This window comes from Dipodomys spectabilis, unplaced genomic scaffold (genome assembly GCF_019054845.1).
Source record: "Dipodomys spectabilis isolate Male_0828 unplaced genomic scaffold, ASM1905484v1 ptg000060l, whole genome shotgun sequence".
Classification (NCBI taxonomy): domain Eukaryota; kingdom Metazoa; phylum Chordata; class Mammalia; order Rodentia; family Heteromyidae; genus Dipodomys; species Dipodomys spectabilis.
In genome coordinates, this window is record NW_024870737.1 from 2,054,881 (window position 1) to 2,126,969 (window position 72,089).

Genomic DNA, 72,089 nt, shown 5'->3' on the forward strand with positions numbered 1-72,089 from the left:
TTGACTTTGAATTGTTATGCAGAATATTCGGTGCTTAGGAATGTGATGACTATAGCACTGAACTCTGAGGTTCCACAGGGGAATACTGAGAGGCTGAGGGAATAAGAGAGACTGGTGACTGAAAGAAAACACTGGTCCCAATTCCCCTCTCTGACCAGCTTAAGGGGAAGAATCTGTAAGTAAAGCAAAGCCAGAGATCTACAAGAGGCTGACAATCAAAGACAGCAGGATACTCAACCAACACAGCTGCATCATGCCTGACACAAAATGCCTGAAGGAACACCTGAATTGTGGTCACAGAAAAAAGATATGGACCAGGACCATGAGTAAATACTTTTTTGTGATGCTTCACAAATGTCTGACCCTATCATGGGAACCCATCCATTCCCAGGAGTACTGATTCACCCACCTCATTCCTGAGGGAGAAACTTGTACCCAAGTGTTTCCACACACTGTCCCAGAAACTGCCCTCATTTGCCATTTGTCTCTGCCTGCCAGTGAAGGAGACCGGCCATCCCAGGTGTGGGTATTTCTTGCAGTGCTACAGCCAGAAGAAATAGGAATTGATGGTGATGCTGTCACACTGCCTTGACCAGAGTGACCTCAGAGCACTATGTAGGCAGGGTAATTTGGGCCTGGTAGAGGAGAAAAGGCATAGAACTCATGGAGACACAGGACAGCATGTACCTGAAGCCATGGGACTGGGATGGGACTACAGGATGCCACATCATGGGCTCCATAGAGTGAGGGATAAGGGACCTATGGTTCCCTGCTGGAAAAGAGAACTTCATGCCTGGGCAAGGTCCATAGGGGTGGTCTAAATGCCTGGAGGATGGAGCCTTAAAGCCTAAAAATAGCAATAGTTCATGCTGAGCAGCACCACACAGCCCTCAGTACCACTGTAGACAGTGACAGAAAGGGAAGGCTCGCAATGCTCAGGAAAATGTCCTGCTGGAAGTAGATTGAATAGATGTGGCTACAAAAGCTCTAGGGGACCGTGCTCCTGCAAGGGTGCAAAGGACTCATGCAGCAACGCCCCGAGAGTGTCATGAGCCTGCTGGAGAATGGACACCAGCATCTCCCACCCAAGTCATTACACAGCCAGGCTCACTTGAACAAGTCCTGATCAGATGACCATTTCTTCATCCTGCCCTACATGTCTTCATTGTCGTCCTTTTCCTCTCTACCTTCATTCTGGCTTCCTCTGCAACAAGGTGACACTAGGCCAGCCATGGAGTTACCACTAGGAGTTGTCTACTACTGGCAGCAAATGATGTCCATGTGACATGTTCCTCTGGATGCAAAATAATTTAAGTACCATGGGTGCAGCTCAATGTGGGCAATCAGCAAAGATGGATCAGTGTGAAGCTGAGGGCAGCCACATTCAACCTCACTCATCCTCCTTTCAGTATCTGCCCCTGACCCAGTTTTCAGAACTGGAACCTATTGATTAGAGAGGTAGCCAGTCCCCAGGGAACGTAGTGGTTCTCGCAAGGCAAAGGGAAGCTGGCATGGTGGCATTGCTCATCTTAACTTCACCTATACTGTGTTGCCTTATCACTGAACACCCTGTGGTTGTGTGCCATCTCACTAAACACAGGGAATCAGTAAGGCACAGGAGAGCCAGCACACATAGTATGCTGTGTGACATGTATACATGGAGTGTCAATTACCTCCTTCTCATGCTTCCTGCAGAGCGCCCTCCTGTGCTTATATGTCTATCCAACAGATGCAAGGGATTCATAGTGAGATGTTTCCTTCACTGAGAATTTGCCTATTGATCTGAGGTTGCATCAGTAGGGGGATATTCCACTAATATTGTATGGAATCTCTCAGAACGTGGGCAAGCACATTAGTAGAAAATAAAAGACAGGTAAGGGGGATCCAAGATGGCGATGAAACAGTAAGGAAACACCACAGCCCTCTCCAACCAAATAGAAAATTCGAGTTCCAATACTTAGCTCACCCTAGAGATCGAAAACAGCAAAAAGACTAACAACCAGAGAAATAAAGTACTGAAAAAAGAAAAAAAACCCTCAGAACCTGCACAAAGAGGACAAAGCACAAAGACCCCTCCTTAACCCCTCACCGAAAGTGCGGCTCTGCACCTCCAAGCAGCAAAAGTGGCCAGACCTGCAGCTTCTTGGGGCCTCAGAACCATAAGAGGATCATAGAACACAAACACAGAAAACTCCCACAGTGTCAGACCCAGACAGTGTAGACAAGGACAAAGACTGGAGACAAGGTACCTTGAAACTCTGACCTGGTGATCTTACGCCACACAGCTCAGCCCACAATCATCGCAACAGAGCCTGGTGATGACTGGCAAGCATTGATCTACAGCCCATAGATACAATGATCTGCCACAGCAACCACTAGACAGCCCTTAACCAGTTCCAGGATCAGTGAGTACCCTATGGGGGACACCCCCCTCTCACTTCTCCTCCAACCCCCACTCACCTCCCCCATGGGAGGCTAGCACTGAACTTGACCTGGACCCCTCCCCTTCCCCACGTAGTCCCACTGAAGCGGGGAATTGTGCACATACCCCAGCAGCCAGTGGAGTACACCCAGCCCATCAGGTTTGGCCAAGAGCACCCTTGGGAGGGAGCTCAAGCAGCTTAAGCTGTAGGTCCCTGGGTGAAGTCGGTACCTCGCTGAAGTTGGGAACTCTGTGCAGACTCCAGCAGCCAGCAGCCATGGAAGGAGCCCTACCTGTGTGCCACAGGCAGGAGCTCAAGCAGCTTAGGCCACAGGTGTCTTTCTGAAATCAGGAGCTGTGCTATGCACAGGCTCTAGCAGCCTGTGAAGAAAGCCCTACCTGTGTGCCCTGGGTGGAAGATTGAGCAGCTTAGTCTGCCAGTCCTGTGTGAAGCTGGAAACTGCACAGGTGCTCCACCATGCGGTGGAGTACAGCCAGCCAGCTAGATTTGCTCCAATAAACCACTAGAAAACCAGAAGTGGCACTGTGGCTCAAGTGGTAAAGCACTCGCTGAAGAGAACAGGGACAGCACTCAGGCCCAGAGTTCAAGCCCCGCGATGGACATTAAAAAAAAAGAAGCCTAGGCTGCCGGTCCCAGGCTCTAGCTGACAATGGAAAACATGGTAGTAGAGCCCCACCTGTGTGCTCCAGGCAGGAGCCTAATCAGCCTAAGCCACCCATCCCTGACTGAAGCCAGGAACTGCGCATGCACCACAGCAGTGGGTGGACTGTGTCTGCCTGCCAGAATCTATCAAGAGTGTGCCATATTCCGGTCAGGCTAGTAGCCAGAGGACAGCCCTTTCCCCCAGCAGAACATGTCAGGCCTGGGAACAGAGATCAGGCAAAATCCCTCTTAGCCAGTCCAGGGCCGAGAGCAGGTTTCCAACAACTGACCTGGAAACCAACCCAGAACCAAGCAAAGGCAGCCACCTATTGACCAAAAAAGTCAGAGTTTGGGATTCAACTCTGATGATCCCTGAATCCTCATGCAAAAATCACAGCAAAATATTACAAGGCAAGCCAAGACAGCAATCCATCCCCAAAGGCCAATAGCAACCCAGGGAAGAACCCCAGTGAACACAGTGAAGAAGAAATGGAGGACAAGCAATATATCCAAGAGATGATAAACGAAATGGCTAAAGAAATAAAGCAAGAAATTGATCAGCAATTCAAAGAACACAGAGAAGAAAGATCAAAAGAATTTCAAGACCTAAAAAAAGAGATGGAGTCAAGAATAGACACAGTACACACATTGTTAAAAGATGAAATTAACACTATGAGAACGGATACAGAAATCATAAATGGTTCAATTTCCACCATGCAAACCACCATGGGATCTATTATTAACAGAATGAATGAGATAGAAAATGGAGTATCAGGCACTAAAGACAAAATGCAGCAGATGGAGAAACAAGTCACAGATTTGGGGGAAAAAATCACTCAGAATTTACCAAAGGGAAGTCCAAGAACGCACTTACAATGCCAAGAAATTTAATCTTCATATAATTGGGATTGATGAAGGAGAGGAATACCAAAATTGAGAAATGCAACACTTATTCAATAAGATTTTCGCTGAAAATTTCCCCAATCTTAAAAGAGAAAATCTCACCTACATTCAGAAGCATACACTTAGCAAACAAATCCCATTAGGAACAGTTCTAGACACATCATAGTAACAAAGACATCACCTTACATGTGGAAAAATCAAAGAAGGAGCTATATACTACAATGGAAAGAAAATCAGAATCACTGCAGACCTCTCCATACAAAACCTGAATGCAAGGAGAGCCTGGAAAATACCATCCAAGCCCTGAGAACCAACAACTACCAACCTAGACTGGTACATCCAGTGAAACTTAGCATACAGTTGATGGAGAAACTTAAACTTTTAATTGTAAAGAAAAACTAAATGAATTAATAAACAATAAGCCAGTACTACAAAAAATATTAAGGAAGAATATAATCCTAAGGAAACTATCAAGATCAGGGAATCACATCACTAGGAGATCAATTTAGTAAGCACAGGAGGAAAGGAAAGAAGAAAAACTTGGGAAAGACTTAGAAAATGACAGGAAACACAATGAATCACTCTATAATAGTGATATACAACAATGGACTTAATTCACCAATCATAAGAAGAACCCGAGAGGATCAGAAAACAAGATCCATCCATTTGTTGTCTCCAAGAGACCTATCTGACCGCCAAAGATAAAACCAATCCCCCCCCCCCAAGAAAACCCTCTGAGTAAAGGGATGGAGGAAAATTTTCCATGCAAATGTACCCAGCAAGAAGGCAGGGGTTGCCATCTTGATATCTGACAAAATAAACTTCTCATTAAAATCAGTACAAAAGACAAAGAAGGTCACTACATATTAATACAGAAAACAATCCAAGAAGATGATATCACCCATCATCAATTTAAACTCACCAAACTTTGGAGCACCCAAATACGTTAAGCAAATATTCTCAGACTTACAGAAAAAATAGACTGAAATACAATAATACTGGGAGACTTTAATACTCCACTCTCACCAAAGGACAGGTCTACCAACCAGAAAAATTAGCAAAGAAGCCTCTGAAATAAGTGTTAACATATCCGAAATGGACCTAACAGACATCTATAGAGTTTTCCACCCAACAACCACCCAACAGACATTCTTCTCAGCAGCCCATGGAACTTTCTCCAAATTAGATCATATCATAGCTCATATGAAGAATTTAAGCAAATACAAGAGGATCGACATAGTTGCTAGTATTCTATCTGACCATCGTGGAATCAAATTAGTTCTCAATAACAAAGCATACTGTAGAAATTACTCAAATACATGGAGATTGAACAGCACACTTCTCAACAATATCAGGGACACAGAAGAAATTAGAGAAGAAATCAAAAAGTTCTTATAATTCAATGGAAACAAATATACATCACAAAGAAATCTTTGGGACACAGTGAAAGCAATCTTGAGTGGCGAATCTATTGCTATTAGTGCACACATCAAGTAAACAGAGGCAGCTCAAGTAAATAATCTGATGATACAACCAAAAATGTTAGAAAAGCAAGAAAAAAATTGAAACGAAAGTTACTAGACGGAGCAAGATAACCAAAAGAAGAGCTAAAATTAATGAGATAAAGACTAAGAAAATTATAAATAAAATTAATAAAACAAAAAGCTGTTTTTTGAAAAAAAACTAATAAATTGACAGACCTCTTGCAAGATTAACTAAAAAAAGAAGAGAGAAGACCCAAATAAATAAGATCAGGGATGCCACAGGAAAAGTTACAACAAACATCCAAGATATGCAAACAATCATAAAGAACTATTTCACGAAACTATATACTCACTAAGGAAGGAAAACCTGCAGAAAATGGATGAATTTTTAGAGAAATACAAATCGCCCAAACTGAATCAAGAAGATATAAATCAATTAAATAAGCCAATAACATGCAATGAGTTAGAGGAAGCAATTAGAATTCTTCCAATAAGGAAAAGCCCAGGCCCAGAAGGATTCACTAAGGAATTCTATAAGACCTTTAAAGAAGAACTAATAGAAGAACTAATACCTATACTCCTCAAGCTCTTTCACAAAATAGAGGCAGAGGGAGAAATCCCAATTCCATTCTATAAAGCCAATATCACACTCATTCCTAAACCAGGCAAAGATCCAATTAAAAAAAAAAAGAGGACTACAGTCCAATCTCTTTGATGAACACAGATGTAAAGCTCCTCAATAAAATTTTAGCCAACAGAATCCAGAAACCTATTTTTAAAAATCAGACATTATGATTAAGTGGGCTTGATCCCAAAGATGCAGGGCTGGTTTAACATACCTAAATCAATAGATATAATCCATCACATCAACAGAGCCAAGGTCAAGAACCACATGACTATCTCTATTGATGCAGAAAAGGCTTTTGATAAAATACAACACTCATTCATGTTAAAAGCTCTGGAGAAAATAGGAATAGAAGGAACACTCTTTAAAACAATAAAAACCAGGATTGGGAAGGTGGCTCAGTGGTAGAGTGCTTGACTTGCATGCATGAGGTCCTGGGTTCGATTCCTCAGCACTTGATAAGCAGAAAAAGCCAGAAGTGGCACTGTGACTCAAGTGGTAGGGTGTTAGCCTTGAGCTGAAATGCTGAGCGACAGCACCCAGGCCCAGAGTTCACGCCCCATGACTGACAAGAAAAAATAAAAAATAAAAATAATAAAACAATAAAAACCATATACAACAGACCAGTGGCTAATATCATAATGGAGAAAAACTACAACCAATTCCTCTAAAATCAGGAACAAGGCAAGGATGCCCCCTCTCTCCACTCCTCTTCAATATAGTTCTGGAATCCTTAGCCAGAGCGATAAGGCAAGAAAAGGATATTAAAGGGATTCACATAGGGAAGCAAGACATTAAACTATCCCTATTTGCAGATGACATGATTTTATACCTAAATGACCCCCAAATCTCCACTCCCAAACTTCTAGAACTTATAAACCCCTTTGGCAGGACATAAAATTAACCCACAAGAATTAGTTGCCTTTCTGTACACCAACAATGTACATGCAGCAAGAGAAATCAGGGAAAACAACCCCATTCACAATAACCTGAAAAACAACCCCTAGGAATTAACCTAACCAAAGGATGTATTTAGTGAAAACTCAAAAATCTAAAGAAAGAAATGGCAAAGAATACCAGGAAATGGAAGGACCTTCCATGTTCACAGATTGGTAGACTCAATATCATGAAAATGGCCATACTGCCAAAAATGATATATAAATTCAATGCAATTCCCATCAAAATCCCAATGACATACTTTACTGAAATAGAGAAAGCCATCCAAAAATTTATATGGAACAACAAAAGACGTAGAATAGCCAAAACGAGTCTAGGCAAAAGAAACAACTTAGGAGGTATCACAATACCAGATTTCAAGCTCTACAATACAGCCATAATAACAAAAATAGCTTGGGATTGCACAAAAATAGACCCAAAGACCAATAGAATAGAAGATCCAGAAATAAAATCACATACTTATAGTCAGCTGATATTTGACAAAGGAGCCAAAGACATACAGTTTAAGAAACACAGCCTCTTCAACTATTGGTGTTGGGAAAACTGGGTGGCCACATGCAGAAAACTAAAAGTGGACCCCAGCCCATCATCATGCACTAACATCAACTCAGAATGGATTAAAGACCTTAACATCAAACCCCAACTCTGAAACTATTGCAGGACAGAATAGGAGAGACACTAGAACTTATAAGCACAGGCAGGAACTTCCTGAACAGAGTCCCAGGGTCACAACAAATTGGAGAGAGACTCAACAAATGGAATTGTCTTAAAATAAAAAGTTTCTGCACAGCTAAAATCATAGTTACCAAACTAGAAAGACAGTCAACCAATTGGGAAAAGCAGTATACCAGACAAAGGCCTAATATCAATTATATACAGGGTACTCAAGAAAATAATCCCTCCCAAATCTAACAATCATTAAATGGGCATGGAAACTACAGAGAGACTTCTCAGAAAGATAGGTAAAAATGGCAAAGAAACACATGAAGAAATGTTCATCATCCCTGGCTGTAAAGGAAATGCAAATAAAAACAACCCTGAGATACCACCTTACCCCAGTCAGAATCACCCACATTCTAAATTCAGCCAATGACAAATGCTGGAGGGGATGTGGAGAAAGAGGAACCCTATTGCATGACTGGTGGGAATGCGAAGTAATACAACCACTTTGGAAAGCAGTCCAAGGGTTCCTCAGAAAGTTAAATATAGACCTTCCCTGTGACCCAGCCATACCATTTCTAGGCATCTATCCTGAGCAGCAGGAACCAGGATACAAGGACACATGCACCTCCATGTTTATTGCAGCACTGTTCACAAAAGCCAAGATATAGAAACAATCCAGATGCCCCACTACAGATGAATGGATCAAAAAATTGTGTACCTATATACAATTGAATTTTGTGCATCCATTAGAAAGGACAAAATAATAGCATTCAAAAGGAAATGGATGGAAGTAGAACAAATCATGTTGAGCAAAATAAGGCAAGATCAGAGAGAAAAACGGTACATGTCTCCCTGATATGTGGATATTAAATTCAAAATGCAAGGAGATATGACAGAGTGAACAGGAGTCAAAATACAAAGGATCTCTTCCTAATTTGTCATATCATTTCTAGATGATTCCATGCTCTTGACATCATATATGGTATATACATGTGCACATCTGAGGGAAGCTAGGAGGAGGGCACAGAAAGGGAAACGGGAAAAATACACCAGAGGGGGCCCATCAGCTGCACTGGACATTGATGAAAGTGAACTAGGCAACTCAAGGGCAGCGATGAGATGGAGGGAATGAGAGAGAAAGAGGGAACAGCTTACACTAAGCAAAAGGAAAGAAATGTACATATCACCCAATTTGGAAAAAATAAATGTAGTGTCAAGGTTTGTTGAGTCCATAAGCTTTATAGACCCACTATAATGACAATGTGCCTCGTGAAGGTTAAAATGTGGTTGCGACTTTAAGTATCACTATCCAACAATACTCTGAAATTTGTGAAATTTATGTCATTTCAATAAAAAAGAAAATAAAAGATAAAAATGTAAGATAGTAGGCACTCAGTGGAACAAACAAAATTGCATTAAAAAAAAAAAGACAGGAATTATGCCCATTTTATACACTTTTTTCTCCCCATTGACTATATAACAGTTCTTTGTTTCTGATTCTTAAAACACTTCTGTACTTTCTAAAGTTGCTACAAGATGTGCCAGTAGACCAGTGGCTGAATGTATCTTATGCAGAATGCACACTGTGTCAATTCATGCCTGGTACTCACAGTTATATCTGAAAAATTCTCCTCTAGTGACCTCTTGCCATCTGAATCATGGGCGCAATTAAGCTGAGCCAGAGGATCACTAGGCCAGGTCATTGCCCCTTGACCCTAAGAGGATGAAGGGAGGGGAGGAGTCAAATAATGGTGGCTCATACCTGTAATCCTAGCTATGGAAGAGGCTGAGATGTGAGGAAAGCAGCTCTCACGCCCTTTCTCATGAGATTCTTGTGTTTCATGAACCAGCAAAAAGTCAAAAGTGGAACTATGGCTCAAGTGATATCATGCCAGCCTTGAGCACAAAAGAAAGGTTGGGGAAGTGTTCAGGCACTGAGTTCAAGCACCAGGAACAGAAAAAAAGGAAGAAGAAGAGGAGGAGAAAAAATACAGGCTGGTTGAAGTGGTCCCAGGCAAGGAAACACAGGAAGCATGGACTTTGGCCCCCATATCATGAGCAGATAGGACAGTTTTGTGATAGAAGGTTACAGGAATTTCAAGTCTGTTCTTCCACAGTCTCCATCCCAGGTACCACACCTATGTGTAGGAGTCCATGAAGCTCTCCAATGTCTGCAGGGCAACTGGCATGCAGTTTCTCCTCTCCATATAGTTTTCTATGAAGATGAAACCAGACACAAATGCAGTTTCAGGGTAGCAGCTTGTGATCCAGGCCATGCTGAAAAGGACACCACCAAATCTATGTTGACTAGAAAGGAGATATGAACAAGTTGGGGGATCTTGGCTACAAGAAAGTGGACAAATGGGAAGATGACAGACCTGGCCTCTCCTGTTTCCTCTCACACCGAGGGAGAATGTTGGGATGTGCATCTCACTTCTAGTATGCCCACTAGAGCAGGAACAGCTGGGGAAATAAGGTTGGATCCCATATGTATGGCCACCATAGGATTCTCTGGTAGCAGCCATGTGCTGTGAGAATCTAGCTCTTTGGGCAAAATGCAATTCTTCACACAGGACCCAGCATGCAGCTTCTTTTCAACTATGTACCAACAGACAGTTAGTCATCTGCCTCTTGTTCAGTACTTCACTGCCTAAGCCCTACCCCTCACACCGTCATCCCAGCGCCACCCGCCATCTTTCTCCCAAGTCTCACCTGCTCCTGCACAGCTCCTTCACCCAACACATTCTACCAAGGTGAGCTCCCTGTGTTTTTCATGAGACCCTCCTCCTGGCTCTCAGACACTCGGTCTGCATTTGCCTTGTGATATTTCCAGGCCCCCATTCAGCTCCTACAAGGACCTGACCCACACCTGTAGGTGAGGATCGGCAGCTACCCCTTTCCTACACCTGCTGTGGAGCCCTGGTTGTACTCAATATTTACAGATCTATCCAACAGCCACCCCTACCCCCAGCTCTGCAGATGTGAACCCAGATTTGATCCCATTTACTACTGCAGGACCACCCAAAGCACCTTCCTAAGGACTCACAATCCCAGGCCTTAAAGCCCCACTCTACCAAGTTCCACTGCCTCTAACTGGGCAATCCAGAGCACTGCACTGTGCACCACAATAATTCCCTCTCTCCATCAGCAGAGCTTCAATAAGCTCCAACCTCATGCAACCACCAACATGAAGCACAACTCAATGCTCTCACCTATTCTTCCTAGGCCCCAGCACAAGTTCCCTAATCCTGTAAAGCCCACCCTCAATTAATCTCATTTACTAAACTATAGCCCTGCATCCACCTATACCTATCCTCTCAATTCCACAATGGCATCGTTCATTCACTGCATAGTATCCTTGTGCTTACAGCCTCTTCCAGCGCCTCCTGTGGCTGCATCCCTAAGTTAACAGAGCTCTTAAAGATCTGTGTCCATGTCCTTCAGAAAGCAAGGCCAGCCCTGCTATGCGAGGAGCATCCCCCAATTTTATTCATCTCCCACAGCCCTATCTTTAACTTCTCCCTCAAAGTCAAACTTGGCCATATTCCACACACTGCCTCCAACCAGCCTGATCCACAGCCAGCCTCATTGCTCCAAGTCTCATCCCTCTTAAACAGAAACCCACCCCCAATCCTGCTCTTCCCTTGAAGCCTGTAGTTCTCTACCAGAAACCTCACAGACCTCCTCCCTCAAAATCATTCCCTGCTCCCGTGGAAACTCTCCTCTTAACTAGCCTGTAGCCCCACCATTCCCTCTCAAAACCCATCCAACATCAGCCTCCTCTCTTGAACTCTTCTCTGGTCCACCTCAAACTGCTATTCTCTCCCCTTCTTCCAAGCCCTGCCTTACTCCACTGAAAACTACCCTGCCCAGTTTGCCTCCACTTATGAAGCGTAGTCCTGCTTCACCACCCATATCTTATCCCTTCCTAAAAAGTTCGACTGGATCCACCAGAAAACTCCACCTGCAGTCAGCCTCCTCCCCGGAAGCCCTGTCCTGCTACACTGAAAGCCCTGCCTCTAACTATCCTATTGCCTGGTTCTCTCACCTTGACCTCCCAAACCTCATCTCCAGTGAATCCCTTCCCCTAACCTACATCCTTGTACCCCACCCCAAACTCTCAAAGCCCTACCCCAAACAAGCCTCATCACTTGAAGCCCTGCCCTACTGTACCAGAAAACCTCTTCCACTCTATCCCCCTTCCTTGAAGCCTGGTCCTGTTATAAGTTAAACTGTGCCAGCTCCCTATCGCCTCCCTTGAAGAAGCCCAGTGTTGCTCCTCAGACAAACTGTATCCCTAACTAGATTACGCAGTCATAAAGTCTCCCTAACCTCTAAAAGTCAGGCCCTCCATCAGCTTTTCTGGAAACCCTGCACTGCACTGCACTGCACTGCTCCACCCGAATCCCCACCAGGAACTAGCTTAGCCCCTTGTAGCCCCTCTGTTCCCTCAAAAAGCCCCACCCCAACCAGCCCCCTCCTTCGAAACCCCACCCTGCTCCAACAGGAGCACTCCCATAAACTAGCTGCTCTCTCAAAGCCCTACCATCCTCCACCAGTAACCCTACCAGTAACTAGCCTGGTACCTCTTAGCCCTGCCCTTCCACAGAAAGTCCTACCCCCAAGCCACCTCCTCCCTTGAACCCCCTCACTGCTCCGAAGAAAGACTGATCATAACTATTCTATGTGCTCCCACCTTAGCCTTCAAAGCTCCTCCTCCATTGAAGCCACATCCTGCTGCACCAGAAGCCCTATAACCTCCCTCAAAGCTCCACTTTGCTTTGACAGAAATTACTCACAGAGTATGGCACCTCCACCACGTATCAAGCTACCTCTCTATCGCTTCCCTCTTTGACCTATCTTGAACCCATCCAACCGTGCCTCATTCCATACTGGAAATCCAGCCGCTAAGTAGCCCACACCCTTGTAGCCCCACCCTGTGTTCTCAGAGCCCGGCCCAAAGCGCTAATAAAAATGCTCAGCCACCCTATTCGCTCACTCAAATCCCGCCTTCCTCTCCCGGAAACTCCGCCTCCATCATAGTCCATCCTCCAATCCCTGCTCTCCTCTCCCGGAAGCCCCACCCCTAATTTTCTAGTCCTTGGTAGGAGGTTTCTGGGCTCTCAGAAACCCTTTCCTGACCAGCCTCCCAGCTCAAAGGCCTGTTTTGCTCCTGCGGCAACCGTGCCACAAGGTACTAGTCCCTCAAAGCCTTGCCCTGCTTCAGGGGAAATAATCCCTCACCCTAGTCGCTCTTGTGAAACCCTGCCTTCCTATCCCAGAAACGCTTTCCTATACAGGAAACACTGCCCCAGTCCTCCTCAACCCTCTAATCCCCACCCTGCTCAACCGGAAACCCTGCTACCAAGGTACTCCTTCCTCGAAGCCCCGCCCTTCTCCAATGAAACGCTCTATCACCATAGTGGCTCACGCAAAACTCCACCTTTCTAAACCGGAAGCCCATCTTCCTATACAGGAAAGCCTGTCTTCATCATCTTCGGTCCTCCAATCCCTGCCCTCTTCTACGAGAAATCCTGCTGCTCATTTCTCTAGTACTTCGAAGCCGTTTTTGGTCTGAAAACCCCGCCCTTAACCAGCCTTTCCTTCGAAGATCCAACTTCCTGCGTCGGAAACACTGCCACTAAGGTACTTCTCCCTTGAAATCCCGCCCTGCTCCAAGGGAACCACCCCTTCACCCTACTCATTCGTGCCGAACCCCGCCATCTTCATTTCAGAAAATCTGCCCTCATCAGCCTCCTCCGTCGCAGCCCATCCCTAAAACTTACCCTGTCCCCTATCAGCTTACTCCTCCATAGACCCCACCCTGCTCCACTGAAAATTTCCCACTAAAGTAGCCTACTCCTTTGTAGCTCTCTTTTGTAGCCCCACGCCCAACCAGCTTTCTCACTCGAAGCTGCTCCAATGGAAACGTCCCACCCCCAACCGCTCACTAGAACTTGGGCCTTCCTCAATCGGAAATCCTATCCTGGTCTGCCTCCTCCCTCGAAGCATGGCCCAGCCAGCCCCACTGGAAACCCCGCCCTAAACTAGCCTAGTCTCCCATAGTCTAAAGATCTGCCCCATCCCCTCCCCCAAAACCCCACCCTGCTCCACCGGAAGCACCACCCCAAACTAGCCTTGTACTTTGTAGCTCCGCCCTTTCCCATCCAAAGCCCTGCCTTCTGCCAGCCCCTTCTTAGTTGCCATGCTTGACTCCACCTGAAACTCTGCCTGCAATTTGCCTCAACTCTCACAGACCCATCCCGCTGTACCCTTACCTCTCACCCACTTTCAAGGTTATAGAAAAACATTTTAACTTCCATGTACCCCTTCCCACGTGTGAACTGGTGGCTTCAGTGATCTTAACCACCTCCCACTTTCTACTCTTCTTCCTCCTCCTCCTGCACCTCCACTTCTTTTCCTCCTTCTCCACCTTTTCCTGTTCATCACCCTCACCCCAACCCCAAGGCTACCTGACTTTCCGCCCCTACTGCAGTCCAACTTTGTTCCTTAGAGACCAGTGTGCACAACTGCATGTTTACATCATGGTGTGATTATGTAATGTGCCACTCTATCCTGTATACAAAACTGGTGGTTGTCCATTATGGTCCAGTGGCATAAGTCTGCTCTGGAATCAGCTTAGCTCTGGGTTTAAAAGGGGTGACAAGCTGGGCAGCACCTGGCCCCCATTTGTGTCCCCAAGATGACATCAGCACTGGCCCAGTAAAGAAACAAGCATGCCAGGCATCCTGCTCCCTGCGCTGCTTTCCTCCTTCCTGTTCTTCTCACAGGGCCGAGAGGCCTTTCTTACAATGCTGCAGATCTCACTGTAGGTGTCCCAGCGAGGCCCAGGATACCCATCCCTTGGCCTCAGTTCTGAGCCCTGCAAAGTCAAAGGAAAGCTGGTGTCTGTGGCACTGAGTCCTGAGGTTGAAGGGAGCAAGAAGCTGTGCACTGGACACTCCTCACAAGGTACTTAAAAAATGTTTTTTGTAAAGGTGATATACAGAAGGGTTAATTACATAAGGTAATGAGTACAATTCTTGAACAATGTTACCGCTCCCTCATTTTCTGCTACTTTCCCTCCCCCTCCAAGTTATAAAGTTCATTTCCATTAAGTATTGCTGTTTCATTGGTTCACCCTTTGTCCTGCCATTTCTGTGATTCCCCTTCCCTGCCCTAAATCTCATAAACATATATACAAGGAAAAGGGTATGGTAAACAGGAACAGTGACCACAGGGAATAAACCAGAGGATGAAAAAAAGAAATAACTGCAATCAGTGTGCACACACACACACACACACACACACACACACACACACACACAGCCTCTTGTTTCCAGATCGTGGAGTTTATTTCGATTAACTTAATTTTATATGGTCATATGTACATAGCAATTGGGCTATTGTGATCCTTTGCTAGGACTATCCTAGTTGTATACTAATTATTACAAATGAGGGAAACCATGATACCTATGTTTTTTGGACCTGGTTTACTTCCAAGTCTTTCCATTTCTTTATGAATGGGTCAGTGCCATTCTTGCAGATGGAAGCATAGAATTACATTCTGTGTGTGTGTGTGTGTGTGTGTGTGTGTGTGTGTGTGACATTTTCTTAATCCATTCATCTACTGAGGGGAATCTGGGTTGATTTCACATCTTAGCCATGGTAAATAATGCTGCAATGAACATAGTTGTCCTGGTAGTTTAGTGTGGCCTTGGTTGTAATCATTGGGGTAAAGCCCAGGAATAAGTTCTATGTTTAGTTTTTTGAGTAATCTCCATACTGGTTTCCAGAGTGGTTGAACCAGTTTACATTCCCACCAACAGTGTAGTAGTGTTCCCATTTGCCCAAATCCCCACCAGCATCTGTTATTTGTTTTCTTGATAATAGCCATTCTAACTGGAGTGGGGTGGAATCTCAATGTAGTTTTTGATTTGCATTTCTTTTATGGCCAGAGATGTTGAAATTTTTTCATGTGTTTATACACCATTCTTATTTTCTGTCCAGAGGAGTCTCTTTTTAATTGTTTTTTGTTAGTTGTGGGGCTTGAACTCCAGGCCTACGCACTGTCCCTCAGTTCTTCAGCTCAAGTCTAGTTCTCTACCACTTGATCCACAGCGCCACTTCCGGTTTTCTGGTGGTTTATTGGAGATAAACCTGGGTTGGCTTTGAACCATGATCCTCAGATCTCAACCTCCTGAGTAGCTAGAAATTATAGGCATGAGGTCACTGGCATCTGGCTCTTCTCAATTCTTCAGCCCAGGTATTAAAGGGGAGGTTGTTTTTTTGAGGATTTGTTTGGGGGGGGGGGTAATTTTTTGAGCTCTAAGTATACTTTAGATCTGAGGTCCTCATCTTTTGTGTAGCTAGTGAAGATCTTCTCCCAATGTGTGGGCTTTCTATTTATCTTACTAGCTATGTCTTTTGCCATGTAGAAACTCTTCAGTTTAATACAGTCTCATTTATACAACCTTTCCTTCATTTGTTTTGTTTTTCAATCTTTATTTAGGAAGTTTCTACCTATACCAAGGAGCCCTAGTTTTTCCTTCTATCCCTTCCAGTACTATTTTCAGGATTGCTCCTACTTTGAAGTCTTTAATCCATTTGGAATTGATTCTTGTTCAGGGTGATATATAAGCATCTAACTTCAGTTTTCTACAGGTGTTTAACCAACCCTGCCAGCACCATTTATTGAAGAGGATATCTTTCTTTCATCTAATGTTTTCGGCTCCCTTATCAAAGATTAGGTGGCCATAGGTCAGTGGGATCATTTCTGGGTCTTCAGTTCTATTCCGTTGGTCCTCAGATCAGTTCATGTGCCAGTACCAAGCTGTTTTTATAACCATGGCTTTATAATAGAGTTTGAAGTTTGGTATTGATATGACTTCAGCACTATCCTTCCTGCTAAGGATTGTTTTTGCTATTTGGGGTCTTCTACTATTCCATGTAAATATTCCATAATTTAGATTGCTTCTTCTATTTCGCTGAAGAATGTTGATGGGGTATTGATGGGAATTGCACTGAGTTTGTAGATAGTGTTTGGCAGTATTGCCATTTTCACAATGTTAATTTTCCTAATCCAGGAAGCATGGGAGATTTTTCCACTTCCTCAAATCTGCTTTAATTTCCTTTTTGAAGTTTGAAAATTTGTCATCATAGAGGTCCTTCACATCTTTGTTTAACTTAATTTCTATGTATTTTTTGAGGCTATTACAAAAGGAGTTGCTTTCCTCACTTCAGCTTCATTCTTTTCATTGTTGGCATACAGAAAAGCTACTGATTTTTGTGAGTTTATTTTATACCCTTCTACTCTGCTAAAGTTTCAGATCAGCTCAAGTAACTTGGGAAAGGAGTCTATGGGAGGATTCTTTAAATACAGGATCATGTAATCTGCAAAGAGGAAGAGTTTTACTTCTTTTCCTATTTGGATTCCCTTTATGTTTGTCTATTGCCTTAATGCTCTGGCTAGGAATTCCAATTCTATATTGAAGAGGAGTGGAGGGAACAGGTATCCTTGTTTCATTACTGATTTTAGAGGAAATGGTTTTACCTTTTCACCATTAAGTATAATGGTGGATGTATGTTTGACATATACAGCCTTTATTGTATTGAGGAATGTTCTTTGGATTCCTAGTTTCTCCAGAGTATCCATCTTAAAGGGGGTTGGATCCTGTCAGATGCTTCTTTGACCTCTATTAAAATGATCAAGTGGGTCTTCTCCTTGCTCCTGTTGATGTGTTGGATTACATTGACTTGCATATATTGAAGCAGCTTTGCCTCCCTGAAATAACTCCTATTTGATCATAGTGTATGGATTTTTTGATTAGTTTTTGAAGTTGGTTGACCAAAATTTTATTGAGAAGTTTTGCACTGATGTTCATTTAAAAATGGCTCTATAGTTCTCTTTCTTTGTGAGTCCCTACCCAGTTTGGTGATGACGGTTTTGATAGCCTCATACAACAAGTTTGGTCATAACCATTCACTTTCAATTTCACTGAATATTTTGAAGACTATTGGTGTGAGTTCTCCTTTGAAACCCTTATAGAATTTGGCTGTGAATCTGTCTGGTCCCGTGGTTTTCCTAGGTGGGAGGGCTCTTATTGTCATTTCTTTTTCAATACATGATGTGTCTATTTAATTGGTTTAAATCTTCTTAATTTAGTTTGTGTATATCAATATTTGCTACAAATTTTATTTCATTCAGTTTCTCAAATTTGTTAGCATAAAAGTTTGCAAAGTATATTCTTATAATATTCTGAATCTAGTTTATTTCTTTCTTGATGTTCCCATTCTCATCTCTCATTTTATTTGGAAGTGTTCTCTTTTGGTTTTGGTCAGATTTTCTCAGGGTCTGTCAAACCCCTAGTTTGTCTGTAAATTTTCCATAGAACCAACTATTTCTGGGTTTCTTTTTGGACTCTTAATTTATTTAATTCTGATTTAATTTTTTTGTTTCTGTCTACTGGATTGGGATTTGGCTTATTGCTAGTTTTCAAGGAGTTTAAGGTGTATCACTTAACTGTTGTTTTGAGATTTCTCCAATATGTTGACATAGGCACTCAGAGCTATATATTTTCCACTGAGTACCACCTTTGCTGTGTACCAGAAGAGCTAGTATTTTGTATGTTCATTTTTGTTAACTATCATGAACATTTGAATTTCCTTTCTGATCTCTTTAGTGATCTACTGGTGATTCAACAATGTGTTCGGTCTCCATGAGTTGAAGAATTTTCTATGGTTGCTTTTGGTGTTGAGCTCTAATTGTATTCCATTGTCATCTGAGAGAATGCAGGTAATACTTTCAATATTTCTGAATTTGTACAGATTTTCTTTTTTTTTGGTGGGGGGGAGCGGTCCGGTCGTGGGGCCTGAACTCTGGGCCTGGGTGCTGTGCCTCAGCTCTTCAGCTCAAGGCTAGCACTCTACCACTTGAGCCACAGCGCCACTTCTGGCTTTTTATTTTTCTGCTTATGTGGTGCTGAGGAATCAAACCCAGGGCCTCATGCATGCAAGGAAAGCGCTCTACCACTGAGCTACCTTCCCAGCCCCTGTACAGATTTTCTTTGTGACCTCATATGTGATCTGATTTGGAGAATGTTCTATGTGCTGCTGAGATGAGCATGTACTCTGATACTGCTGAGTGAAATATTCTGTAGATGTCTGTTAAGTCTAGTTGATCTATACAGTTGTTTAATTTTGTGATTTCTCTGTTGAGTTTTTGCTGGGTAGATCTATCCTGAGGAGACAGTGGTGTGTAACAGTCACCAACAACCAATGTGTTAGGATTAATGTGTGCTTTCAGGGTAACTAGTGTTTGTTTGATGAATTTGGGTGCTCCAGCATTTAGTGTATAGATGTTTAGGTGTTTAGGATTGTTATATACTCCTGTAGGAGATATCCCTTTATTAGTATGTTGTCCTTTGTCTCTTCTCACTAATTTTAATTGCAGACTATTTTATATGATATTAAGATTACAAATCTGGTCTGCTTATGGGGGCGGTTTGCTTTATAGATTTTATTCCAGCCATTCACTTTCAGGATATATTTGTTTTTGTGGGCAATATGGGTCTCTTGAAAGCAGCAGATCTTACTTTTTGATCCAACTTGTCAGTCTATTTTGTTTCATTGGAGAGTTGAGTCCATTAATATTGGTAGTAAGAATTGAGAGGTGTTTGGTAGTTCTTGCCATGCTATCCACTTTCTTAGGGGCTATGCTTCATTAATTATTACTATAATTATCTGTTTCTCTGTCTAGGGGCCATTTCTCTGCATATATCCTGTTCTTGTTGGTTTCTATGTGTAGACTGTCTTTGTATCTTTTTAAATGCTGTCTTGATGGAGATTAATTGTTTCAAATTTTGGTTGCTGTGAAGGTTTTTATTTGTCCCTTGGTTATGAAGGAGAGCTTAACTGGGAATACTATATTGGTTGATAGTTGTTAAACTTTAGGGCATGGCATATTTCATTTCAGGCTCTCCTTGTTTTTATGGTCTCTGTTGAGAAATTGTAGTTATTCTGATTGGTTTTCCATCATACGTGATTGATCTTTTCTCCCTGACAGCTTTAAGGATCCTTTCCTTGGTCTCTATTGATCCTGTGCAGATTACAGTGTAGCAGTGGGGCATCCTGTCCTGGTCCAGTTTGTTTGGGGTTCGAAAGGCTTCTTGTATCTGAATGAGACCATCCTTTTGGATTCAGGGCAAGTTCTCAGCTAGGATTCTGCTGATATATTACCTATCACTCTAGTTTCTTTCTGTAGATCCTCCTCAATACCTATTAGCCTCATATTAGGACTTCTGATTGTGTTTTGCAGCTCTTTTAGGATCTATATTTTTGTTGGATTTGTTTTGAATAATTTTCTGTTCCTTATAAAGTCTAGACAATCTTCAATTCCAAACACACTAACTTCTGTATCATCTAATATGCTACCAAGATTTTCAAATTTATTTTTTTATTCCCCTGCCTTTTAATCAATCAGTTTTCATAGCTTCAATATTTTATTGTAGCTTTATTGTATATCTTGTATGGACTTCTTTACTTCTTTGATTTGATTTTCAGTGTTCTCTCTCAAATCCTTTAGCTGAGCGGCTATATTTTCATTTTTTTTTTTTTAAATTCATTCGGCTCTGTTTGTAGATTCCATGAATTCCAGTAGTAATCTTTCCTTAGCCATATCACTCTCATGGCTATCCATGTGCAGGCTTTCAATCTTTTCATTCAACACTCACAAGGTACTTCTGGGTTGTGGTTACCCTCACTTTGTGATTCAAACCCCTTTCAGGAGACAACCTACTAGGCTGACACTCTGTCTTCTTCTAAGTGTGGGTACAAATGGCCTGACTGATGTCAGCCAGTGAAGGCCTCTATGCTGCTACTTGAACATCATCCCATCCATCCCATACTGCCCCATGGCTAGGGACTCCCTGAGACCCCAGACTGTGCGATGCCCAGCTCTATGTTCTGTGCTACCATACAACAGATCTAGACTAAGAGGATAGAACCCCTGAAATATGGCAGTGTCGCTGTGAGTGGGGTCGGGGGAGTGGACACTTTCCTACTGTTAGAGTGTACATGCTTCCCTAAGAACACAGCCCATTTATTGAACTGGCTTTCTGTTCTTATGTATGGTGCATCTCGTGATCCTTGGTCTAGGCTGGGAAGAAACTTCTCACTATGAAAGTGAGGTGCACAGGGCTATTCCCCATGAGGCCAAACTTCCTAGCCCTTAATGGATTCCAGTGCTCACTGAGTAGAAGACCATCTTGGCTACTTGGGCAATATTGCTGAATTGTACTTGACCATTGTTCCTTATCCCTTCTGCTTCTGCAGGTGAAGGAAAAGACAGTTTTCAGAGTGTATCCTTCTCAGCCACAAGGCAGGTAAGATCTGTAGCAGGGTCAAAGACCCCTTGTTATTAAACCAGTTCTCACTAGGGTTTCCACTCAGGCAGCTCATCCTTCGTCTTTGGGAGAGGGTGGTGGTGGTGACAAGATTTGGGTGGGCTAGTAAGCGGAGTGGTGGGAAGTTGGCAAATCTCTTCTGGACATATCTCCCATTAGAATACATAGACGTGTCTAGGGCTAGGAGGGGCAAAAACTTACATCATAAATAATCCACATGAAAGGAATAGAGTGATGTTTGTCACCCTGAGTAGAATGATGACACACAGGACAATGAGATGTGTGAGTAAAGAGCACCTTTGGCTGCTGTCTTCAGAGAAGCAGTGTCAGTGACAATGTAATTTCTAGTGGAAGAGAGTGGGAAACAAAATGGAAATGTCCATGGTAGAGCAATAGTTAGGTAAACAGAGACAATTAAAAAGGCACATGAAGATTAGTTTACTGTTCAGTTTGATGAAAAAATTGGGGTGTACCCAGTGGAGATGTGTGGGGATCAGTTTATGCCCATGGCATAAAGACAGCACTCATACATTGTCTTGCTGGCCTTGATCAGACATGATTCTTTCTACTATATGAACACTGCATTGCCCCTCAATTCTTTTTTTTTGGGGGGCGGGGGGGTCCGGTCGTGGAGCCTGAACTCTGGGCCTGGGCACTGTCCCTCAGCTCTTCAGCTCAAAGCTAGCGCTCTACCACTTGAGCCACAGCGCCACTTCCGGCTTTTTTCTTTTTGCTTATGTGGTACTGAGGAATCAAACCCAGGGCCTCAGTCATGCAAGGCAAACGCTCTACCACTGAGCCACCTTCCCAGCCCCTGCCCCTCAATTCTTAATGGAGTGAATCTGAAGGTAATGTGTTGATGAGGACTATGCTTCTGTGACAGAAACACTATGCCGTGTCCCATTTCTAGTATATGCTGATTGCCTGGCAGTCATGGCACTTCATGATCTGTGAAGTCACATTCATCTACCTTTGACATTGTCTTCTCATGGTTGTTGGCTTGTGTGCACAACTATCTCTAAGTTCCACCTTTTTATTAGGATGCCAACCTAGTTTACTACCTAGACTACCTGTATCAGGTCTGTCAATGGGTGTCTGTACCTCTAAGGAAGCTTGGCCTGAACTTGGTTGGTAACTCAATCTTTCTCCACCACCATATCTGCCTTTCTATGCTCCCTTCCAATTACTCTTTCTTTTTTTATTTAGTGCTGATCCTTGAGCTTCATCAGGGCCTGCATGCTGTCCTTGAGATTTGTTGTTCAAGTCTAAAATTCTACCACTTGAGGCACAGTTCTACTTCCAGATTTATGGTGGTTAATTGGAGATGAATGTCTCCTAGATTTTCTTGCCCCAACTATCATTGAACTGTGATACTTAGATCTTAGCCTGCTGAGTAGCTAGCATTATGTGTATGAGCTACACACTGTAAGGTATATTAAATAGGTAGGTTTCATTAGGTAGCCCAGTAACAGAATACCATGCAGTATTCAAGCAGGAAATGAAGTTTATTTACCAAAATGCTGCCCCACCCTACAGGGTGGAAAGGCATGGCCAAAGAGGGGTGACCCACTCAACGTCCAGGAGTTAGCTACGCCAAGGAGGGAAAGAGGTGTGGCCAGATGGGACAAAGGAGTGGCCAGATGGGGTCTGGATGTGACCTCGGGGCCTAGAACCCTTCTTTGGTCAAATGGGAGGCATGATCAGGGACTACCCAGGATATGACCTAGAAGGAACGGAGGTGACTGCTTCCAGATGTGCCAGTTACTTAGGTAACATAGATACTGGGTGGAAACTTACCCAATAGGTAGGGATCTGTCTGCACAGGGCCAACACTGTCTGAGGCAGACCTTAAACCCACACTTGGCTTCTCCTACTCACTCTTGCTAGTTGCATGGTCAAATCAGATGGAGCCAAGGGAAGGGTGTGTTTTGCTGCCAGTGGGTCAGTGTGTAGCCATGGTAGTGGAATGTCTATGGGTGGAAAGACAGGAGAGATCTTGTTCATCTGTGATAGTGATACTCCACGGTGTGGACTAGAATGGTATGGCCATAGCGTTGGTTGTGCTTTGGGATCCAAACTGACCTCTGCTTGTCTCCAAATCTCAATTATTTGTGGATCCCCATAGCAATGTCATAGATTTCCATTTCATTTCTGAGGTCCAGTCTTCATGGAATCTATCCTAGGGCAAACTCACACTGATAAATGACACATGACTAGTCCAGAGCTACAGTTCACCAGTATGCACGTGAAAAGTCGAGAGCATGTGTGTGGCTGGATAAAAGGCCACAATAGAACTAATGATGGTCATCAACCACCTAGATGAGAGGGCATTTGACTTTGTTGTTGGAGGGAAGGAGTGTGTGTGTGTGTGTGTGTGTGTGTGTGTGTGTGTGTGTGTGTGTGTGTGTGTGTGTGTGTGTGTGTGCGTGCGTGCGTGCGTGTGTGTGTGCCCAGAATGAGGCTGAACATAAGGACCAAGACTGCACAATGTGCCTTAGCTTTTTCATCTCAAGGCAAGCATACTACCACTTTCAGTGTGTCTTTTTGGTGGTTAAGTGGGGATAAGAGTCTTTCAGAAATTCCTGTGTAGATTGATTTCTAATCATGGTCCTCAGATCTTACACTCCTGAGTAGCAAAGATAATAGGCATGAAGCACCCGTGCCTGGCCGTGTCACTGGTTTGGGTGATACATGTTCTTTAGCATCTCATCCTTGGGCTTACTCTGTATAGAGATAGAGTCTGCAATGGAATCTCACCTAAGCAGAAAAGATCAAGAGTCCTCATCCCACTCAGTGGTACCCTTTTCCCTCTCTCAGGTCAGCCATAGTTTCTAAAAGGGGACTGCAACAGGTGTCTTACTTCTCTTGCTCTGCTGTGACCAGATGCTACCAGGATTTGAAGGAGACCCTCTCCAAGTGCTTCCAGGCTGAAGGCTCCTTAATTCTGTGTCTGGACACAAGATTTGTCAGTGGACATGGTGCTTTTGTTTTTGTTTTCCTTTTCAGAGAGGGTGTCACTAAATATGCCAGGCCAGCCTAAAATTCCCTATGTGATCCAGATGGCCTTGATCTTAGTCCTCCTCATCCTGAGTGCTGGATTACACATGTGCACCACCACACCAGGTATCATGACGCTTTCAAACATGTTTACAAAGTGTTTGTTCAAAGACTTGGCTTGTACCTGGAAGCATGTGAACTTAGATGCTAAGAAACCAAACAGAGTTCCTTGGGTCTGCCTCTCAAGGTAGGTGCTAGAATTTTCAGTTAAAAATCCCTTCTGTCCTTCTCTGACATAGATGGTCTCATCTTAGGCAACATTATCAAAATTTTGGTGGCCTTCCTAGCTGTGATAGTCAGCGTCATAGCAATACAGCAAAATATGTGAGACAACTTATTGATAAGTTTATTTAGCTCATAGGCCTGAACTTGTCAGTCCAAGATCAGGTGACCCCATGTCTTTGGGGGTTTGGTGAGGACACATCCTGCTTGAAGTATGTGATGGAGAAAATGACTTGCAAGAGAAGCCAGGAAGAAGAAGAGACCTGATCAGCTGGGGTTGCACAGTTTCTTCTGGGGCATGGTGTCTATAACCTGGAGACCTCACTGAACAAGGCCTCACCTTGCAGTGTTGGCACTGTGGAGAATGAGCCTTTGACATGTGTGCCAAATGGTAGCACCAGCTTCTGAACTGCAGAGGACTCAGAAAAGGGATGGTACCTGGGGAGCTCCCATAAGAGTAGTGAAGAAAGGGACCAGGGATGCCACAGCTGTGGCACTCAGCACAGAACTGTGTGTGTTCATTAGACTTATGCACACTGCCATTCTGTGGCCTCTGTAGACCCTTAGCCAACATTCTCCTCAGTTTGAAGAGTGGCCTGTGTCCACCAGGATTAGGAGTGTAAGACATCAGCCTTCTTCCCAGTGCTCTCTGGAGTCTAGTCAAAGAAAGGCCTTGTGGGAAAGCCAGTCTCCTGAGTTCTTTCCTCTGTGTTCTGCGTGTTTGCGTCTGGGACTTTGACCATCCTTTGTTCAGTGTCTGTGAGACACTAGCATGTTCAGCCCCTTGGAGAACAAGGAAAGCTCTTCTCCTCAGTCTTCAAAAGACTCCAGGGGCAACTTCCGTGCACCACTACCAGTCTGAGCCCGTGGGAGATGGAAGCGCAGCTGTGGGGATCTTCAGAGGCTACAGAGCAGGACACACAAGCCATTGGGAAGTCTGAGCAATGTTATCTGGTCACTGTTCCTTGGTTTTCTATCTCCACAGCCTCCTGTCTTGAGAATAACTTTTTTTTTTACTCTACAAAAACAAAGGATAAAAGGTTGCTGTCTCTTCCTTAAAGCATCTTTCTTTTCCTCCCAGCTGCCTGGTGCCTGAGGGAGCATGGGCTAGCCACTTTGCTGTTGGGGTCTTCCCACCCATCCCATGCCAACCTGAGCCACCGGCGGTTGCCGTTCCAATGAATCCTTTGTACCCCTCAACTTCCAACATGATGTGCGAGATCACAGTCGCAGTGGCTTTCATCTCCAAGTTCCTCCGCACCAAAGGGCTCACAAGCGAAGTCCTGCTGCACACCTTCAGCCAGACACTTCAGGAGCTTCTGGCAGAACATTATAAACATCACTGGTTCCCAGACATGCCATTCAAGGGATCAGGTTATCGTTGTATTCGCATCAATCATAAAATGGATCCTCTGATTGCACAGGCTGCCCAGCGCATTGGACTGAGCAGTCAGGAGCTGTTCAGGCTTCTCCCAAGTGAACTCACACTCTGGATTGACCCTTACGAAGTGTGCTATAGAATTGGAGAAGATGGCTCCATCTGTGTGCTGTATGAGGCCTCACCCCCAGGAGAGAGCATTCAGAATACCTCCACCATGCAAATGGTAGACAACAGAAGCAGCTGTAAGGAGGAAATGTTCCTGGGCAGAAGCCCTTCCAAAACCTACAATATGATGACTGTCTCTAGTGAAGGTGTAGTCTATGGATGGCTCATCTTGCAGTGAATGGAAATTTAAAAGTTTTGTTTCCATGGGATCCTTTGGGTAATAGATTATGGAATTTCCATCATAACTGAACTGTGAATATTTTTTGCAAGATACAATGTTAAAGTTTTGATGTAAGCGTGCCATAGTTAGGGCAGTACCTTTCAATTATTTAATGGCATATAAGTTAAAGCAAATGATCACTCTACTTACTATGGAGTAAAGTTCTAGGATGATTTCTGTTATTCACCAGATATTCTAACTAAATTTTGACATCAGTCACCTTAAGAAAATCTATGTCTAAGATCCCTTCTCTGCAATATATCATGCAGAGGAATTTGCACTGTTACACTTGAACTTGTTTTCAAAATCATTTAGGGAGCTTTATTGGAAAGCTCAATGTTTTAAACTTAGTAGTACTGGAAACTTTACTACAAATCTTTACCAAGCACTTCAATACGTATAAATGTACATAAAGAAAAACTAGTCTGGGGCTGGGAAGGTGGCTCAGTGGTAGAGCGCTTGCCTTGCATGCATGAGGCCCTGGGTTCGATTCCTCAGCACCACATAAGCAAAAAGAAAAAAGCCGGATGTGGCGCTGTGGCACAAGTGGTAGAGCGCTAGCCTTGAGCTGAAGAGCTGAGGGACAGTGCCCAGGCCCAGAGTTCAGGCCCCACGACCGGACCCCACCCCCCAAAAAAATAGAAAAAGAAAAACTAGTCTGTATGTGCTGGGGAAATGGTCAGACTCGGTATTTGAAAATACCGTGACCAAAATCTGCCTTGGCAACAGCCTTTTAAATAGATCCTTAAATATTTAAAATGACATTCTCTCAATTGGGGTATTAGCACCAGCCAGCACTGTACATTTGTCAGCTCATAATTTTCTAAGACTACTTGAACTTCCTATTTTTAGAAACTGGAGGTCTGTCTGGTTTGTAACTATTGTTGTACTTAGTTGAGAAAATCTTTTCCAGAAAATATCATTTATTTTGAGAACATTGTTAATCTTTTACTTGGTAAATTATGCACTGGTGTAAACTTGTACAGTTCATGTGTATTGATGTTCCAAACTTGTACACACTTCTATATTTTAGATGAGAACGTTCTTTGCTCTCTATAATAAATGTTTCTTATCTTGGCATTTGAAGAACTTGCATAGTCAGGTGAGTCAGACAGTCCATCCAACATGAGGATCAGTGATCACGGGGGAGTTTCATTGCTGTCCTGACTTGCTCCAGTTTCTCCATCGCCAAGCTCTTAGGTCTAGAGCCTTAGCCCTGGGGCTGGTGATGCAGCATGAATCGGTGTGTGGCCTTGCATTTAACCTATTCTCTCTCCTACCTTGTGCCTCTCAGGTAGTGGGGACCTTCATCCTTGCTAGACTCAAGACCTGGTGGAGAATTCCTAAGTGAAGAACTGGTGGTAGCATGGGCATGTTCTTAGGACATGCAGAGCCCTCATTTCCCCACCCCAGAGGCCACTAGCACACCTTCTGTTACACTCACGCATCTGCCCCAGGCCAGCCCTCAGTCCCTTTACTTTTCATCTGTTTGCAATCAGCCCCTGGCTGTGCTCTGAGGTCACCAGGCCTCTCCTGCTTGTGAGGGTCTCTCCCTGTTCCTTCCTCAGGGAAGACCTTTCTCTACCCAGAGCTACTCTGTTTGAGCGTCCCTGAGGCTTCTTCCCTGAGCAGTTGTCACACAACTCTCCATGGTCATTGACTGATAGCTGGAGGCTGGGTCTTGTCACCCTGTGAGTAGTGAGGGCAGGGGGTAACCAAGTGCACAGTGTAAAGTGCCTTCTCATTCGAGTGCTTCACATTTGAGTGAAGACCGTCCTCTGGCACTGAGAATCTGATGAGGAAGCATCAAGGAGAGGTATTCTTGTCTGGAAATATGGCATTTTGTATGCTTGTCTAGGCAGTTGGGTGCTCCCTCATTGTCAGGCTGATCATCAGTTGGAGGGGTTAAAGACAATATTGTAATACCAAAGTGACGCCATTGTGGTTTCATATGGAGATGTGGGCCATGAGCTCCAAACAATGTTATCCTGAAAACCTCGCTTACCAGAGTCTACTTTGAGAAATGTGTCTTGCTAAGCAGCACCTGAATGCTTGGCTCAGGAGCTTGCTCCCATCCCTCCCTTGCTATACTTATTGGGAGCTGCTGCTCAGAATTTCCCCTGACTTTCTCCTACAATGTGTGAGATGTCTTTTGGGGGCAGGTACCCTGTGAGGAATTGTGTTAAAATGAATCTCCAGCAGTCCTAATGAAAACTCTCTTTTGTCTCTGAGCCAAAGATGGCCTGTGTGTAGTGGCCTCTAGGTGGCAGTAAGAACCTCTGCATGGCAGTAAGACTCCCTTGTCACTGGACTTGAAATATTGCTGTTGTTTGGGCTGGGGCATCTGAGTTTTCCTCAAGCCTCACTGAATTTCTTGACTCTTTTCCTCTTCCCCTCCTTTTTCATCCCCTCCCCTCCCCTCTTCTTTCTTTCCTCCTATCTTTTCCTTTTCATACCTCAACACAGACCTGCTGGCTGAAAAGCCCACTAGTGACCAAACTCAGAGTTTCATATACGGAACAAGTTCACACAGCTAGTTAGTCTCAGAGGCAGCCTAGGTTGCACAGCCTGCTAATCATCACTGGGGTGAAGGTAGGTGTGATAGAGCAGTGTGGTCATGAGAGTCATGGCCACTTCTGTATCTTGCTGAGGAATATCATCACCTAAACCCCAAAGCTGCCGCTCTGGTCCTCATCTGCCCTGTCCATTCCCTTGTATTTGTTGAGGAGGGGGGGTTAGATGAGAGAACAAAATTGAACAGAGAAGGTGGGCCTAGGCTCTAGGACACTTATCACTGGGTCCAAAGCCATGAGAATATGAACATCTTGGTTTGGACAATATGCATCTCTTACAGGTGTCAGCAACAAAGAGCTGGTCATCAACCGACGACAACTGAATATGATTGAGCCTTCCATGAACATTATTTATTTTCCAGAAGGGACGTGCTCTGAATTGTGTCACCTGTCAAAATCTTCAAGTGGTAGGGCGCTAGCCTTGAGATTCCTAAGGGACACCACCCAGGCCCTCAGGTCAAGTTTCAATTCCAGCATGCCTGCATACACACATGCACACACACACATGCACATACACACATAATTACTGGCCACTAAAGTATATGAAATGTACACTGGAAATGTGGCAGATAATAGTTATATCCAACCTTCTCCCAAGACACAACAGTACACATTAAAGATTGGACAAACAGAAGTTATGGACAATATAATGTGTATACTCAAGGAAAAATATTTTTGTCAGTTTTAATAATTTTAATAGCTCAATATGGCCAGTTTTAAAACCTAATGATCTCTACACACTAAAAGTAGGGTAGAAGAACCTAATAGGGTATGTCTTATGTCACTGATGCATTACCAGATGTAGAAGTAATTAATAAATTCACTCAGTAGAATTAGAAGTACTGACATGTGTGTGTTTATATGTGACATGCCTTTTCTAATAACTAGACATTGGAAAGGCCAAGAACATACAACTATTACATAGGAAGGCAAACAATACCAATTTGTAGGTCTCCCACAAGGCTTTCAATAGAGCAACAATAGAACATTTAGAAGTATCATCTAAATCAGGAAAATTAGATCATACATAGATGACCTAATAATAAAACAATATGGAAAAATTAGGGAGCAGAAAAGAAACGACTACTATAGGCAGTGAGAAACTGGAAGTTGACTATTCATGAGGAAAAGACACCAGGACCAGATACCATGTGCACATATTTAAAAGTTTCATGTTAATCAGATGACATGCAGAATCCACAGAGAGTACCAAACAAAACTATGAAAATAGAGATTCCTATATCTAAAGAAGAAATTCAAGAGCTGATAAGATTATTTGGTAACTGGAGACATCACATAGCATATTTAAACATTGTACTAAAACTTACATGTTAAGTTACAAGAATGTCACAGGACTTCATATAGGGAACAGAAAATGAACAGACACTTAAAACACTAAAAGACTGTCTCTACATTCCAAAACTACATCACCTACACTTAAGGCACCATTAAGAACAGAAATGGGAAGCACAAGATTATGGCACCTAGGCTAGGCATCGTACATCAAGGAGTCTACCCAACATAGCTTTGTGCCAGTTTGGTTCTGTATAATTACATTTCCATGCACAGTAAACAAGTAAGCTCTTCTTTGTGTGCCTGTGTTAGGTCTTGAAGCCAGGGCCTCAAGCTCTTTTTCAGCTTTTTCCCTCAAGCCTGGTGCTTTTCCATGAGCGACACCTCAAGTTCTGGCTTTTTGCTGGTTAAATGGAGATAAGGGTCTCCTAGATCTTCCTGCCCCAACTGACTTCAAACCCTAGTCAACAGATCTCAGCCCCCTGAGTAGCTAGGTTTTTAGGTATAAGCTTCTCAGCAACCAGCTCATGTTGCTGATTTTGTGTCTAGGTCTTACCAAACTTCATGTTTCTGCTTACTTAAATCCTCTTTGAGGTTACTGTTCATTTTTTGAAGTAGGTTTTTAAATTCTTTATGTGACATTCCAACCAAATCATTATCTTTGCCTATAGTTATTAAGTTGTGAGGTTTTAGAATTGTCATATTCCCTTTATTCTTCATATTGCTACCTTTTTAATTGTGATTTACACATTTGTTGGAGTACATTTCTCATTTACTTCCTGTCACATGAGAGAAAGCTCAACTTAGTAAACAAGTTTGTAACTCAATAACAACCATCCCAAATATTTTGATGATATTAAAGCAATTGGAAGTCTCAGTTTCCTTCCCAGATTATAGAGGAAAGCTGGAGGTTAACAATGGAAAAATTACCCCAGTGCCAGTGGCACACACTTGTCATCCTCACTACACAAGAGGTAGAGATCTAAGGATAACTGTTCAAAGCCATTAATTGGAAAATTTGTCTTATATCCAATTTTTGTTTGTTTTTCATATTGGTTAAGTGGAGTACAAATTGCTTTATGTGTCAAGCTCAGACAGAATACACTGAAAATGTGAACAGAGGAATAGCAGCTTGAGAACTAAGAATGATCTAATATGGAGTGTGGCAAATTGTGCTCAACACCCTGACCTTTTGCAGGCTTCATCTTATTTAGGATGCTATGGTATGCTATGTGATCCTCTTGTTTTTCTTCTCATGCCTTTCCCTTATTTTCTTTGAGTATATTTCAAATGTGTTTTTCTGATTCATATTAACATTTCCTGCTTTCAGTGGTACACTCCTACTGCTTTGCTTTTCCTTCCTTCTCCTCCCCTGATTGCTAGGATTACTTGCTCTCCTGACACTCTACTTCTTGTGCCCCACATCCAACCATTGACCTTGAGCTGTTACTCAGAAGATTTTGTCCTGGGGATGGTGATAGCATAACAAGGTAAAAACATTTAATGCCACTGAATTACACTCTTAGAATGGAACTATAGAGTTTTACATGTGCAATATCACAATAAGGAAAGAATATGAACTGTGCACTCATCCCAAGATATTTCTCAGGGTTGTAACCACCACTGCTTCACAGGCACAACTACTGTTGTTTTGGAGGAGTTGTCTGTAGACATTCTTCCAGTCCTGAGGATAAGGAAAATGTTTCAGGGGTGAAACCCGTAACTACTCTGAACCTCCTTATATACCATGGAATCCTTAGATGATTCCCTGATTGTCAGCTTGAGTCTTACGTTTCAGGTAGGGCTGTTTCCCAAAACTACAGCTATCATTCTGCCCCATGCTCACTCCTCGTCTCCCCTTTCTTCTTCCTATGGAATCTAACTCAGGAGATGTGCATCTTTGCTTAGGAAGGTATCCATCTGTCTCTGCCAAACTCTTTGTCACCCAGGAAGCTGGGAGAAGCTTTCTACTTAGGCTCTCATAGAACCTCTTGCTTATTTTTGTTGAGCTTTACATTAGTCCCACCCAAACCTTTGTACTGCATATTTTGCCCCAACTTTCCCTAACTTGGTAATGCCTGGGCTAGCAGGAGAAAGACCCACAAAATACGAATGAAAGTTTCCATCCTAATACTTGGGAAATGAAAAGAATGCTGTTATATTTTCATTATGCTAGGCATAGGGAATTTCTGTCATGACATCTACCATTCCGTATTTGCCTTCCTAAGTGATATGACAGGGGAAAATTGGAAACAGAGAAGACAGGATTGGTTAGAGGAAAGACAGAAGAAAGGATATTATAAAACGCATCTCCCTAGTGTTCTTCAGCACCCCATTTTACTCTCACACTGCTCTAGCGCTGTATGTAACCTTCTATGATGGAAGACACAGGATAGTCTTGTTTGTGAATACCTACTCCCTTCACTTCAAGAAAGCATGTGTAACAGCCACCCAGAGGCACAATGAAGAATAAATCAGCACAAGACCATGGGCAATCCCCAGTTGATGTTGCCCATCAAGGAGACCCCTTTCCTAAGGCTTTCTCCAAGCATCATTTGGAAACCTTCCAGCAGTGCAAGATGACATGCCAAGGCCACCCTCTTTCACCAACTTCCTTCCATCACATGCAGCAGGTCTGCAAGCAGTGAGTGCAAGGTCCACACAACACAACACAGCCCACTATTCAGTGTAACCACAGCTCGGGTAAATGGAACTCCCCTGGACCAGTCCGCCTGACCCCTAACTCTTGGGGTCACCGGCAGCAGCCACAGTGCTGCACAGCTCAGGACCAGCTGTACATGGGGCAGGAGGACTGGAAGATTTTCAGAGCCAGCACAGTTATCTCCCCTATCCCTCAAAATCTCATAACCAAGCTACCTCATTTTATCTCTCCACACTTCCCTGTAAAGTCAGGAACAAAAAATTGTACCCCTCCTCATGAGCTAGAAAAATGAGACAGGCAGCCCTGGGGATAGAGCAGAGGAATAGAGCAGTGGTGAGAAGGGAAAGATGCAAGCATGCTGCAGGGATGAGCCACACAGGTGTGGAAGGCTGCTCCTGAGCTTCCTGGGGCAGCTGCTTAACGATATTCTTTCCTGTTTGTGTTCTTTCTCCTCTGTTTGATCCACACTTCCAGGCCAATAGAGGCACATAAACCTTTGTCACATGGCAGAATGGCTGAATGAGTGAACGCATGGGTTCTTCTGAAGAGGAAAACCAACAGTTTTCTGGCACAAATGCTCACAACGTACCCAGTGCAGACCTGGCAAGTTGCAGAAGGGACAGGACATATTCTTCACCTGCTCTCCTGAGGTCAGCCTCACCCATTTTCATGGCCTTCTCCACCACCATCTCACTCCCCAGAGGTGTGTGCCCTAGCCACAAACCCTCTTGGTCCTGGGATGTATAGAAGTAACCCTCTCTGGTTGCACTCGAAGATCTCCCACATGACCAGATCCTCTTGGCCACTTGATCTCTCCTTTGGGAGCCTTCCAGCCCCTCACCCAGAGGTAGCAGTTCCTTTCTCTGCTTGTTGATTTACCTTTGGTGGCCTGGACCCAGCGTCCATGTTTCAAAGGTCAGCTGGGCAACTGCCCCTTGCAGTCCAGTGAGGTGAGTGTGTGACTCCAGAAGGCCCTTTGTGGACCATGTGTGTTGACCTCTCTCTGAGGCCAGGCCGATGCCTTCTAGTCAGGTCTGCCCTTTCCTTGCAGGCACTTTTCAAGCTCATGACAGCAGAACATTAGATGGCCCATGTACATATGTCATGGAAGCACCCAGGTTGTTGTTTACTGTACCAAGGCAGTTCACTTACCTCCTAGAAGCCTGCTGTAGAGCAGAGGGTGGATTTCTTGTATGACAAACAGTCGCTAGCCCAGGCCTGGTGCTGCCCAGCCCATACCTGCTCTCCAGGGCATCCATTCTGGTCATCAGTTCCTCCACTTTATCAGTATAGACTGCATGGCCTACCATGGGCAAGGTAGGGAAGTCTTCATGCAGGATCTCCCTTCCTCAACCCAGCATCTGCCCATCAGATGATGAGAATCCCATGGGGGCTTGTAGGTGGCATGGTAACAGGGTCAGCTACAAGGTAGATACACAGATGCTAGCATTTTAGTGCTAGATCTTTGCCTGAGAGGGCCAGCCTGTGGAGAGCAAGCACCAGGCTGGTGTGGCTCTCCAAACGTGTAATGAGTAGAAGTAACAGATGTAAGGACAGTGAAATTGGACTGTGATGACTACAGCACTGAGCTCTGAGGTTCCACGGGGGAATACTGAGAGGCTGAGGAAACAAGAGAGACTGGAGACAGAATGTAAACACTAGTCCTAATTCCCCTCTCTGACCAATTTAAGGGGAAGAATCTGTAAATAAAGCAAAGCCAGAGTTTTACAAGAGGCTGACAACCAAAGACAGCAGGATACTCAACCAACACAGTTACATCATGCCTGGAGGAACACCTGAATTGTGGTCACAGAAAAAAAGATATGGACCAGGACCATGAGTAAATACTTTTTTGTGATGCTTCACAAATGTCTGACCCTATCATGGGAACCCATCCCTTCTCAGGTGTACTGGTTCACCCACCTCACTCCTGAGGGAGAAACTTGTACCCAAGTGTTTCCACACACTGTCCCAGAAACTGCCCTCATTTGCCATTTGTCTCTGCCCGCCAGTGAAGGAGACCGGCCATCCCAGGTGTGGGTATTTCTTGCAGTGCTACAGCCAGAAGAAATAGGAATTGATGGTGATGCTGTCACTATTTCCTGACCAGAGTGACCTCAGAGCACTATGTAGGCAGGGTAATTTGGGCCTGGTAGAGGAGAAAAGGCATAGAACTCATGGAAACACAGGACAGCATGTACCTGAAGCCATGGGACTAGGATGGGAATACAGGATGCCACATCATGGGCTCCATAGAGTGAGGGATAAGGGACCTATGGTTCCCTGCTGGAAAAGAGAACTTCATGCCTGGGCAAGGTCGATAGGGGTGGTCTAATTGCCTGGAGGATGGAGCCTTAAAGCCTGAAAATAGCAATAGTCCATGCTGAGCAGCACCACACAGCCCTCAGTACCACTGTCGACAGTGTTGTAAGGTGAATTATCCCAGAAGCCACATTTTAGAAGATGGACTAGTAGAGGCTTTATTTCACAGTTAGCAGGCCTCAGACAGCCAGTTGTTAGAAAGGCCTGTAGCCCCCAAATACACATAACACAGAAATAGGCCAGAGAGGAAAGAATAAAAACAATACCAGTAAACCAATTCAGCTCCAATGGAGAGCTGAATCGAGACACCATGATGGCCAGAGATGAGTCAGGAGACAGGATACAGGACAGGATCATGGAGATACATGGCATAATGGCACCTTTGCTGGTCCGGGCCTAAGTAGGGTCAGGGCAGGGGGCAGGTCCACAGGAACTTCCCAGTCCCAGGCACTGGACTGACAGATTCAGTAACCTATCAGCTGAGTGCCCTGCCCCTTCCCCCCTCTCCAGGGATATGGGCACGCCCATTACCTGAGAGGCGGGGGTTTTCCTTTCCCCAGCATGAAGGCAAGATGCCTGACCCTACCATCCACCATGTGGCTAATATGACGCCATCCAGACTCGACCTCCTTACTTCAACAGAAAGGGAAGGCTGGCAAGGCTCCCGAAAAAGTCCTGCTGGAAGTAGATTGAATAGGTGTGGCTACAAGAGCTCTAAGGGACCGTGCTCCTGCAAGGGTGCAAAGGATTCATGCACCAATGCACAGTGTCATGAGCCTGCTGCAGAGTGGGCACTAGTATCTCCCACCCAAGTCATGCTCTCAGAGGCGGGGAGGGGCTATTCTGGTCATACACGATTCTGTAACACAGCCAGGCTCACCAGGCTCACCTGCCTACATCCTGACCTGTAGCAAGGTGGCACTAGGCCAGCCATGGAGTTAGCACTAGGAGTTGTCTACTGATGCCAGTAGATGATGCCCAAGCCACACAGTCCCCTGGATGCAAAATAAATACTTAAGTACCATGGGTGTGGCTCAACATGGGCAGTCAGAGAGCAATGATGGATCAATGTGAAGCTGAGGGCAGCCACCATGGAAGTACCTCCTTCATCCTCCTTTTAGTATCTGCTCCTGACCCAGTTTTCAGAACTGGAACCTATTGATTAGAGAGGTAGCCAGTCCCCAGGGAACGTAGTGGTTCTCGCAAGGCAAAGGGAAGCTGGCATGGTGGCATTGCTCATCTTAACTTCACCTGTACTGTGTTGCCTTATCACTGAACACCCTGTGGTTGTGTGCCATCTCACTAAACACAGGGAATCAGTAAGGCACAGGAGAGCCAGCACACATAGTATGCTGTGTGACATGTATACATGGAGTGTCAATTACCTCCTTCTCATGCTTCCTGCAGAGAGCCCTCCTGTGCTTATATGTCTATCCAACAGATGCAAGGGATTCATAGTGAGATGTTTCTTTCACTGAGGATTTGCCTGTTGGTCTGAGAGAAAGAGGTTGCAATTCAATACATGCCACAATGGGTTGCATCGGTAGGGGGATATTCCACTAATTTTGTACGGAATCTCTCAGAATGTGGGCAAACACATAATTTCTTTTTTCTTTTGTGTTTTTCCCGGTTGTCACTGTGTTCAATTTTGGTACCCTGGGTATTATATATACGTTTATCTGAATTAAGGAAGGGAAGGGGAACAACAAAGTGGTGAGACAAGGGACAAAGGGGGAACCAAGGCATCAGCGATATTCACAAGGCAATATGTTGGAGATGACTGGTACAACGTGGGGGGGGGGGGTTAGGAGGAGGGAAAGGTAGAAAAATGAGGGGAGCGTTAATACGTTAGACAAGAAATGTAATCACTGCCTCACGTATGTAGCTTACTTACTGTAAGCTCTCTGTACATCACCTTGACAATAATTTTTTTTAAATAAAGGAAATGTCAAAGAAAAAAAACAAAAATGAATGGAGATAGCAAGCACTCAGTGGGACAAACAAAATGGCATAAAAAACACAAGAATTGTGTCACTTTTATACATATTTTCCCATTGAGAATGACTATATAACAGTTTTTTGTTTCTGATTCTTACACACTTCTCTGTACTTTGTAAAGTTGCTACAGTGTGTGTGCTGGTAGACCAGTGGCTGAATGCATTTTATGCAGAATGCACACTGTGACAATTCATGCCCGGAACTCACAGTTATGGGCTGAGAAATTCTCCTCTAGTGACCTCTTGCCATCTGAATCATGGGCGCAATTAAGCTGAGCCAAAGGATCACTAGGCCAGGGCATGACATTAGAAACCCTCCCTCAGCACATGTGTTGTGACCCTTTGACACTGAGAGAGGAGAGGGGAGGAGCTGAACACTGGTGGCTCATACCTCTAATCCTAGCTATACAGGAGGCAGAGATGTAAGGATCTAAGCTAGAAGCCAGGCCTCATGGCAATTTTCCTGAGACTCTTATCTTGGGTGAAATATCAAAAAATTCAGAAGTGGTGTTATGACTCCAGTGATATGATGCCTTGAGCATAAAAGAGAGGTCCAGGAACTCTCCCAGGCCCTGAGTTCAAGCCCTAAGACCAGATAAAAAGGAAGAGGAGAAGTAGGAGAGGAAACATAGATTGATTGAAGTGGTCCCAGACAAAGGATACATGGAAGCATGGTCTTTGTTGCCCATATCACAAATTGGTACAAGAGTTTTGTGTCAGAAGTTTGCAGAAATTTACATTGCTCCAAGTCTGTTCTTCCATAGTCTGTATCCCATGCACCACACCTACCTGTAGGAGTTCACAAATGTCTCTCATGTCTGCGGGTGACTGGTGTGCAGATTCTTCTTTTCCATGTAGTCTGTCATGAAGACCAAACCGGACACAAATGTAGTTTCAGGGTAGCAGCTCATGATCCAGGTCATGTTGAAAGGGACACCACCAAGTCTGTGCTGAGCAGAAAGGAGATATGAACAAGCTGGTGAATCTGGGATTCAAACTACCCTGAATCAAGAAATGGGAGAAAATTTGGAGCACTTTGTCAGAATAAGGAAGGCCCATTATCATTATAGATCTGATAGGCCACCCAGATGGTTTCCAGCAGGAATTCACTGTGTGTTCATGTGACCCTATGTGTGTTTGGGGACTAAAAAAAAGCTAAAGGAACAATGTCTGAGATGAGATCAGTCTCTAATGGACAGAGTACAGAACACATCAGAGCTTTGCCCTGTGGGAATGCTCATCAGAAGTAGGGGTCATGACCTCCAGAGGGAGGGGCAGTGGATGCTCTAGGACCTTCAGGTTACTTACAGTTCTGAGCTCCTAGGACCCTACTGAGTCTAACAGTGCTCTACAAAGACAGGAGAAAGAAAACTGTTTGTAGGAGAGGGTTGAGGTATCTGAAACTCAAATACCCAGGGAAGATTTAGTACTCACTTATCAAGAAGGTCTCCTATCAAGCCACATACACACAACACAAGTTAACTTGATGGGAAAAGGCACAGCTCAGAATAGAAAGAAGACTGACCAGGAAGAATTTAGAAGGACTTTTATGAATCTGGATCAAAGTGTCCTTCATGTGTGAGCAACCAAACCATGGGAGAGGAGTAATTGCAAATGCTCCACTGAGAAGGGCACCTATGTCCTGGGCCTCTGGGTCAAAGAAGCAAGGCATTCTGCAAGGAACGTAGGGAGATAGGGGAAGAAAAGAGAAATGTACAAAAGGCTCAGAGTAGAGAAGTCACAGAGAACTCACAGTCTGCAGACCCACATGTCTAGGATAGTACTCAGAGGAACCAAGGTGCTGAGCACCTGGAGACACAGTAACAACAATCTTCCAGAGACAGCTATGCACCATGAGGAGGGCAAGCAAATATGGATGGCAGAGGATGGTCTGACATACCCCTTCAAGGCTCTGAAGGCCTTTTGTGTGGGCAGTAAGCAGGCAGGCTGCTCCCCGGCAATGGGAAGTAGAAGAAGTGTGAGCCAGGGCTGTGGCCTTGGCGAAGGAGACAATGGCTTGATTCAAAGAGCAGAACTTGGAAATGGCAAGGGCTTCTTAAAAGAAAGGTGTGCTGCACAAGGTGGATGCAAGGGTGGTCTGCAGAGGAAGGCAGACCTGTGAAAGACAGATACACACTCACTCCTGACATGGGGCAGAAGCAGGGGTCCTAGAAGAACCCCCATGTTAGCAGTGGCTGCCCACGTCCTGTGTGCGCTAGATGCTCACGCACAGGCTCTACATTTGGAAGTGGGAGGGGATCTGCCCATGCAGGAGAAGGAGACTCTCCAATAGATGACTGGAGGTGGTGACACAACTCTCAGAAAGGGTCCACTCAGTGAGATCGACAGAGAAACAGTGAAAAGAATACAACCTAGATGTCAGCAATCAGCTCATTCCCAAGGTTTGTGCTGCTCCATTGTTTGCAATGAAAATCAAGACAGACATTCTGGTCCTCGTCACAAGGCTTAGCCCAATATCACCCCCATCCTACATGCAACTTGCCAAGGTGGTTCTTACAAGACCTCTTCCTACAGCAACACACTTGACCTCCTTACCAGATGACAGACCTGGCCTCTCTCAGCTAGGGAGAATGTTGGGATGTGCATCTCACTTCTAGTATGCCCACTAGAGCAGGAACAGTTGGGGAAATAAGGTTGGATCCCATATGTATGGCCACCATAGGATTCTCTGGTAGCAGCCATGTGCTGTGAGAATCTAGCTCTTTGGGCAAGATGCAATTCTTCACACAGGACCCAGCATGCAGCTTCTTTTCAACTACGTACCAACAGACAGTTAGTCATCTGCCTCTTGTTCAGTACTTCACTGCCTAAGCCCTAACCCCTCACACCCTCACCCCAGCGCCAGCCGCCATCTTTCTCCCAGGTGTCACCTGCTCCTGCACAGCTCCTTCACTCAATACATTCTACCAAGGTGAGCTCCCTGTGTTTTCATGAGACCCTCCTCCTGGCTCTGACACTCGGTCTGCATTTGCCTTGTGATATTTCCAGGCCCCCATTCAGCTCCTACAAGGACCTGACCCACACCTGTAGGTGACGATCGGCAGCTACCCCTTTCCTACACCTGCTGTGGAGCCCTGGTTGTACTCAATACTTACAGATCGACGCAAAAGCCACCCCTACCCCACCCTGCTTCTTCCTTGAATCTTTCACTTCTCCCCAACTAGGCCTGTTCCCACAAAATAATACCCTTTACTTTTTTTTTTTTTAATTTAATTTAATTTTATTTGTGAACATACTGTACAGAGGAGTTATAGTTACATGGGCAGGATAATGCGTACATTTCTTACCAAGCATTGTAGCCTCCTCCTTTGTTTACCCTTCACATCCCTTCCCAGGCTCCCCCCTCCCCCCCTAATCCCAATCCTTCTCCTCCCCCCCCCCCCGCCTCCCCCCCCCACCCCCGCACCAACGTTGTAAAGCTCGTTTTGGACATGACAACTTGTACTTCTCATTGTTGCAACAGGTCCACCTGTATCCTTAAAAGACTGGTTTTTCCCCATCTCCTCCACAAGTTATACTGACATCAAATATAGTGAAAGCAGGGGTTATACTGTGGGGAAGGGACATACAAAGCAACAAAGAGATAATCTTATAAATGTGTTAGAAACACATGCATGAAAGAAAAAAACATTAAAATACACATCTAAGGGTTCATTTTCCTGACATCACATTATCTGACCTTTTCCGCTTGACTCATACATATACTAGATATTACAAATAAGGGAAACCATGGGACCTACGTTTCTTTGGGCCTGGCTTACTTCACTTAATATAATTTTTTCCAAGCCTTTCCATTTCCTAACAAATGGGGCAATGTCATTCTTTCTGATGGAGGCATAGAATTCCATTGTGTATATATACCACATTTTCTTGATCCATTCATCTACTGAGGGGCATCTGGGTTGGTTCCATATCTTAGCTATGGTAAATAATGCTGCAATAAACATAGTTGTGCTGGTAGCTTTAGTGTGGTCTTGTTTGTAAACATTAGGGTAAATGCCCAAAAGTGGGATTGCTGGGTCATAGGGGAGCTCTATGTGAAGTCTTGTGAGGAACGTCCATACTGCTTTCCAAAGTGGTTGAACAAGTTTACATTCCCACCAACAATGAAGTAAGGTTCCTTTCTGTCCACATCCCCTCCAGCATCTGTTGTTGTTAGAGTTCTTGATTTTTGCCATTCTAACTGGAGTGAGGTGATATCTCAATGTTGTTTTGATTTGCATTTCTTTTATGGCTAGGGATGTTGAACATTTCTTCATGTGTCTATTGGCCATCCTTCTTTCTTCTTCAGAGAAGTTTCTCTTTAAGTCTTTTGCCCACTTATTTATTGGGCAGTTGTTTCTTCGAGGATTTGTTGTTGGGGGGTTTAATTTTTTGAGTTCCAAGTATATTTTAGATATGAGACCCTTGTCCATTGTATGGCTAGTAAAGATCTTCTCCCAATCCGTGGGCTTTCTATTGATCTTGCTAGCTATGTCATTTGCCCTGCAGAAGCTCTGCAACCTTATGCAATCCCATTTGTCCAACCTTTCTTTGATTTGTTGTGTTTCCGGGTCTCTATTCAGAAAATTTCGGCCTGAGCCAAGGAGACCTAGGGTTTCTCCTATTCCATCCTGTAATGTTTTCAGAGTGTCTGCTTTGAGTTCAAGGTCTTTGATCCATTTGGAGTTGATTCTGGTGCAGGGTGATATATACGGATCTAGCTTAAGTTTTCTACATGTAGTTAACCAATTTTGCCAGCACCATTTACTGAAGAGGTTGTCTTTCTTCCATTCAATTGTTTTAGCTCCCTTATCGAAGATTAGATGGCTATAGGTCTGTAGGTTCATTTCTGGGTTTTCAATTCTATTCCATTGGTCCTGAGGTCTGTTCTTATGCCAATACCAAGCTGTTTTGATTACTATGGCTTTATAGTAGAGTTTGAAGTTTGGTATTTATATTCCTCCAGCAGTGTTCTTTCCATTCAGGAGCGTTTTTGCTATTCGGGGTCTTTTATTGTTCCATATGAATTTTTGGATTACCTCCTCTATTTCCTTGAAGAATGAGGTTGGAATTTGGATAGGTATTGCGTTGAATTTGTAGATAGCCTTGGGAAGTATTGCCATTTTCACGATGTTAATCTTTCCAATCCAGGAGCATGGGAGGTTTGGCCATTTTTTAAGTTCTGTGTTGATTTCCTTTTTCAAGATTTTAAAGTTTTCATCATAGAGGTCCTTCACTTCTTTAGTTAAGTTAATTCCTAGGTATTTTATTTTTTGTGGGGCTATTACAAATGGAGTTGCTTTCCTAATTTCAGCCACACTTTTCTCATTGTTGGCATACCGAAAAGCCATTGATTTTTGGGGGTTAATTTTATAACCTGCTACTTTGCCAAAGTTTTGAATCAGCTTGAGTAATTTGGGAGTGGAGTCTATGGGATTCTTTAAATACAAGATCATGTCATCTGCAAAGAGGGAGAGTTTTATTTCTTCTTTCCCTATTTGGATCCCCTTTATGTCTGCATCTTGTCTTATTGCCTTAGCTAGGCATTCTAATACTAGATTGAAGAGAAGTGGAGAGAGTGGGCATCCTTGTCTTGTTCCTGAGTTAAGAGGAAATGGCTTTAGTTTTTCACCATTGAGTATAATGCTGGCTGTAGGTTTGTCGTATACAGCCTTTATTGTATTGAGGAATGTTCCATGGATTCCTAATTTTTCCAAAACCTTCATCATAAAGGGGTGTTGAATCTTGTCGAATGCTTTTTCTGCATCTATTGAGATAACCATGTGGTTCTTATTCTTGCTCCTGTTGATGTGATGAATAATATTAATTGATTTGCGTATATTGAACCAGCTTTGCATCCCTGAAATGAATCCTGTTTGATCGTGGTGTATGATTTTTTGGATGAATTGTTGAAGTTGATTGGCCAAAATTTTGTTGAGAAGTTTTGCATCAATGTTCATCAAAGAAATGGGTCTATAGTTCTCTTTCTTTGATGAGTCCCTGCCTGGTTTTGGGATGAGGGTTATGATGGCTTCATAGAATGTGTTCGGTAGTGAGCTTTCTCTTTCAATTTCATTGAAGAGTTGGAGGAGTATTGGTGTGAGCTCTGCTTTGAAGGCCTTGTAAAATTCCGCTGTAAAACCATCTGGTCCTGGACTTTGCTTAGCTGGGAGGTCTCTTATTGCTGTTTCTATTTCAATGCTTGATATGGGCCTGTTAAGCTGGTTTAACTCATCTTGGTTTAGTTTTGGCATGTCAATATTTGCTAGGAAGAGGTCCATTTCTGTCAAGTTCTCAAACTTATTAGCATAAAGTTTTGAGAAGTATTCCCTTATAATGTTCTGAATCTTGGTTGTCTCCGTGGTGATGTTTCCATTCTCATCTCTGAGTTTATTAATTTGGGTGTGTTCTCTTCTTTTTCTGATAAGATTTGCTAAGGGTCTGTCAATTTTGTTAAGTTTTTCAAAGAACCAACTCTTTGTTTTGTTGATTCTTTCTATAGTTTTTTTGGCTTCTAATTCATTTAATTCTGATTTAATTTTGATTATTTCTTTCCGTCTACTGGATTGGGGTTTATCTTGCTGCTCTTTTTCAAGGAGGTTTAGGTGTGTCATTAAATTGCTAGTTTCAGATCTCTCCAATTTGTTGATGTAGGAGCTCAGAGCTATAAACGTGCCTCTGAGTACTGCCTTTGCTGTGTCCCAGAGGAGCTGGTAATTTGTGTGTTCATTTTTGTTGAATAGCATGAACATTTGAATTTCCTTTCTAATCTCTTCCATGACCCACTCTTGATTCAACAGTGTGTTGTTCAGCCTCCATGTGATACCGGACTTTCTTTGGTGGCTTTTGGTGTTGAGTTCTAATTTTATTCCCTTGTGGTCAGAGAGAATGCAAGGTATAACTTCAATGTTTCTGAATTTAGACAAGTTTGCTTTGTGGCCTAAAATGTGGTCTATTTTAGAAAACGTTCCATGTGCTGCTGAGAAAAACGTGTATTCTGATGCTGCTGGGTGAAATGTTCAGTAGATGTCTGTTAAGTCTAGTTGATCTATGCAGCTGTTTAGATCTGCGGTTTCTCTGTTGAGTTTTTGCCGAGTTGATCTATCTAGTGGGGAGAGTGGTGTGTTAAAATCCCCATCAATTAATGTCTTTGGATCTATATGGGATTTGAGGGAACGTAGTGTTTCTTTGATAAATTTGGGTGCTCCATTGTTTGGCGAATAGATATTTGGAATTGTAATATCCTCCTGAGGGAGAGATCCTTTAATTAGTATGTAGCGACCTTCTTTATCTCTTCTCACGAATTTTAATTTGAAGTCTATTTTATCTGATATTAGGATTGCAACTCCCGCCTGTTTATGGGGGCCGTTTGCTTGGTAGATTTTGTTCCAGCCTTTAACATTGAAAATGTGTTTGTTTTTACGGGCAAGATGTGACTCCTGCAGGCAGCAGATAGAAGGGTCTTGTTTTTTAATCCAACTAGACAGTCTATGTCGCTTAATTGGAGAGTTCAGTCCGTTAACGTTAAGAGATAGGACTGAGAGGTATTTGGGAGTTCCTGCCATGTTATCCACCTTCTTGGGGGCTGCGAAAACTGGTTTCTTCCTCTGGTTCTTGGATTCTCAGTTTGGGTGCAGTTTCTTGGCCTTCGTTGCGGTCTTGTTGGTTTTCTATGTGTAGGACATCTTTAAGAATCTTTTGTAGGGCTGGTTTGGTGGAGATGTATTGTTTCAATTTTTCTTTGCTATGGAAGGTTTTTATTTGGCCTTCAGTTATGAAGGAGAGTTTAGCTGGGTACAGTATGCTTGGTTGATAGTTGTTTGTTTTTAGGGCATGGCATACATCATTCCAGGCTCTTCTTGCTTTGATTGTCTCTGCTGAGAAATCTGAGGTGATTCTAATTGGTTTCCCTTTATAGGTGATTAACCTTTTCTCCTTGACAGCTTTAAGGATCTTTTCCTTGGTCTGAGTTGCTCCTGTGTGGATTATAATGTGACGGTGGGATGTCCTATTCTGGTCTGGTCTATTTGGGGTTCTAAAAGCTTCTTGTATCTGAATAGGCCTATCTTTTTGTATGTTTGGGAAGTTCTCTGCTAGGATCCTGTTAAACAAATTTCCTAGACCATTAACTTCTGTTTCTAGGTGCTCCTCTACACCCATTATCCTTAGATTAGGCCTTCTGATGGTGTCTTCCAGGTGTTGGATAGATCTATCATACTTCTTGGACTTGTCTTGGATGGTTGTATGTTCTTTCTCTATAATATCTAGGCTGTCTCCAATCCCTGAGATTCGATCTTCTGCATGGTCTAACCTGCTGCCAAGACTCTCTACTTTGTTTTTTATCTCTTTTCCTTCTAATTGGTCAGCTTTGATGGCTTCAAGTTCTTTGTTGAAGCTCTGTTTTAGGTCTTGTATGAATTTCTTTACTTCCTTAATTTGGTGTTCAGTGTTTGTTCTCAAATCACTTAATTGATTGGTTATGGTTTCTTTGGACTCCCATTCCTTCTGTTGGGTTCCATTCAGCATTCCCTTTGTGGTCTCCCTGACTTCCTTCAGCTCTTTGTTAATGGATTCCATGAATGCCTTTAGTGATCTTTGTGTGTTCTCTACCTGGTCTCTCAATTCCTGAATTACTCTTTGATTAGCTTCCTCCCGTTTGTGGGATTCCTGCAGTTCTCTTTCCTCCCGTTCCTGGGATTCCTGCAGTTCTCTTTGAGTGTTCTCAGCCTGCTCACGCCATTCCTCCCTTTCTCTTTGAGTATTCTCAAGTTGTTCACGCAAATCCTGTATCAGTTTTTGAGTAGCTTCCTCACGCTTATGATATTCCTGTATAAACTTTTGGGATGCCTCCTCTCTCTCCCTATCACGCTCATACAGAGTCCTTTGTAAGTTGTCAAACTTCTCATTTATCATGTTTGCCACCAGTGTTTGTTGAGCTATTTGGGAACTCTCCTCTGGATTGTTCATTATCTGATCTGACCCCTGATTATCAAGATTGGGAATTGAGATACCCGGATTTGCCATTTTTCTTGTGTTTTCTCGGCTTACTCTGCCCATTTGAGATGAAAATAGCACCAGTTTTGTGCTAGAACACTATCTTAAGGCAACCATCAACCAACGTTTGCATTTATACAGTCAATAGTCTACAGATACAATCTAGTTCAACAGATACATCTATTCAACATCATACAACTATATGTTAATGGGCTTCGAACCGCAGAGAAGAATTTGGAAAACCAGAAATTTTTAGGGTTAGGGAGAGATGTGGGTAAAAATTAGGAATAGATTGGTGTGGGGAGGCACAGGGAGAGTTAACTATGTCCTAATCTCAATGCAGGAAATAGGTAGGGTAGGATGCAAGTAGAGAGGGAGAGAAAAAGAAGAAAGGGAAAGGGAAATGAAAAGAGACCAGAAAAAAAAATTAGAAACGTAAAAATTAATATAGTTATGGAGATTGAAAGACCATCTATTTAGAGAGGAATGTGAATATAATGAGAAAACAGGAGGGAGATAGAGGAGATGTGAAAAACTTAAAAAATGCTTAAAATATTATATAGGTATAAAGAGGTAGTACTGCTATTAAGGAATTTAAGTCTCAGAGGTTTCGGATTGAGTAATAAATTTGTGGATTAAGTGTGTACACAATGGGGGATAGGGTCTACTAGTTAACTATGGGTTTATCTGAGGATGTGCAGGACAAGAGTTAAGTCACATACAGAAGAACAAAAGAAAGGAAAAGGTGAAAAGGATAAGAAAGGGAGAAAAAAAAAGATCACAAGTTCAGTAGAGCTAGACAAAAAACAAAAAGATAATTAAGAAAGAAAGAAAAAGAGAGAGAAGACAAGAAAAGAAAGGAAAACATACATTCATGTATTCCTAAAATAAAAATTATAAGAGGGGAAAAAAAGTTACTGGAAAACAATTATTTTTCAAAAAAGGCAAAAATTAAAGATTAATAAAAGTTTTAGAAAAGGAAAAAAATTTTTTTATATATATAAGGTACCAAAAAAAAAAAAAAAGAAGAAAAAAGAAAAGAAGAAAAAAAAAAGTTCTTTGATTTTTTTTTTGATTTTTTTGGGAGGGGTGGGAAGAATCCTGTATCTCCCTTTTGTCTTTAACCAGCCTCTTGTTGGAGTCTCTGGTCAGCTTGAGGTCCTGTGGCTTGATTGGTTTCTTAAGTCAGTTTGTTCGAACAGGCAGAAAAATGCTCTGCTTTACCCAAGATTTTGAGATCCCCCTCCCAGGTTAGTTTAATGGGAGGGTGATCTGCTTTGAGAATCACAAAAGAGGGGTGATGAGGCTAGGTTCTGGTAGAGTTGAGGCCTTTCAACAAACAGTAGCTTTTCCCTGGGGCTATTTTGTGAAAAAACTCACAGAGCCCAGCCTGGAGCCATACTCAGGGTTTCTGTTTTTCAATTGATTGTGGAGGCTGCTAGAGGGAGGGGCAGCCTCTGGCTCTGGTTACCCAGTGAGGAAAGCCACTCCAATGGCTGGTGCCTGAGCTGGGTGACTTTTCCCTGGATGGAGCTGAGTCTGGCAGGTCACTTCGCCGTTAAGTTCTTGTGACCTGTTAAATGACTCGTTTTATTCCAAGGCCTGAGTTGGAGCTAGCAGCTCCTCCGAGCTTTGTCGGTATCCAAGATGGAGATCACTGGTGCTGGGGGGGGGAGGGGTGGCCTTCCCTCCTCTGCTCCCTGAGAAGGAGTGAGGACGTCGGGCTTCTACTCACGCCGAGCCTTGGATCCTGGGTCTTCTCTGGTCTGCAAACTGCAGGATGAAGATGTCCGCTCCTTGTCGATTCTTGCTGGTGTTGAGTAGAATCCTCTCACCCGCTGTGTCTGGCTCCTTCGTCCCGGACTCTCTGTGTGAGCACTCAGGTATGGCCGCGGCTGCAGGCGCCGCTGCGACCCTGCCGCCGCCCCAGCGGCTGCTGGCAGGCGCTCAGATATGTCTCCTTGTCTTGGCTTCCCCTCTCTTGTCTAACTCTCTGTCCTGTGATGGCTCACTTGGTGTGATTCTCTGGCTTAGGACTGTTCACTGGAACTCTAAAACTGCTTTCTATGCGAGAGCTTGTTCAAATTCCAGCTTCTCCTCCGCCATCTTCCCGGAACTCTCCCCCTTTTCTTTTCGAAACCTCACTGCACACTTCCTCCTCCCTTGAAATCATGCCCAGCTCCACGGTAAATCTTCCTACTAACTAGCCTACTCCTTGTAGCCCAGGCCTTCCCTCTCTAATCCCAAACCACAACCACTGAAGCTCTGCCCTGGTCCACCTGAAACCCTCCCCATGCTATCTTCATCCAAACTCAGACTTTCTCCACTGAAAACCACACTGCCCAGTTGGCCTCCGCCCTTGCAGCTTCTCAGGTAACCCGTGGCCATCCCTATCCCATCCTTTGAAGCCCCACATTGCTCCTCCCAAAACCTTGGCCAGATTTGAGTGAGCTAAGAAGCTGATTAATGGGAAGTAGGCAAATCTCTTCTGGTCAGATCTCCCAGTAGAAGAAGTGGCTAGGCCTAGGAGAGGCATAAACTTACACCATAAGTAATCCACATCCAAGGACAAAGGTGATCCTTTGTCACTTCAAGTAGAATGATGAGTCTCAGGACCTTGAGGCCTGTGAGGAAAGAGCACCTTTGGCCCTGGAATGTACATGGCAGGTGTCTGTGAGATTTCTGCTGCTGCCACATGCCAGTAGCTTAGATGGGCCTGCCATTGGACCTGGACATCCTCTTCAACATGTCTTCAGACAAGCAGTGTCAGTGACAATGTCATTTCTAGTAGCAGACAGTGGCAACAAGGTGGAAGTGGCCTTGGGTGGAGCAGTGGTTACATCAACACAGACAGTGAACAAATAAGGCACATGCAGATGTAGCTTGCTGTGCTGTTTGATGGGGAAATGGGGGCACTACCGGTGCCTATGGCATGAAAGGAGCACTCACGCATTGCTTGCTGGCCTTGATTAGACATGTTTATATCTACCAAATGAAACATTTTTTGCCCTTCATTTCTCAAACGTGGAAGTCTGAAGGTAATGTATTGGTAAGGACCGCTCTTCTGTGACAGAGAGAAAGACTCTGTCATGTCCCATTTCTAGTGTCTGCTGATTGGCTGGCAGTCATTGGCACATTGTGATCTGCGAAGCATCGTATTCATTTAGCTGTGCCTTCATCTTCTCATAGTAGTTAGCTTGTGTGCATGTCTGTCTCTAAGTTCCATACTTTTACTCAGATGTCAGCAATATTGGATGTGGGCCATCCTAATGACTTTGTTTCATGCTATTGCATTGGAAACAGCCTGTATCTCTATATCAGGTCTCACTGTGAGGTACTAGGGGTGCACACTTGGACAGGAATTGTAAGGTGACACTATGTAGTCTCTTACCCACCCCCTTCAAAGGCCAACAGTCAGGAACAAAGTTGGTTCCAAAGGTGGAAGAAAGGTCTGTGTGGCTGCAGGGATTTTCTGGGGTGAGGAGGAGAGGAAACAGTCAGATCACAAGGGACTCCGATGGCTTTCATCAGAAGGGTTGAATTTATCGCTGTTAATCAGGAGGCCTTGGGAGGTTTTAGCAGAGGAGTGACATGATCTGCCTCTCTTAGACCCATGGGCACTGTGACGGCCCTACAACTGTTGTAGCAGGCAAGCTCCTAGTTGCAGGACACGGGAAGATTGAGTATGGATAGAGTGCTGCTGGCTAAGACAGCAAGCAGCATGGCGTGGGGCTGGGATGCTGGTTGTGGACACACTGGAAATTCTGGGAATCATGCTGGATGATACAGGTCATGATTAGGAGAAAGAGAGGTGTGAGCTGGATGAATTGGGGCACATACTTAGGGGCAGGCAGTCACCTACTGGTAGAGTTGGAGGGGGTGGGGTGTATTTACAGTGGTGATGCATGAGGTCCTACGTCTGTGACACTGATGGGTCCAAGTGGGAATCACACTTGGTCCAAGTCATGAGCTCTGGTTAGACACCAAGGAGGTGTGCCTAGAAGCTCTGGGGTAGGAACCAAGCAGATCTGCGCCTGCAGCCTTTGGGTGCTGAGAGGATGGGTGGGGCTGGTGTAGGACAGGCAGGCAAAGTAGCAGAGCTGAGACTGTCACTCTACTAAATCCAGTGGTTTGGCTGCGATGTCCCAGCTATGAAGGAGGCCCTTTCTCCTCTGTGCTTCCAGGGTCAGTGACCTCTCTCAAATCACTCACTGCCCACTATCCTCCCTGTGGCTTTCTCTTTCTGTCTCCTCCTAGGCCATGAGATCCACAGGATGGACCCAAACTATCCCAGCCCCTTGTATTTATCCTATGGTGGAGAAGGGTGTCAAGTAGAAGCTGGGAACTCCTGAGGTCAGTGTGATGTCAGGTGACCTGGGCTAGGTTGAGGAAAGGTGCAGCCCACTGCCTGTGACCCTGAAGGACTGTGATGTGACACTCATCTGTGTTCACACCCAGGGAGTTTCTGGAACATGAAGTGTGGCTGCTATTCTTCCAACAACCTTTTACTCATTTTGTCTGAAATCAAGAAAAAGTTTCTACTGACTGTTATCTCTAAGAATTCCCACCTCCCTCCACAACAGTACCAAGGTGTTTTGGAATGGTCTGCCTCTCGTGAGTGAGGAGACAGTGGTGGTCCATTCCTTGCAGGATGGGCAGCTTGCAGGCTCGCAGAGTATTTGGGTAGTACCCTTTGGATAGTAATCCCAAGCTTTCTAGAAATGTCCCTTGAGGAAGCAATCTCCTGTTTGAAGATACCTATTTTGAGATGCCACCCTCCTGAGGACCACCCTCTTTTCTCTTCTTACCATCTGACAAAGGGCAGGGTACCTGAACTTCATTGGCTTTCCCTGAAGAATGCCATGCAGAATCCTTTGCCAATCCTCAAAATGAAGCCACTGAAATTAAAGACATGAAAGAGAAGCAATAGACCCCAACAATATATGAATGATAAGAAAAATGCCATGCAACACTGATTCGTGAATCTAATGTTGATCCTTTATCAACAGGAGGATTTAGTTGTTACTTTATTCACATAAAATGGCTCCATATTTTGAGCATATTGATTTTCCTGTTCTTCAGTTAGGTAATCAGATAGGTGGATTATCATGGCTTTGTTCACAGACTACAAACTTGTAGTCTGCAGGACCCTCTTGGTCCGCGTCTTCAGTAGGTTCAGTTGTGGAAACTTTTGAGAGGGTGGACATCAGCACATCAAAGTAACTGTTGTACATGTGCATCACGAACCTACCATCCGGGTCCCCTGGGTCCATGCTGGAAAACTCTCCACCTTCCATTTCAGAAGTGCCTCGGCTTGAAAATGCGACATCCCTAGATGGGGCTTCCTCATTCTCTTCCTGCTCCTGAGCTGTTTGATTTCTCGGAAACTGTCTAGGGAAACTACGCATAGCCCATACACTACAGATTTGAAGTAGCTGGCCATCTCGGGGTCCCGGGCCACTGGCGACTCCGCTCTTTGCTTCCTTATTTTTGTTGTTTGCTTCATGATGGAATCGTGGGGAGCTTCTCGTTGGTAGCAACTTCCTTCTCTTCGAAGTTGGCATATAAGCTACCTGCCCAGCAGGGTTTTTGAGTGGGATTGGTATGCATGTCCCTCGTAGACTGGAATTTCTAAGATCTTTCTGTATGTTGTTAAGGAGCTCAGGCTTATCTCTCTGAAAATTTGAGTTTCGGTATGTCTGAAATAAAAAGAAACATTGTAGAACATTCTAGAATGAAATATTCATTATACTCTTCAAAATCACGTTTTGAAATGCAGAACATGAGTTTTAATTGATGTGCACACTCATGCCCTACAGCATGAGCTCACTAAAGAGAAAGGTTTCCTAGTTTGACATGGCAATACATGGATAGGACATTACCTGACCTCTCACTGTTTCTTCTTGCCTGTAGATCATGTCTAAGGGTGTGTGTGTGTGGGGAGTGGTGAATCTTAGTATCAAAGCCTGTACTTTCAAGGTATTTCCATTCTTCTTTCAGCAACTAATACCTCCTCTTAAAAGAATTGTCCTTGGAAAGAATTGTCCTTGGACAATTTGCTCCAGGAAAGTTAGAATGAACTTTTGACTTTAAATGAGCATCATTATTCCACAATACTGTGAAATTTGGGAAATTATGTGATCACTTAGTCACAATTAAAAAAAGAAGAACCTCAGGGAAGGTAGGGAGGGAAGGGATGGTAGGGGGAAAACAATGGAGGGGGTAACAATGCTCAATAAGAAGTGTACTCATTACCTTACTCATGTAACTGTAACCCTCTGTATAGTATCTTTACAATAAAAAATTAAAAAAAAACCCACCAGTGCAACACACATTGTTGTATGAGCCAATTTAGACAAAGTGGATAGGAATGTAAATCTTTACAGAGAGAAGGTACCTCACTGATATATGGGCTAGACCTGGGGTAGAAATTGCAAGGGAATCATTTGGGATGATGGAAATGTTCTAAATCTGGTTTGCTGTACTGGTTGCACAAGTATATAAACTTAATAAAACACTCAAACTATAAACTTATAATGGATTCAATGTATGCCATCTATGTTAAATGTCAATAAAGCTTTTTAGTTTGAAAAAAAAAAAAGAATTTTCCTCGGTGCCTATGAAGATATTTTTATCACAGAGGAAGCAAGAAACAGATATACTTTCTAACTTACCATTATTCTTTGGCTCAAATGAGACTGAGCTACAGGTTCATATGGGTGTATCTTTCTGAATCCATGTCGATGAAGCTGTTGAAAAAAACTGTTCAAGTTGTCTTCATTGAAGATCTTTTCTGCACCTATTCGGTGAAGAATTTCCCTCTGAAAATAATCTGCCTCGATTACCACTTTGTCTCCTTCATCATTCCAGTACACAGAGTTGAATGACCTGCACTCCACTACATTCCAGAGCTTTCTAGGAAATGAGAGCCCATTGAAATCAATATTCCCTTCAGCATTATCTACAGCTTGATCTTCCTCTATCGCTTGTAAGTTCTCTTCATTATCTTCTTTACGTATCATGTCTTGGTTACCAGGTTCGTCCATAGGCTCTCTTAATTGCACATTAGGATCTGGTAAAGAATTTAATGGGACATCATTTAGTATCTGCTCACCAACTGGTGGATCCTGCTTAGCTCCTGTGGTTCCCTGATTAAGCCACATGGAAGTACACACGCACCAGGTACATTGTATTCCCTACAATGTTACTCACTTTTGTAGCAAATCAAAAATGTCTTCTGTCCTGTTGGGCTGCCCCAAAGATATGTGTGCCAAGTGGGAGGATCAGTGCCATTGCTGGGACAACCTCCCATTGACATCATCATTGTCATTGTGTGTCATGTAGTGTCACAAACAGGGGTGAGCCAGAATCTGGACAGGGTGCCCTACTCAAATGTAGGGAAGAGATAAGGGCAGTGGACTCAAAGACCTTTCTTATCTCAAAGTCTACATATCAGTAGTTGAAATTACCTGTGAATTCTCTTGTTTCCTGACAGGCATGTCAAGGTTTTAGGGCCTGGTCCTGCCTGAGTTGAAAGACCAAAATTCTATCACCCCTACCACTGTTGAATATGGTGGGGGGCTTTTTATCTCAACACTTCTTTGGTCAACAGACATCCCACAGTAAGACCAAGCTAGGTTAGTATTTAGACTACCTGTATCGGGTCAGGCACTGGGTGTGTGTACCTCTAAGGTAGCTTGGCCTGAACTTGGTTGGTAACTCAATTTTTCTTCTCTTCTCCCCCCTATATCTGCCTTTCTTTGGTCATATCCAATGACTCTTTTTCTTTTCTTTTTTTTTAATTTCATGCTGGTCCTTGAGCTTGATCAGGGCCTGTGTGCTGTCCTTGAGATTTTTTACTTAAGTCTAGCATTCTGCAACTTGGTGCACAGTTCTACTTCCAGCTTTTCAGTGGTTAATGGAGATGAATGTCTCCTAGATATTCCTGCCCAGCTGTTGTTGAACTGTGATCCTCAGATCTCAGCTAGCATTATATGTGTGAGCTACCCACTGTAAGTTACGTTAAATAGGTAGGTTTCACTAGGTAGCCAAGGAACAGAACAAACACCACGTAGTATTCAGGCACAAAAAGAAGTTTATTTACCGAACTGCTGCCCCACCCTGCAGGGTGGAGAGGCATGGCCAAAGAAAGGTGACCCACTCAAGGGCCAGGAATTATCCAGACTAAGGATGGAAAGGGGTGTGGCCAGGTGGAGCAAAGGAATGGCCAAACTGGATCCAGATGTGACCTCAGGGACTGGAACCCTCCTATGGTCAGATGAGAGGCATGACCAGAGGCTGCCTAGGATGTGACCTAGCAGGAGTGGAGGTGACTGCCTCCAGGTGTGCCGGTTACCTAGGTAACACAGATACTGGGTGGAAACTTACCCAATAGGTAGGGCCTGCACTGCCCAGGGCAGACCTTAAACCCACTCTTGGCTTCTCCTACTTACTCTTGCTAGTTCCATGGGTCAAATCAGATGGAGCCAAGGGAAGGGTGTGTTTTGCTGCCAGTGGGTCAGTGTGTAGCCATGGTAGTGGAATGTCTATGGGTGGAAAGACAGGAGAGATCTTGTTCATCTGTGATAGTGATACTCCACGGTGTGGACTAGAATGGTATGGCCATAGCCTTGGCTGTGCTTTGGGATCCAAACTGACCTCTGCTTGTCTCCAAATCTCAATTATTTGTGGATCCCCATAGCAATGTCATAGATTTCCATTTCATTTCTGAGGTCCAGTCTTCATGGAATCTATCCTAGGGCAAACTCACACTGATAGATGACACATGACTAGTCCAGAGCTACAGTTCACCAGTATGCACGTGAAAAGTCGAGAGCATGTGTGTGGCTGGATAAAAGGCCACAATAGAACTAATGATGGTCATCAACCACCTAGATGAGAGGGCATTTGACTTTGTTGTTGGAGGGAAGGAGTGTGTGTGTGTGTGTGTGTGTGTGTGTGTGTGTGTGTGTGTGCGTGTGTGTGTGTGTGTGTGTGTGTGTGTGTGTGTGTGTGTGTGTGCGTGTGCACATAGGGACCAAGACTGCACAATGTGCCTTAGCTTTTTCATCTCAAGGCAAGCATACTACCACTTTCAGTGTGTTTTGTTGGTGGTTAAGTGGGGATAAGAGTCTTTCAGAAATTCTTGTGTGGATTGGTTTATTTATTTATTTATTTTTGGGTCCAGTCGTGGGGCCTGAACTCTGGGCCTGGGCACTGTCCCTCAGCTCTTCAGCTCAAGGCTAGCGCTCTACCAGCGCCACTTTCGGCTTTTTTTTTTTTTTGCTTATGTGGTGCTGAGGAATCTAACCCAGGGACTCATGCATGCAAGGCAAGCGCTCTACCACTGAGCCACCTTCCCAGCCCTGGTTTATTTTTTTTAATTAAAAAAAATTTTTTTTTGTGAACATACTGTACAGAGGGGTTACAATTACATGGGCAGGATAATCATGGGCAAGATAATGCGTACATTTCTTATCAAGCATTGCAGCCTCCTCCTTTGTTTACCCTTCACATCCCTTCCCAGCCTCCCCTCAACTCCCACCCAACCCCCTCCCCCCCCCCCCCCCGCACCAACTTTGTAAAGCTCGTTTTCGATATGACACCTTGTACTTCTCATTGTTGCAACAGGTCCACCTGTATCCTTAAACGACTTGTTTTTCCCCATCTCCTCCACAAGTTATACTGACATCAAACATAGTGAAAGCAGGGGTTATACTGTGGGGGAGGGACATACAATGCAACAAAGAGATAATCTTATAAATGCGTTAGAAACAAATGCATGAAAGAAAAAAACATTAAAATACATATCTAAGGGTTCATTTTCCTAACATCACATTATCTGACCTTTTCCGCTTGACTCATACATATACTAGATATTGCAAATAAGAGAAACCATGGGGCTTATGTTTCTTTGGGCCTGGCTTACTTCACTTAATATAATTTTTTCGAAGTTTTTCCATTTCCTAACCAATGGGGCAATGCCATTCTTTCTGATGGAGGAATAGAATTCCATTGTGTATATATACCACATTTTCTTGATCCATTCATCTACTGAGCAGCATCTGGGTTGGTTCCATATCTTAGCTATGGTTTCTAATCATGGTCCTCAGATCTTACACTCCTGAGTAGCAAAGATAGTAGGCATGAAGCACCCGTGCCTGGCCATGTCACTGGTTTGGGTGATACATGTTGTCTAGCATCTCATCCTTGGAGCTTACTCTGTATAGAGATAGAGTCTGCAATGGAATCTCACCTAAGCAGAAAAGATCAAGAGTCCTCATCCCACTCAGTGGTACCCTTTTCCCTCTCTCAGGTCAGCCATAGTTTCTAAAAGGGGACTGCAACAGGTGTCTTACTTCTCTTGCTCTGCTGAGACCAGATGCTACCAGGATTTGAAGGAGACCCTCTCCAAGTGCTTCCAGGCTGAAGGCTCCTTAATTCTGTGTCGGGACACAAGGTTTGTCAGTGGACATGGTGCTCTTGTTTTTGTTTTCCTTTTCAGAGAGGGTGTCACTAAATATGCCAGGCCAGCCTAAAATTCCCTATGTGATCCAGATGGCCTTGATCTTAGTCCTCCTCATCCTGAGTCCGGATTACACATGTGCACCACCACACCAGGTATCATGACGCTTTCAAACATGTTTACAAAGTGTTTGTTCAAAGACTTGGCTTGTACCTGGAAGCATGTGAACTTAGATGCTAAGAAACCAAACAGAGTTCCTTGGGTCTGCCTCTCAAGGTAGGTGCTAGAATTTTCAGTTAAAAATCCCTTCTGTCCTTCTCTGACATAGATGGTCTCATCTTAGGCAACATTATCAAAATTTTGGTGGCCTTCCTAGCTGTGATAGTCAGCGTCATAGCAATACAGCGAAATATGTGAGACAACTTATTGATAAGTTTATTTAGCTCATAGGCCTGAACTTGTCAGTCCAAGATCAGGTGACCCCATGTCTTTGGGGGTTTGGTGAGGACACATCCTGCTTGAAGTATGTGATGGAGAAAATGACTTGCAAGAGAAGCCAGGAAGAAGAAGAGACCTGATCAGCTGGGGTTGCACAGTTTCTTCTGGGGCATGGTGTCTATAACCTGGAGACCTCACTGAACAAGGCCTCACCTTGCAGTGTTGGCACTGTGGAGAATGAGCCTTTGACATGTGTGCCAAATGATAGCACCAGCTTCTGAACTGCAGAGGACTCAGAAAAGGGATGGTACCTGGGGAGCTCCCATAAGAGTAGTGAAGAAAGGGACCAGGGATGCCACAACTGTGGCACTCAGCACAGAACTGTGTGTGTTCATTAGACTTATGCACACTGCCATTCTGTGGCCTCTGTAGACCCTTAGCCAACATTCTCCTCAGTTTGAAGAGTGGCCTGTGTCCACCAGGATTAGGAGTGTAAGACATCAGCCTTCTTCCCAGTGCTCTCTGGAGTCTAGTCAAAGAAAGGCCTTGTGGGAAAGCCAGTCTCCTGAGTTCTTTCCTCTGTGTTCTGCATGTTTGCATCTGGGACTTTGACCATTCTTTGTTCAGTGTCTGTGAGACACTAGCATGTTCAGCCCCTTGGAGAACAAGGAAAGCTCTTCTCCTCAGTCTTCAAAAGACTCCAGGGGCAACTTCCGTGCACCACTACCAGTCTGAGCCCGTGGGAGATGGAAGCGCAGCTGTGGGGATCTTCAGAGGCTACAAAGCAGGACACACAAGCCATTGGGAAGTCTGAGTAATGTTATCTGGTCACTGTTCCTTGGTTTTCTATCTCCACAGCCTCCTGTCTTGAGAATAACTTTTTTTTTACTCTACAAAAACAAAGGATAAAAGGTTGCTGTCTCTTCCTTAAAGCATCTTTCTTTTCCTCCCAGCTGCCTGGTGCCTGAGGGAGCATGGGCTAGCCACTTTGCTGTTGGGGTCTTCCCACCCATCCCATGCCAACCTGAGCCACCGGCGGTTGCCGTTCCAATGAATCCTTTGTACCCCTCAACTTCCAACATGATGTGCGAGATCACAGTCGCAGTGGCTTTCATCTCCAAGTTCCTCCGCACCAAGGGGCTCACAAGCGAAGTCCTGCTGCACACCTTCAGCCAGACACTTCAGGAGCTTCTGGCAGAACATTATAAACATCACTGGTTCCCAGACATGCCATTCAAGGGATCAGGTTATCGTTGTATTCGCATCAATCATAAAATGGATCCTCTGATTGCACAGGCTGCCCAGCGCATTGGACTGAGCAGTCAGGAGCTGTTCAGGCTTCTCCCAAGTGAACTCACACTCTGGATTGACCCTTACGAAGTGTGCTATAGAATTGGAGAAGATGGCTCCATCTGTGTGCTGTATGAGGCCTCACCCACAGGAGAGAGCACTCAGAACAGCTCCGACATGCAAATGGTAGACAACAGAAGCAGCTGTAAGGAGGAAATGTTCCTGGGCAGAAGCCCTTCCAAAACCTACAATATGATGACTGTCTCTAGTGAAGGTGTAGTCTATGGATGGCTCATCTTGCAGTGAATGGAAATTTAAAAGTTTTGTTTCCATGGGATCCTTTGGGTAATAGATTATGGAATTTCCATCATAACTGAACTGTGAATATTTTTTGTAAGATACAATGTTAAAGTTTTGATGTAAGCGTGCCATAGTTAGGGCAGTACCTTTCAATTATTTAATGGCATATAAGTTAAAGCAAATGATCACTCTACTTACTATGGAGTAAAGTTCTAGGATGATTTCTGTTATTCACCAGATATTCTAACTAAATTTTGACATCAGTCACCTTAAGAAAATCTAGGTCTAAGATCCCTTCTCTGCAATATATCATGCAGAGGAATTTGCACTGTTACACTTGAACTTGTTTTCAAAATCATTTAGGGAGCTTTATTGGAAAGCTCAATGTTTTAAACTTAGTAGTACTGGAAACTTTACTACAAATCTTTACCAAGCACTTCAATATGTATAAATGTACATAAAGAAAAACTAGTCTGGGGCTGGGAAGGTGGCTCAGTGGTAGAGCGCTTGCCTTGCATGCATGAGGCCCTGGGTTCGATTCCTCAGCACCACATAAGCAAAAAGAAAAAAGCCGGATGTGGCGCTGTGGCACAAGTGGTAGAGCGATAGCCTTGAGCTGAAGAGCTGAGGGACAGTGCCCAGGCCCAGAGTTCATGCCCCACGACCGGACCCCACCCCCCAAAAAAATAGAAAAAGAAAAACTAGTCTGTATGTGCTGGGGAAATGGTCAGACTCGGTATTTGAAAATACCGTGACCAAAATCTGCCTTGGCAACAGCCTTTTAAATAGATCCTTAAATATTTAAAATGACATTCTCTCAGTTGGGGTATTAGCACCAGCCAGCACTGTACATTTGTCAGCTCATAATTTTCTAAGACTACTTGAACTTCCTATTTTTAGAAACTGGAGGTCTGTCTGGTTTGTAACTATTGTTGTACTTAGTTGAGAAAATCTTTTCCAGAAAATATCATTTATTTTGAGAACATTGTTAATCTTTTACTTGGTAAATTATGCACTGGTGTAAACTTGTACAGTTCATGTGTATTGATGTTCCAAACTTGTACACACTTCTATATTTTAGATGAGAACGTTCTTTGCTCTCTATAATAAATGTTTCTTATCTTGGCATTTGAAGAACTTGCATAGTCAGGTGAGTCAGACAGTCCATCCAACATGAGGATCAGTGATCACGGGGGAGTTTCATTGCTGTCCTGACTTGCTCCAGTTTCTCCATCGCCAAGCTCTTAGGTCTAGAGCCTTAGCCCTGGGGCTGGTGATGCAGCATGAATCGGTGTGTGGCCTTGCATTTAACCTATTCTCTCTCCTACCTTGTGCCTCTCAGGTAGTGGGGACCTTCATCCTTGCTAGACTCAAGACCTGGTGGAGAATTCCTAAGTGAAGACTCAGAACTGGTGGTAGCATGGGCATGTTCTTAGGACATGCAGAGCCCTCATTTCCCCACCCCAGAGGCCACTAGCACACCTTCTGTTACACTCACGCATCTGCCCCAGGCCAGCCCTCAGTCCCTTTACTTTTCATCTGTTTGCAATCAGCCCCTGGCTGTGCTCTGAGGTCACCAGGCCTCTCCTGCTTGTGAGGGTCTCTCCCTGTTCCTTCCTCAGGGAAGACCTTTCTCTACCCAGAGCTACTCTGTTTGAGCGTCCCTGAGGCTTCTTCCCTGAGCAGTTGTCACACAACTCTCCATGGTCATTGACTGATAGCTGGAGGCTGGGTCTTGTCACCCTGTGAGTAGTGAGGGCAGGGGGTAACCAAGTGCACAGTGTAAAGTGCCTTCTCATTCGAGTGCTTCACATTTGAGTGAAGACCGTCCTCTGGCACTGAGAATCTGATGAGGAAGCATCAAGGAGAGGTATTCTTGTCTGGAAATATGGCATTTTGTGTACTTGTCCAGGCAGTTGGGTGCTCCCTCATTGTCAGGCTGATCATCAGTTGGAGGGGTTAAAGACAATATTGTAATACCAAAGTGACGCCATTGTGGTTTCATATGGAGATGTGGGCCATGAGCTCCAAACAATGTTATCCTGAAAACCTCGCTTACCAGAGTCTACTTTGAGAAATGTGTCTTGCTAAGCAGCACCTGAATGCTTGGCTCAGGAGCTTGCTCCCATCCCTCCCTTGCTATACTTATTGGGAGCTGCTGCTCAGAATTTCCCCTGACTTTTTCCTACAATGTGTGAGATGTCTTTTGGGGGCAGGTACCCTGTGAGGAATTGTGTTAAAATGAATCTCCAGCAGTCCTAATGAAAACTCTCTTTTGTCTCTGAGCCAAAGATGGCCTGTGTGTAGTGGCCTCTAGGTGGCAGTAAGAACCTCTGCATGGCAGTAAGACTCCCTTGTCACTGGACTTGAAATATTGCTGTTGTTTGGGCTGGGGCATCTGAGTTTTCCTCAAGCCTCACTGAATTTCTTGACTCTTTTCCTCTTCCCCTCCTTTTTCATCCCCTCCCCTCCCCTCTTCTTTCTTTCCTCCTATCTTTTCCTTTTCATACCTCAACACAGACCTGCTGGCTGAAAAGCCCACTAGTGACCAAACTCAGAGTTTCATATACGGAACAAGTTCACACAGCTAGTTAGTCTCAGAGGCAGCCTAGGTTGCACAGCCTGCTAATCATCACTGGGGTGAAGGTAGGTGTGATAGAGCAGTGTGGTCATGAGAGTCATGGCCACTTCTGTATCTTGCTGAGGAATATCATCACCTAAACCCCAAAGCTGCCGCTCTGGTCCTCATCTGCCCTGTCCATTCCCTTGTATTTGTTGAGGAGGGGGGGTTAGATGAGAGAACAAAATTGAACAGAGAAGGTGGGCCTAGGCTCTAGGACACTTATCACTGGGTCCAAAGCCATGAGAATATGAACATCTTGGTTTGGACAATATGCATCTCTTACAGGTGCCAGCAACAAAGAGCTGGTCATCAACCGACGACAACTGAATATGATTGAGCCTTCCATGAACATTATTTATTTTCCAGAAGGGACGTGCTCTGAATTGTGTCACCTGTCAAAATCTTCAAGTGGTAGGGCGCTAGCCTTGAGATTCCTAAGGGACACCACCCAGGCCCTCAGGTCAAGTTTCAATTCCAGCATGCCTGCATACACACATGCACACACACACATGCACATACACACATAATTACTGGCCACTAAAGTATATGAAATGTACACTGGAAATGTGGCAGATAATAGTTATATCCAACCTTCTCCCAAGACACAACAGTACACATTAAAGATTGGACAAACAGAAGTTATGGACAATATAATGTGTATACTCAAGGAAAAATATTTTTGTCAGTTTTAATAATTTTAATAGCCCAATTTGGCCAGTTTTAAAACCTAATGATCTCTACACACTAAAAGTAGGGTAGAAGAACCTAATAGGGTATGTCTTAATGTCACTGATGCATTACCAGATGTAGAAGTAATTAATAAATTCACTCAGTAGAATTAGAAGTACTGACATGTGTGTGTTTATATGTGACATGCCTTTTCTAATAACTAGACATTGGAAAGGCCAAGAACATACAACTATTACATAGGAAGGCAAACAATACCAATTTGTAGGTCTCCCACAAGGCTTTCAGTAGAGCAACAATAGAACATTTAGAAGTATCATCTAAATCAGGAAAATTAGATCATACATAGATGACCTAATAATAAAACAATATGGAAAAATTAGGGAGCAGAAAAGAAACGACTACTATAGGCAGTGAGAAACTGGAAGTTGACTATTCATGAGGAAAAGACACCAGGACCAGATACCATGTGCACATATTTAAAAGTTTCATGTTAATCAGATGACATGCAGAATCCACAGAGAGTACCAAACTATGAAAATAGAGATTCCTATATCTAAAGAAGAAATTCAAGAGCTGATAAGATTATTTGGTAACTGGAGACAACACATAGCATATTTAAACATTGTACTAAAACTTACATGTTAAGTTACAAGAATGTCACAGGACTTCATATAGGGAACAGAAAATGAACAGACACTTAAAACACTAAAAGACTGTCTCTACATTCCAAAACTACATCACCTACACTTAAGGCACCATTAAGAACAGAAATGGGTAGCACAAGATTATGGCACCTAGGCTAGGCATCGTACATCAAGGAGTCTACCCAACATAGCTTTGTGCCAGTTTGGTTCTGTATAATTACATTTCCATGCACAGTAAACAAGTAAGCTCTTCTTTGTGTGCCTGTGTTAGGTCTTGAAGCCAGGGCCTCAAGCTCTTTTTCAGCTTTTTCCCTCAAGCCTGGTGCTTTTCCATGAGCGACACCTCAAGTTCTGGCTTTTTGCTGGTTAAATGGAGATAAGGGTCTCCTAGATCTTCCTGCCCCAACTGACTTCAAACCCTAGTCAACAGATCTCAGCCCCCTGAGTAGCTAGGTTTTTAGGTATAAGCTTCTCAGCAACCAGCTCATGTTGCTGATTTTGTGTCTAGGTCTTACCAAACTTCATGTTTCTGCTTACTTAAATCTTCTTTGAGGTTACTGTTCATTTTTTGAAGTAGGTTTTTAAATTCTTTATGTGACATTCCAACCAAATCATTATCTTTGCCTATAGTTATTAAGTTGTGAGGTTTTAGAATTGTCATATTCCCTTTATTCTTCATATTGCTACCTTTTTAATTGTGATTTACACATTTGTTGGAGTACATTTCTCATTTACTTCCTGTCACATGAGAGAAAGCTCAACTTAGTAAACAAGTTTGTAACTCAATAACAACCATCCCAAATATTTTGATGATATTAAAGCAATTGGAAGTCTCAGTTTCCTTCCCAGATTATAGAGGAAAGCTGGAGGTTAACAATGGAAAAATTACCCCAGTGCCAGTGGCACACACTTGTCATCCTCACTACACAAGAGGTAGAGATCTAAGGATAACTGTTCAAAGCCATTAATTGGAAAATTTGTCTTATATCCAATTTTTGTTTGTTTTTCATATTGGTTAAGTGGAGTACAAATTGCTTTATGTGTCAAGCTCAGACAGAATACACTGAAAATGTGAACAGAGGAATAGCAGCTTGAGAACTAAGAATGATCTAATATGGAGTGTGGCAAATTGTGCTCAACACCCTGACCTTTTGCAGGCTTCATCTTATTTAGGATGCTATGGTATGCTATGTGATCCTCTTGTTTTTCTTCTCATGCCTTTCCCTTATTTTCTTTGAGTATATTTCAAATGTGTTTTTCTGATTCATATTAACATTTCCTGCTTTCAGTGGTACACTCCTACTGCTTTGCTTTTCCTTCCTTCTCCTCCCCTGATTGCTAGGATTACTTGCTCTCCTGACACTCTACTTCTTGTGCCCCACATCCAACCATTGACCTTGAACTGTTACTCAGAAGATTTTGTCCTGGGGATGGTGATAGCATAACAAGGTAAAAACATTTAATGCCACTGAATTACACTCTTAGAATGGAACTATAGAGTTTTATATGTGCAATATCACAATAAGGAAAGAATATGAACTGTGCACTCATCCCAAGATATTTCTCAGGGTTGTAACCACCACTGCTTCACAGGCACAACTACTGTTGTTTTGGAGGAGTTGTCTGTAGACATTCTTCCAGTCCTGAGGATAAGGAAAATGTTTCAGGGGTGAAACCAGTAACTACTCTGAACCTCCTTATATACCATGGAATCCTTAGATGATTCCCTGATTGTCAGCTTGAGTCTTACGTTTCAGGTAGGGCTGTTTCCCAAAACTACAGCTATCATTCTGCCCCATGCTCACTCCTCGTCTCCCCTTTCTTCTTCCTATGGAATCTAACTCAGGAGATGTGCATCTTTGCTTAGGAAGGTATCCATCTGTCTCTGCCAAACTCTTTGTCACCCAGGAAGCTGGGAGAAGCTTTCTACTTAGGCTCTCATAGAACCTCTTGCTTATTTTTGTTGAGCTTTACATTAGTCCCACCCAAACCTTTGTACTGCATATTTTGCCCCAACTTTCCCTAACTTGGTAATGCCTGGGCTAGCAGGAGAAAGACCCACAAAATACAAATGAAAGTTTCCATCCTAATACTTGGGAAATGAAAAGAATGCTGTTATATTTTCATTATGCTAGGCATAGGGAATTTCTGTCATGACATCTACCATTCCGTATTTGCCTTCCTAAGTGATATGACAGGGGAAAATTGGAAACAGAGAAGACAGGATTGGTTAGAGGAAAGACAGAAGAAAGGATATTATAAAACGCATCTCCCTAGTGTTCTTCAGCACCCCATTTTACTCTCACACTGCTCTAGCGCTGTATGTAACCTTCTATGATGGAAGACACAGGATAGTCTTGTTTGTGAATACCTACTCCCTTCACTTCAAGAAAGCATGTGTAACAGCCACCCAGAGGCACAATGAAGAATAAATCAGCACAAGACCATGGGCAATCCCCAGTTGATGTTGCCCATCAAGGAGACCCCTTTCCTAAGGCTTTCTCCAAGCATCATTTGGAAACCTTCCAGCAGTGCAAGATGACATGCCAAGGCCACCCTCTTTCACCAACTTCCTTCCATCACATGCAGCAGGTCTGCAAGCAGTGAGTGCAAGGTCCACACAACACAACACAGCCCACTATTCAGTGTAACCACAGCTCGGGTAAATGGAACTCCCCTGGACCAGTCCACCTGACCCCTAACTCTTGGGGTCACCGGCAGCAGCCACAGTGCTGCACAGCTCAGGACCAGCTGTACATGGGGCAGGAGGACTGGAAGATTTTCAGAGCCAGCACAGTTATCTCCCCTATCCCTCAAAATCTCATAACCAAGCTACCTCATTTTATCTCTCCACACTTCCCTGTAAAGTCAGGAACAAAAAATTGTACCCCTCCTCATGAGCTAGAAAAATGAGACAGGCAGCCCTGGGGATAGAGCAGAGGAATAGAGCAGTGGTGAGAAGGGAAAGATGCAAGCAGGCTGCAGGGATGAGCCACACAGGTGTGGAAGGCTGCTCCTGAGCTTCCTGGGGCAGCTGCTTAACGATATTCTTTCCTGTTTGTGTTCTTTCTCCTCTGTTTGATCCACACTTCCAGGCCAATAGAGGCACATAAACCTTTGTCACATGGCAGAATGGCTGAATGAGTGAACGCATGGGTTCTTCTGAAGAGGAAAACCAACAGTTTTCTGGCACAAATGCTCACAACGTACCCAGTGCAGACCTGGCAAGTTGCAGAAGGGACAGGACATATTCTTCACCTGCTCTCCTGAGGTCAGCCTCACCCATTTTCATGGCCTTCTCCACCACCATCTCACTCCCCAGAGGTGTGTGCTCTAGCCACAAACCCTCTTGGTCCTGGGATGTATAGAAGTAACCCTCTCTGGTTGCACTCGAAGATCTCCCACATGACCAGATCCTCTTGGCCACTTGATCTCTCCTTTGGGAGCCTTCCAGCCCCTCACCCAGAGGTAGCAGTTCCTTTCTCTGCTTGTTGATTTACCTTTGGTGGCCTGGACCCAGCGTCCATGTTTCAAAGGTCAGCTGGGCAACTGCCCCTTGCAGTCCAGTGAGGTGAGTGTGTGACTCCAGAAGGCCCTTTGTGGACCATGTGTGTTGACCTCTCTCTGAGGCCAGGCCGATGCCTTCTAGTCAGGTCTGCCCTTTCCTTGCAGGCACTTTTCAAGCTCATGACAGCAGAACATTAGATGGCCCATGTACATATGTCATGGAAGCACCCAGGTTGTTGTTTACTGTACCAAGGCAGTTCACTTACCTCCTAGAAGCCTGCTGTAGAGCAGAGGGTGGATTTCTTGTATGACAAACAGTCGCTAGCCCAGGCCTGGTGCTGCCCAGCCCATACCTGCTCTCCAGGGCATCCATTCTGGTCATCAGTTCCTCCACTTTATCAGTATAGACTGCATGGCCTACCATGGGCAAGGTAGGGAAGTCTTCATGCAGGATCTCCCTTCCTCAACCCAGCATCTGCCCATCAGATGATGAGAATCCCATGGGGGCTTGTAGGTGGCATGGTAACAGGGTCAGCTACAAGGTAGATACACAGATGCTAGCATTTTAGTGCTAGATCTTTGCCTGAGAGGGCCAGCCTGTGGAGAGCAAGCACCAGGCTGGTGTGGCTCTCCAAACGTGTAATGAGTAGAAGTAACAGATGTAAGGACAGTGAAATTGGACTGTGATGACTACAGCACTGAGCTCTGAGGTTCCACGGGGGAATACTGAGAGGCTGAGGAAACAAGAGAGACTGGAGACAGAATGTAAACACTAGTCCTAATTCCCCTCTCTGACCAATTTAAGGGGAAGAATCTGTAAATAAAGCAAAGCCAGAGTTTTACAAGAGGCTGACAATCAAAGACAGCAGGATACTCAACCAACACAGTTACATCATGCCTGGAGGAACACCAGAAAAAAAAGATATGGACCAGGACCATGAGTAAATACTTTTTTGTGATGCTTCACAAATGTCTGACCCTATCATGGGAACCCATCCCTTCTCAGGTGTACTGGTTCACCCACCTCACTCCTGAGGGAGAAACTTGTACCCAAGTGTTTCCACACACTGTCCCAGAAACTGCCCTCATTTGCATTTTGTCTCTGCCCGCCAGTGAAGGAGACCGGCCATCCCAGGTGTGGGTATTTCTTGCAGTGCTACAGCCAGAAGAAATAGGAATTGATGGTGATGCTGTCACACTGCCTTGACCAGAGTGACCTCAGAGCACTATGTAGGCAGGGTAATTTGGGCCTGGTAGAGGAGAAAAGGCATAGAACTCATGGAGACACAGGACATCATGTACCTGAAGCCATGGGACTGGGATGGGACTACAGGATGCCACATCATGGGCTCCATAGAGTGAGGGATAAGGGACCTATGGTTCCCTGCTGGAAAAGAGAACTTCATTCCCGGGCAAGGTCCATCGGAGTGGTCTAACTGCCTGGAGGATGGAGCCTTAAAGCCTGAAAATAGCAATAGTCCATGCTGAGCAGCACCACACAGCCCTCAGTACCACTGTCGACAGTGTTGTAAGGTGAATTATCCCAGAAGCCACATTTTAGAAGATGGACTAGTAGAGGCTTTATTTCACAGTTAGCAGGCCTCAGACAGCCAGTTGTTAGAAAGGCCTGTAGCCCCCAAATACACATAACACAGAAATAGGCCAGAGAGGAAAGAATAAAAACAATACCAGTAAACCAATTCAGCTCCAATGGAGAGCTGAATCGAGACACCATGATGGCCAGAGATGAGTCAGGAGACAGGATACAGGACAGGATCATGGAGATACATGGCATAATGGCACCTTTGCTGGTCCGGGCCTAAGTAGGGTCAGGGCAGGGGGCAGGTCCACAGGAACTTCCCAGTCCCAGGCACTGGACTGACAGATTCAGTAACCTATCAGCTGAGTGCCCTGCCCCTTCCCCCCTCTCCAGGGATATGGGCACGCCCATTACCTGAGAGGCGGGGGTTTTCCTTTCCCCAGCATGAAGGCAAGATGCCTGACCCTACCATCCACCATGTGGCTAATATGACGCCATCCAGACTCGACCTCCTTACTTCAACAGAAAGGGAAGGCTGGCAAGGCTCCCGAAAAAGTCCTGCTGGAAGTAGATTGAATAGGTGTGGCTACAAGAGCTCTAAGGGACCGTGCTCCTGCAAGGGTGCAAAGGATTCATGCACCAATGCACAGTGTCATGAGCCTGCTGCAGAGTGGACACTAGTATCTCCCACCCAAGTCATGCTCTCAGAGGCGGGGAGGGGCTATTCTGGTCATACACGATTCTGTAACACAGCCAGGCTCACCAGGCTCACCTGCCTACATCCTGACCTGTAGCAAGGTGGCACTAGGCCAGCCATGGAGTTAGCACTAGGAGTTGTCTACTGATGCCAGTAGATGATGCCCAAGCCACACAGTCCCCTGGATGCAAAATAAATACTTAAGTACCATGGGTGTGGCTCAACATGGGCAGTCAGAGAGCAATGATGGATCAATGTGAAGCTGAGGGCAGCCACCATGGAAGTACCTCCTTCATCCTCCTTTTAGTATCTGCTCCTGACCCAGTTTTCAGAACTGGAACCTATTGATTAGAGAGGTAGCCAGTCCCCAGGGAACGTAGTGGTTCTCGCAAGGCAAAGGGAAGCTGGCATGGTGGCATTGCTCATCTTAACTTCACCTGTACTGTGTTGCCTTATCACTGAACACCCTGTGGTTGTGTGCCATCTCACTAAACACAGGGAATCAGTAAGGCACAGGAGAGCCAGCACACATAGTATGCTGTGTGACATGTATACATGGAGTGTCAATTACCTCCTTCTCATGCTTCCTGCAGAGCGCCCTCCTGTGCTTATATGTCTATCCAACAGATGCAAGGGATTCATAGTGAGATGTTTCCTTCACTGAGGATTTGCCTGTTGGTCTGAGAGAAAGAGGTTGCAATTCAATACATGCCACAATGGGTTGCATCGGTAGGGGGATATTCCACTAATTTTGTACGGAATCTCTCAGAATGTGGGCAAACACATAATTTCTTTTTTCTTTTGTGTTTTTCCCGGTTGTCACTGTGTTCAATTTTGGTACCCTGGGTATTATATATACGTTTATCTGAATTAAGGAAGGGAAGGGGAACAACAAAGTAGTGAGACAAGGGACAAAGGGGGAACCAAGGCATCAGCGATATTCACAAGGCAATATGTTGGAGATGACTGGTACAACGTGGGGGGGGGGGGGTTAGGAGGAGGGAAAGGTAGAAAAATGAGGGGAGCGTTAATACGTTAGACAAGAAATGTAATCACTGCCTCACGTATGTAGCTTACTTACTGTAAGCTCTCTGTACATCACCTTGACAATAATTTTTTTTAAATAAAGGAAATGTCAAAGAAAAAAAACAAAAATGAATGGAGATAGCAAGCACTTAGTGGGACAAACAAAATGGCATAAAAAAACACAAGAATTGTGTCACTTTTATACATATTTTCCCATTGAGAATGGCTATATAACAGTTTTTTGTTTCTGATTCTTACACACTTCTCTGTACTTTGTAAAGTTGCTACAGTGTGTGTGCTGGTAGACCAGTGGCTGAATGCATTTTATGCAGAATGCACACTGTGACAATTCATGCCCGGAACTCACAGTTATGGGCTGAGAAATTCTCCTCTAGTGACCTCTTGCCATCTGAATCATGGGCGCAATTAAGCTGAGCCAAAGGATCACTAGGCCAGGGCATGACATTAGAAACCCTCCCTCAGCACATGTGTTGTGACCCCTTGACACTGAGAGAGGAGAGGGGAGGAGCTGAACACTGGTGGCTCATACCTCTAATCCTAGCTATACAGGAGGCAGAGATGTAAGGATCTAAGCTAGAAGCCAGGCCTCATGGCAATTTTCCTGAGACTCTTATCTTGGGTGAAATATCAAAAAATTCAGAAGTGGTGTTATGACTCCAGTGATATGATGCCAGCCTTGAGCATAAAAGAGAGGTCCAGGAACTCTCCCAGGCCCTGAGTTCAAGCCCTAAGACCAGATAAAAAGGAAGAGGAGAAGTAGGAGAGGAAACATAGACTGATTGAAGTGGTCCCAGACAAAGGAAACATGGAAGCATGGTCTTTGTTGCCCATATCACAAATTGGTACAAGAGTTTTGTGTCAGAAGTTTGCAGAAATTTACATTGCTCCAAGTCTGTTCTTCCATAGTCTGTATCCCATGCACCACACCTACCTGTAGGAGTTCACAAATGTCTCTCATGTCTGCAGGGTGACTGGTGTGCAGATTCTTCTTTTCCATGTAGTCTGTCATGAAGACCAAACCGGACACAAATGTAGTTTCAGGGTAGCAGCTCATGATCCAGGTCATGTTGAAAGGGACACCACCAAGTCTGTGCTGAGCAGAAAGGAGATATGAACAAGCTGGTGAATCTGGGATTCAAACTACCCTGAATCAAGAAATGGGAGAAAATTTGGAGCACTTTGGCAGAATAAGGAAGGCCCACTATCATTATAGATCTGATAGGCCACCCAGATGGTTTCCAGCAGGAATTCACTGTGTGTTCATGTGACCCCTATGTGTGTTTGGGGACTAAAAAAAAGCTAAAGGAACAATGTCTGAGAAGAGGTCAGTCTCTAATGGACAGAGTACAGAACACCTGAGAGCTTTGCCCTGTGGGAATGCTCATCAGAAGTAGGGGTCATGACCTCCAGAGGGAGGGGCAGTGGATGCTCTAGGACCTTCAGGTTACTTACAGTTCTGAGCTCCTAGGACTGTACTGAGTCCAACAGTGCTCTACAAAGACAGGAGAAAGAAAACTGTTTGTAGGAGAGGGTTGAGGTATCTGAAACTCAAATACCCAGGGAAGATTTAGTACTCACTTATCAAGAAGGTCTCCTATCAAGCCACATACACACAACACAAGTTAACTTGATGGGAAAAGGCACAGCTCAGAATAGAAAGAAGACTGACCAGGAAGAATTTAGAAGGACTTTTATGAATCTGGATCAAAGTGTCCTTCATGTGTGAGCAACCAAACCATGGGAGAGGAGTAATTGCAAATGCTCCACTGAGAAGGGTACCTATGTCCTGGGCCTCTGGGTCAAAGAAGCAAGGCATTCTGCAAGGAACGTAGGGAGATAGGGGAAGAAAAGAGAAATGTACAAAAGGCTCAGAGTAGAGAAGTCACAGAGAACTCACAGTCTGCAGACCCACATGTCTAGGATAGTACTCAGAGGAACCAAGGTGCTGAGCACCTGGAGACACAGTAACAACAATCTTCCAGAGACAGCTATGCACCATGAGGAGGGCAAGCAAATATGGATGGCAGAGGATGGTCTGACATACCCCTTCAAGGCTCTGAAGGCCTTTTGTGTGGGCAGTAAGCAGGCAGGCTGCTCCCCGGCAATGGGAAGTAGAAGAAGTGTGAGCCAGGGCTGTGGCCTTGGCGAAGGAGACAATGGCTTGATTCAAAGAGCAGAACTTGGAAATGGCAAGGGCTTCTTAAAAGAAAGGTGTGCTGCACAAGGTGGATGCAAGGGTGGTCTGCAGAGGAAGGCAGACCTGTGAAAGACAGATACACACTCACTCCTGACATGGGGCAGAAGCAGGGATCCTAGAAGAACCCACATGTTTGCAGTGGCTGCCCACGTCCCGTGTGCGCTAGATGCTCACGCACAGGCTCTACATTTGGAAGTGGGAGGGGATCTGCCCGTGCAGGAGAAGGAGACTCTCCAATAGATGACTGGAGGTGGTGACACAACTCTCAGAAAGGGTCCACTCAGTGAGACCGACAGAGAAACAGTGAAAAGAATACAACCTAGATGTCAGCAATCAGCTCATTCCCAAGGTTTGTGCTGCTCCATTGTTTGCAATGAAAATCAAGACAGACATTCTGGTCCTCATCACAAGGCTTAGCCCAATATCACCCCCATCCTACATGCAACTTGCCAAGGTGGTTCTTACAAGACCTCTTCCTACAGCAACACACTTGACCTCCTTACCAGATGACAGACCTGGCCTCTCTCAGCTAGGGAGAATGTTGGGATGTGCATCTCACTTCTAGTATGCCCACTAGAGCAGGAACAGTTGGGGAAATAAGGTTGGATCCCATATGTATGGCCACCATAGGATTCTCTGGT

General features: G+C 44.2%; 3 protein-coding genes across 3 annotated transcripts; 2 read left to right on the forward strand and 1 right to left on the reverse strand.

The window, feature by feature from the left end:
- The first annotated feature begins 25,578 nt into the window (after positions 1-25,578).
- On the forward strand, positions 25,579-26,124 carry LOC122108482 (protein BTG1-like). Its single transcript, XM_042680408.1, has one exon. The coding sequence runs from the start codon at positions 25,579-25,581 to the stop codon at positions 26,122-26,124; it is 546 nt and encodes a 181-aa protein (XP_042536342.1).
- A 24,976-nt stretch (positions 26,125-51,100) lies between these two features.
- On the reverse strand, positions 51,101-53,173 carry LOC122108483 (heat shock transcription factor, X-linked member 4-like). The gene is made up of 2 exons (XM_042680409.1): positions 52,685-53,173; positions 51,101-51,709 (listed from the first exon to the last, which is right to left on the reverse strand). Exons 1-2 carry the CDS (start codon positions 53,171-53,173, stop codon positions 51,101-51,103), a joined length of 1,098 nt encoding a protein of 365 aa, XP_042536343.1.
- Positions 53,174-57,963: 4,790 nt separating this feature from the next.
- LOC122108484 (protein BTG1-like) lies at positions 57,964-58,509 on the forward strand. The gene has a single exon (XM_042680410.1). The coding sequence runs from the start codon at positions 57,964-57,966 to the stop codon at positions 58,507-58,509; it is 546 nt and encodes a 181-aa protein (XP_042536344.1).
- Positions 58,510-72,089: the final 13,580 nt, after the last annotated feature.

Excerpts from the sequence above, each read along its gene's own strand:
- LOC122108484 (XM_042680410.1), top strand. The coding sequence starts at position 57,964 with ATGAATCCTTTGTACCCCTCAACTTCCAACATGATGTGCGAGATCACA.
- LOC122108483 (XM_042680409.1), bottom strand. The coding sequence starts at position 53,173 with ATGTGGCTTAATCAGGGAACCACAGGAGCTAAGCAGGATCCACCAGTT. Across the intron at positions 51,710-52,684 it reads ATTTGAGCCAAAGAATAATG|ACATACCGAAACTCAAATTT; the intron begins GTAAGTTAGAAA and ends TTTTTATTTCAG.
- LOC122108482 (XM_042680408.1), top strand. The coding sequence starts at position 25,579 with ATGAATCCTTTGTACCCCTCAACTTCCAACATGATGTGCGAGATCACA.